Genomic DNA, 72,089 nt, shown 5'->3' with positions numbered 1-72,089 from the left:
ACCCTTAATGACGACCCATGGCACGGAAGTGACAATTACTCTAGGGGATGGCTCAGCTGTGTTTCTAAGTCACGATCCCTTATCTCTTCTGGCTCCCGGGGGCAAGGTCCCTAGAAAATCCCCCAAAGGAGCCTTGAGCTTCCATCTTTAGGAGATAAAGGTGTGTCTTGAGGATCATCCAGCTTTATATATTCCCTGGGAAGTTGCACTAGAACATTTGCTCACTGAGATTTAATCAGTAATTTCTTGTCCCTTCTTGCAGCATCACTGGATTATAACAGCACATTATTGTAAATACAGGTTCCATCTTAGCAATCTCACAAAGGATTTGCCTGTTCAGAGACCTGGCACCCTCTGACTATCTGACTCTTTTCCTTCTGTCTCCCAGAGGTTTGCAACACATCCTGCTGATGAGGGGTTTTGTGGCTTCTTTTGGATTAGAGTGTGCATAGGGTGATGTCTCCAGATGTTTTTGGAATCCCTCCATGGCTCATCCTGCATCCACAAGCCCCAGATGAGCTCCATCCATGCAAAGGACTCAGTCCTGGGGGAGACCAGAGTGTTCCCATTCAAATCATCAGAACTTCAAGTGTAGTCTGTGCTTTACAGATTACTTCTCCATCTGCCTTCCATAACCAAGTATTTTTGTAGCTCTCCAAGGATGGAGGAATACAGAACAGCAACCAAAATATTTAGTCCAATGACCTGTCTGCAAACTATTGTTAATGAAATGCCATTCTTATGATTAACAGGAAATGCTGTTGAAAAATTATTGCTAAAATAAATGAATTTCTTAATGAAAATTCAGAGAGATGTAGAGATATTGAAATTATTCTGAATGGAAGGAAAATGAAGTCACCATTATCTGGGAGAACCCAGATGACCTAGATCTTCCACATGAGAAGTGCTATGGGTCAGAGAAGGGATTTCACCCCTCCCCCCTCTGTCAATCCTTTCTTCCTCCCACCCCCATGTTTAGCTGGGGAGAATTGCACTCATCCTAGAACAGCTTCTATGCACACACTTCCTTCTGGTGCATAATTTCTCCATCCTCACACTCTCCTGTGTTTACCAAATCAGAACTCACTCACCTATGATCCCTCTGTATTACATATGTACTCACCCTGAACATCCATCCTGCTTAAATAGAAAAACCTTTTTAATATCTCCATATTTTGTTTTTTCTTGAAATTTAAATTCTGCTATAAATAAGTAAAGTAGAAAAGCCAAATGTGCTTTTTGTTCTGATCAATTCTGAAGCTGGCTTTGGATTTCAGAGACAAAGTTCTCATTACCTATAGGATGAGTTTGGCTGTCTCAGAGGTTAAGAGACATGTCATCTGGTCTTTTTGCTTTTGGTTTCTCTCTTCTTGTCTGCTCCTGTGCACCACCCTCCTCCCAAATTCATCCACCTCCATGTCACTGGAATCAAATTCCCAGAGCCCATGTCTGGTCCTGCTTCAACACCTGGAGGATTAGTTTCCTGCTCTTTGCAGGATAAGGGCTCAGATCCCCCTCATGGTACTCAAGACTCTTCAAACTTGTTGTCTTTCCTGAGCCTCAACTGGGTTAATTCCTCTGTAAAATATTGTCTGGAATTATTGGAATAATTGTCACTTTCCGTGTAGTAAAGGATCTAACCTTGCCCAAAGAGAGGTCTGGCCTTTGCCTGAAGCTACTGGAAGGCATCTCTAGGTTCTTGGAATGTCCTGCCTGATGGGAGTGTCTTTGTTCACCTGAGGGCCTTGGTCACTGGACAGTCTAACAATGTGATTTATGATGAGGACTTTGGGTCTTGTAATGTTCACTCTTCTCCCAGAGGACCTGGAAACTAAAGGTCAACCATGTGGGCAGTTGACCATGCAGCCACCATAAAGACTCTGGACACTGAGGCTTGAGTGAGCTATCCAGGTTGGCCGTACTCTATACATGTTGTCATGTGTTGCTGCCATGAGGGTTTAGTATTCCCCATGACTCCACAGGGAAAGGACACATTTGGGACTCTGTAGGGCTCTGCTTCACGTGTTTCTTCTCCTTATTTATGTTTATGGACGTCCTTTCTCTGAAATAAACCATAACCATGAGCATAACAGCTTTCAGTGAGTTATGTGAGTTCATCCAGGGAATTATTGGGACTGAAGGTGGTTTTGAGAAATCCCTGAACTTAAAATTAGTATCAGAAGTGGGGTGGACTGTGGACCCTGAAATCCACACTATCTTAAAATACACAAAACTGTTCCACTGTCCCATTTCTGTTTTTGCACTCCCCCCCCAACCCCCTCCTCTTTATTCACTGATGGAATCCTTTTCAAACATAAAGACATACTGCACTGATGTAGTTATGTACTGGTCTCATCTGGTAATGAGGGATAAATGAGGGACAGTGTCAGGTTTAATTCATAAATGATTTATGGCTTTGGATTCTGAGTGAAGGGAGCAGACAAGAAGTGAGGTGTCTAGGTATCTTGTTTGATTCCACTTGTTTCTTTGAAGCAGTGGCTGAATTGGAGGTGGGGGGAGTGTGTCCTCCCTCATGAGAGCAGAAAAGTTAATAATTTATCAGCTTCTGTTCACATTCTCATTAGCTCCAGCTTAATTTAGATTAGAAATATCTGCCTCATAATATGAGATAATTTAACTTCCTACTATTTCCTTCAAGTCTCTTTTGTATTTAAGAAAATTTTTTTTTCTGAAGTTCTACAAAAATACAAAAATGCTGACACTTGTCTTTGTTTTACTGCTTCCTTTTGGCCATATCAGACCATCCGCTGCTGATGTGGGAAGATAGAGCCTTAATAAATGCTACCCAAAGAATGCTCAGAACAAAGGCATTTCTGAATGCCCAGGCAAAGCACTGCTGTGTTTATACAGAAACCTAGTCCATAGTACTAAACACATCAGCCCCTCTTCCCAAGAGGAGAACCCAAAAGTCCATATGCTTGTGTCATCAGAAGCACCGAAACCACCATATGTCACTAAAGATGGCACTGAGACTGCCCTTGGCCAAGTTCCTGATGCTTGCTGATGATATATTTCCCAAGCACAGACGTTTTCAAATCAATTACTGAGAAGTTGAATGACAGGCTATGAGGCCATCAAAAGACTGCAGTTCCAGTCAGGTCTTTGGAGCCAAAACTCAGTCCCTGGTAGCTCATGTGGCTGAGTCCACAAATTGGTTCCATCAGCAATTTAAGCTTTCTGAGAACATCTGAACATACTTTCCTTACAAAAACTGTGGCAGTCCTTCGATGCCTTGGCATATAAATGAGTCAGTGCCAAGACTGGTAGAGACTGCCAGTCCCTTTTTGATGGGCAAATTAATATTCATTATTCAACAGGGGAGAAAATGCTGAGTTGTTTATCACTTGTTCATTAGTTTTAGCCAAATAAAGGATAAACATAATTACTCTTATAAACTACTGTGAGAGAGCCTAAAAATTATAGGGGTAAAAATGGAAGCCTTCAGGAAAACCTTTTTAAAAATGAGAACCTTGGGTATTAGCAGGTGAGCGGGAATAACAATTCTCATCTCTACTGGTGCCTGCCAACTCCATCTTGCTTTGGATCCACATGACAAAGTTTGCCAAGAAAAACACTATTCTACTCTTGCATTTTCTATGGTCTTTGTCTTCACTGATGAGGTGTTGGAGGCATTTTACTACTTGTTACTTCTGTGTGCAGGAATTAAAACTGCTGTACAAGCAAGTTCTCTGTTAAGCAGAAGGCCATTCCTGATGGCACCTACCTCTGAAGTCTAGACTCCCACCTCTGTTTCTGGTAAAGGTTTTCTCCTCCAACTCTTTCTTTGCCATCCCATTCTGTTCCCCTTCCCCGACATCTACAGTTTCAATAACTCAGGACTTGAGATTCTGCTTCTGAATGAATCTAACTTAATCTTCTGTGGTATGGACTGAATGTTTGTGTTCTCCCAAAATTCATATTTGAAGTCCTAACCTCAAGTATGGCTGTCATTGGAGGGGGTGCCTCTGAGGAAGTAATTAAGGTTAAATGAGGTTATAAGGGTGTGGCCCTGATCTACTAAGAATAGTGTCCTTATAAGAAGAGACACCAGAGCGTTCTTCCCCTGCCCATGCACTGAGGAAAGGCCACGTGAAGATACAGGGAGAAGGCAGCCATCCACAAGTCAGGATGAGAGCCCTCACCAGGAACTGAAAATGCTAGCACTTTGATCTGGGACCTCCCGCCTCCAGAACTGTGAGAAAATAAGTGTCTATTGTTTATGCAATCTATAGTATTTCATTAATGCAATCTAAACAAGCTAATACTCTCTATAGTTCTGGAAATCATAACACATACATACATGCACACACATCTGTGCACATGCATGCACATATGTGTACACGCATGCTCCCTTTCTCATTTTTACCCCATTGCCCTGCCATTGTGTTTTTAGGAAGTAGTTGATGAGGATACTGGTGATGATGTTTATGTGAAAGAAGAAAGGTATTAGGGTCAGGTGCTTATGTTTTTTTTTTTTTCCCCCCTCAAAGTACTTATACATTTAGTGCTTCATTTGAGGGGCCTGGATTCATACAGTCATGGTTTACATGATAAACTCAGTCTCTGAAAGATGAACTTAAGTGAGCAAAAACCGTCCTTCCTCAAGTTAATGAAGGGAAAATAAAACTCAGAATCTACAAATCTACAGTGATCTTTCCCTGGTGGGTGCAGGGTGTGATAAAATAAAACATAGATGCATAAAACAGAACCCCAACCTCCCTCAGTTACTGGGTATGAGCTGCCCCCAATGATGTGACCTCAAACAAGGCAGCTCTGCAGCTGAGGCTGGCTCTGAAAGAACTGCAGCTGAGGGCTGTCTGTCCACATACCCCACTGCAGGGCAGCCAATCCTTCCCAGAAGGGGGAGCTGGGCTACCTCTCTGTGTCTACAGCAAGGTGAAGCTCCCTGTGGACCCTTTCCTGATCCTATTCCTATTTCCAAATATGACCACTATACTGAAGCAGGTTTAGATCCTTCCCATCAATGTTTTTATACAGTCAGCAGTCTGTATCTGCGGGTTCCACAACCACAGATTCAACTGCAGACCAAAAGTACTAAAAATTTAAAAAATCCAGAAAGTTCCAAAAAGAAAAACTTGAATTTGCCATGTGCCAGCAACTAGTTACATAGCATTTACATTGTATTAGGTATCATAAGTAATACAGAGATGATCTGAAGTATACAGGAGGAGGTGCATAGGATATATGCAAATAATATGCTATTTTATATAAGGGACTTGAGCATCAGGAATTTTGGTGTCCATGGGGATCCTGGAACCAATTCCCCCACTGATATTGAGGGACGACTGTGCTATAAATTACTGGCTCCATAAAAACTACTTGGTTCTGTTTAGTATGCTTTTGCTGTACTAATTTAATTTAATTCATTTTCAGTGATATAAAAAAGCTCATTGTGTTTCTATGCTAAAATTTATTTTGTTATGTCCCCCAATGGATATGTGAGGCTTTCCAGTTTTTACTCTTACAAGCAAAGCTGCAGTGGACAGTCACCCGCCTGTGTCCCTGGTCTGAAGATTTCTCTAGGGCACAGGTGAAATGGCGGCTCTTATATTTCTGCATCCCCACTGAACCTAGTGCAGTATCCACATACAATTAATACTCAACTATAAAACACCAACCTGCAATTCCTGCAATGATGCTCTCTAAGTTCCTTCCATCCCACACTCAAACTACCAGTTCTTGGAAATCAATACTTAAACATCACAAAGCAGGTAGATTGCTGCTATTAGCAGTGCAAAAGCCTGTATTTCTCTTGAACTGAACTGTTTGTAAACCTGCCTTTTTTGATCGAAAGTTTTTCTCTGGGAACTCTTTCAAGATGGAGAGACTTAGTGTAATATGTATGTAGATGTGGTAAACAAAACAAAAAAGAAAAAAATCTTTCAATCTTGTGTTTTTTAATGTAATCAACATAACAATCGTTATACTAAAAAATGAGGAGGTAAGCAAAGTAAAAACAAAGAATAGCCGTGTGAGCAGCCGAAGCAGATGTTTAGGCAGTAAAAGTCTGTGTTTTCATCACAGGACGCACCTTCCCACCCTCATCAAAATGTGTTTACTCTCACTCTCTCTGTGGTACAATGGAGACACACAGGGTGACACATATAATTTAGAGATTCAATAATGGATACTCAACAAAAATGAGAGGTGAGAAAATGAAAATTAATCATTTAAAAAACAAAATGATGGGTTCTTTTGACCCATTCATTCCAAAGAGCACTTTTTTTTTTTTTTTTCATGAACCCACTGTGAACCTGAAATGATGGGTTGGCACCTGCTCCTCTTCTTCCCCAGCAGTGTGACCTAGCATGCTACCAGATCTCTCTGTGCTCTACATCCTTTACCTGAAAATCAGGTGTAATAATAGCCGCATAGCACAGGGAGATCAGCTTGGTGCTTTGTGACCACCTAGAGGGGTGGGATAGAGAGGGTGGGAGGGAGGGAGACGCAAGAGGGAAGAGATATAGGGACATATGTATATGTATAATGGATTCACTTTGTTATAAAGCAGAAACTAACACACCATTGTAAAGCAATTATACTCCAATAAAGATGTTTAAAAATAAATAAAATAAAATAAAATGATATCATGGAGATAAGTAAGAAAAAAAATTTTTTTAATAAAAAATAGCACCTGTTGCATTGGCCCTTGTTGAGACTGAAAGCATAGAAGAAAACCCTTAAGATAATGACCAGTACATATCGGGTGCTCAGTGTTGAGGATGAATAAGACACAGCAACCCCTGGAAAATTATAATTTTTAAATTGCAATAACTAATGTTAATGATCATGACCTTGTTTCATGGAATAAAAGAAATAATGTTCAGTATTTTCCCCCCAGATGGTTGGTGAATAAAATATAACTCAATAGTAACAGATGAAAGTATAGATATGGATATATATCATTATTAAAATGTGAATAGCAGTATAAAAATAATTGTGACCTTGATTCATTAAGAAAACAATAATAAATAGTGCTCATAATGCTCAATGTTTTCTCAGAAAGTAAAATGGTAAATATGATATTTTGGAATCATTTGTATACAAAAATACCATACAGAATGTAAACCAATGTGCTAGGTTAATTATATCATCATTTCCCAAAACTGTATTCTCCAAGTGCCTTAACAAATTTTCCATGGAAAAGGTATGTTTGTGTTAAAGTATGTTTGGTCAATGTTGGCTTAAAGAAAGTTAAACAGGGATTTCCTCTTTGAGTAATGAATTTGGAAGCTAGATCTAATTTTTCTTGCTAAAAACAAATAGAAAATATGGGAAAATATTAACAGAAAATTTTAAGCTAACAATGCAGTGAAGAATTATGGAACTAAAATCTAGTAGAGAAAGGAAACCCATAAAGGTAAGCCTGGCATGTAGAATTCCTTTTCCCCAGGAGCTGGTTACCGATTTGGAAGAAATAGCTGAGAAGATAAGAAGATGAACAACGTTGTTAAGAGTCACAAAGAACTAGAGGGCCAAAATTGCAGTTGAGGGTCCAATGTGGGGAGCCCTGGTGAATCCATCTACTATGTGCTGAGCCTCTGTAGAGCTATGCGCTAGCAGTAAAGGGGGAGGGGGTTGTAAGTAAATTTTTTTCTCCCAAGGACTTAGCTTTCTTTACATTACCTTAAGTCTCTGAACTTGGACTGAGATAGACCCTAATTGCCAGTGTCCTGAACTGCTTACCAGAAGCAGTATACATCTAGTACACCTGAAACTAGCACAACATTTTAAATCAATTATACTCCAACATAAAATAGAAATTAAATTTAAAAAAAAGAAGCAGTATACATCTTTGTGGTAGAAGTTAACGTCATCTGAGGCCATAAGTTATGTCTACGATGTTTTGGGGCACAATTTAGAACTCTTAGTAAAAAATAACCAGATAGAGAAGAAGTCCAGACAACACTAATGAAAACCAAGGACATAACAGATATTAAAAAGTAGACACATAGAGGGACCAGAAGTTGAAAATATCAAATGAAGGCCTTAAAATGACCATAATTATTATATTTTAAAAATAAAACAACAAGATTAAAATTTTGGCAAAGAAATAAAGACCATAAGAAGTTATCAAATAGAAAGTGAAAAATACAATGATCATTATTAAAAGCTCGATGGACAGGTGGACAGATTAAACAATAGGTTAAATGTACTTGGAAAGAGAACTAGAGCTTTGGAATATTCCTCAGAAGGAAATATCCAGAATGAAATATGAAGAGTGACAATAGGACTGAAACTACAAAAGAGAAGTTAAGAAACATAAGAAAATCCCCAAGAAGTTATGTGAAATTGCAGTCCCAGAGAAAGAAGATAGACAGCATGCAGTAGAAAAGACAATTTTGGAATTTTCTAGGACTAATGAAATATACCAGTACATATGTCCAAGAAGCCCTATCCACCTGCAGCAGAATAAATAAAAATGAAACAGCACACAGATGCAGCAGGATAAGACTGCTGTCATCTGGAGACAAAGAATAAAATCTCAAAAGTAGTCAGAAATAAGAAGTGCGTTACATTCAAAATAGTCAAAATTAGACTTACAGCTCATATCACAACAGAAACAATTATGAATGAAAGACAATGTAATGACATATTCATTCAAAGTGCTGAAAGAAAATAACTGCCAATCTAATTCTTTGAGTAATGAGAATATTTTCAATAATGAAAGTGAACTAAAGTATTTTCAAACAAATAAATATCAGGCAATCCATGTTTAGCAGACTTTAATTAAAGGAGAGAGATGTAGACATAAAATTAAAATGCATAGAAACAATGGTATATGTTAAGGAAAGGGCAACTGTTATTCTAAAATCTGTGCATTGTCCAAGAAGAGATTAAATTGCCAAGTGATATTACATTTTGAAATATCAAGGATGCAGACTGTAACCACTAAGGTAACTACTAAAAGAAGAGTAAAAGAGTTTTTAACAACCAAACAAAAACAGGGAAGTGGAAAGAAGTGAGACAAAACTGCTCAATAAATCCAAATGAAGGCAAAAAAAGGGGAGACCAAGAAACATAGTTGGGACAAACAGAAAATAGTATTAATATGGTTAGTTTAAAAACTAAAGGTCTAAATTACATTAAATGTAAATAGACTACATGTTTCCATAAAAATAGCAATATGCTGCTTACATGTCATGTACATAAATTATAAGCATACAGAAAGTTTGAAGTAAAAGCATGAAAGAACACATACCATGCAATATTAACAAAATAAAATTTGTGTAACTATATTAATATCAAACAGAGTAAACTTTAAGGCAAAACACATTGCTAGAGACACACAGAGGCATTTCATTATGAGAAAAGCATCAATTCACAATTGAGTATAAACTTATACATCTCTATCACTTACTAAAGTGTATTCAAATATTTTAAAGCAAACTGAACAGAATTACAAACAGAAATTCAAAAGTTTATAATCACCTTGACAGATTTTAAAACAACTTTCTTAGTAATTTTAAGAACAAGAATAAAAATAGGGAGAGTCAAGACATTCTTGAAGAAGACAAAATAGAGAAATTGCTTTACCAAGCAATTAAATGAAATCAAATTAAATTTGTATGTTATATAATTAAATTATGTACCAAGACTTATTAAGTTACAGTGATTAAGATAGTGTGGTGCTTTGACCTGTGGGTAGAAAAATAGCCCAGTGAAACAGAGTGGAGTCCAGAAACAGATCATGCATATATGGACACCTGATTTACAGAAAAGGTGGCACTGAAGTATGATGGGAGAAAACAGTTGTTTTCAATAAATGGTGTTGGGCCAATTGGATTTATATATGGAAAAAAATGTAAACCCTACATCATACCATACAAAAGAATCAATTTCAGATGAATTATAGACCTAAATGTAAAAGATAAAATACTAAAACTTTAGAAAATATGTTAGAGTATGTTCATGAACAGGATAGAGAACATTTTCTTAAGTATGACACAAATTCATTCAACATAAAAAGAATGAATAAAAATGGATTATATCAAAATTAAGAAATTCTGTTCATCAAAAGACAATGTTAAGAGGGTGAGACAAGTCACAAAAAAATATAAATAACACTGACAAATCATACAAAAATAAAGCCAAACAGCCCAATAAAAAGGGTACAAGTGACTTGATTAAATAGTCTATTAAAAAAAAAACCAAACAGTTCTAAGGATTCAACTTCACAAGTCAGCAGGGAAATGAAAATTAAAACCACAATGTAATATTACTTCATTCCCACCAGAATAACTAAAATTGAAATATCTTACAGTACCAACTCAAACTCTCATACAGTGCTGGTGGGAGTGTAAACTAGTTTAGCTACTTTGGAAAACTGCTTGGCATTATTTAAGTTAAACATATCTGATAATCTAGCAATTCCTCTCCTAGGTATGTGAACAACAGAAATACATTCACATGCTTAGCAAGAGACAGCTACAAGAATGTTCACAACAGCATTTGTCACAATAGTCCCTAAAGGGAAATAATCCAAAAGATTATTGATGTTAGAATGGACAAATAATTTGATATAATTAGACAAGGGTATACTGTATAGCAGAGAAAATTAATAAACCAAGCTCCATACAACAAATGAATGGATCTCACAATCATGATGTTGAATGAGAGAAGCAAAACACAAAGGACCATATACCTCATACTTCCATTTATATAAAGTTCAAAACTGGAAAACTGCACTATGGTGTTAGGAGTGAAGACAATAATCATCTTGGGGAAGAATAAAAGGAAATGAGATGGTGATTGAGAGGGAGGATGAGAAAGCATCTAGATTATCTACAACATTCCATTTCTAAACTTGTATGATGATAAATTAGATATTCACTTTGTGATCATTTGTGGAGATGTAATGCAGGTCTTCTGTACTGTTTGATACATGACTTATATGTCAATTTTTTTAAGTTCTATAAAAGGGAGAAAAAGAGAAGTTACATAGGTTTCTTTAGTTCAGGACTTCTGTGAGAATTTAACACACCTGAGTCTTCAAGTGTAGGAATATAGTATGTAGTTTATCCTGACTTACTTGATCACAGAAAACTTCTTCTTAACCACTGAAGGATCTGTGGTTTCCAGGGAATAGTTTGGGAATCTCTGAATTTTCTGTAGTTCATAATCATCCATAGCAATCCCTATGCTATTATAGTTATTTCTAGAAATCAACAGGAACAAACCTTATTTGATAAATGTACAGAAGGCTTGCTAGAATGTTGTCCTCAGGGTTGACAACTATAGCAGCCTCACTAATAAGATTACATTTAATAGCCAGAATGCAGCCTTGACTGCTATAACAAAATAATCCAAAATAAGAGCGGTGTGCTTATACAAGATAGTTCACATTTCTTGGAAGTCTGAATACCATTCCAAGGCTGGTATGGTGGTTCTGCTATCATCAAAAGCCAAGGCTCATTCTGCCATCTTGTTCTGCCACCTTTCTATATGAAGCTTTCTTCTCATGGCCCATGATGGCTGTTGGCGCTCCACCCATCACACATCCACATTTAAGCTAGTGGTATTAGGGAAACGGGAAAAGGTAGGAGGGAATACTTCTCATTTTAAGGGGATGGCTTAGAATTAATATATATTATTTCTACTTTCTCACCATTAGTCAGAATTTAGTCACATGGCCACACCTAGCTGCAAGGGAGGCTGGAATAAGCATCACTGACAAATTAATATATAGATTTATTTTACTAAAGGAAGAGAGAGAGGATAGGGATTGGGGAGGGGGGAATGTCCTTGATCCTTCCCTAAGTAAATTCCTCCAGAGGGAGTTTTAAAAGATACTCCCTTTCGTCGGTATATCCTACAAACAATATCAGTGATAAAGTACAGGGAAATCAGAACCTAGATAAAAGTAAAGAAGACCTGCAGAAAGGAATAATGATGGCCAGTTTCAGTGGCATTACATCAACAGGACTCTGGTTATTTCTGCCTTTTAGAAGAGGGAGGCAATCTGGAGAATGTTCCATCTTTGACAGAACACCTAAGCAGCTGGTTCACCAGGAAAGTGCTGCAGAGAATGTTTCGACCAGATGACCAATATGTGTTGAACATCTGTTGGTGTGAAGTCGTGTCATATGTTGGAAACAGCAGGAGCTTTGGAGGTCAAAAGGACCTGGCTCTGAACTTTGCTTTGCCACTTCCTACATTGCATAATCTTCTAAGCCCAAACCAAAAGCAAACCAAACCCCACCAATGTCTGGGTTTTCATTTTAGTGTCTTTTCATCGGTATTGATTGCCTCTTCCCATGAATCTGATTTCAGTGTGTAAACGTTGCTGCTTCTCCCGAAACCCCACTGCCTGCAAGACACCTAATTAACAGGTGCATTTTGAAAGACACCTAACAAAAACCTCCCTGTGTATCTGAACACAAGGACTCTCATTAGTAAATGAGAGGTGATTATTTATACCGCTTCTATAATTAAAAATTCTGAAAACTAATTACAATTATCCATCAGTATTTCAACATGCCAGAACTGAAGATCTTAACCTTCCTTGCAGCATTGTTCTTTCTTCTCTTCCCATTCTAATCGCCTCAAGGGCCCCACTGCTTTCCTTTTGAAAACTCTGCAGTAGCTCTCTAGTTCCCAGAACGTAATTGTTTGTTTTCCATATATTTCCTACAGTTCCCGGCTGTTAGAAGGGCTATTTTTTTGTCATCTCTGAAATGGGAAGGGAAGTGCCAACAATTGCTTCATCGTAATACCTTGGCTATCCAAATAGATATTTGAAAGATGGAAGCCTCGGGTTGCAGCCGCTGTGCCTATGTCCTGATTGTTTCTCAACCTGTTCTTCTTGTCCTGTGCAACCTGTCAGGGCTTCTAGGCGTCTCTTGTAAACATCACATGTAATTCATAGCCATTAGTTCCACCCATGGATCAAACAGGGAGAAAAACCAAAATATCAGACGTTCCAGTTAATTAAAGTAACTGCATTGAGAAGACTCATCTGAGTTTCTCTTGCAAGTAATTTTTGAACCCCAGATGAAGCAACAGAGAAATTTTCATCTGTTGATTACATCTTCATCATCATCATGACACCACCATCATTATAATTATCCCAGCACATTGGCATTGGAGTCCCCCCTCACTAGGTGCACAACACCCCACACTGTGGGCATGGGAGTTCATGCTGGCACAGAAACCATCCAGGCCTGCTTCAAGCAATGGCCATATGCCATTTCACAAGATAGGATAGCTTCTGGAAATTGTTCTGTAGATTGACTCTCAAATGCCCCAAGGAAGCTGAATTTTCCAGCCATGTGTGTCTGCACGGGCTTATGGTTTAAAATGACACCTGGTGAGGAGTTTCTCACTAAAAGACTTTGGATAGTGCTAAGAAGGGAGAAGATTTAGGCCACTACCAAGAGCTGGATTTGATCATCAAAGTTTTGCTAGAATCAGAGAAAAAGTTCTCTACTTTCAAAGCTAAGGATAGTAGGTTGGAAAGTATAGTCTCTGGACCAACTTCACAGGGTCACAAAAAATTAATAAGCTTGTTTGGCTGAAATGACTGGCAACTTTTGATTCTCTGCCTTTTGGTTTTATCAACTAGAACACTAGACAGCCATCACTTAACCATGGGGGGACTTTTTGTCAGGTAGAGATGTGTCCCACCCTCCCTAGCAGGAACTGCCATTCTTCCAAAGCAACAGGACACAACTGGGGAAGATGAAAGATGGAGGTTGCTCTGGCAGTGTCATACTCTGGCAGGGGTTGATCACAGGTAACAGGCACAAGAGATAATTTCATCTCAGCCTAGCAGAGCTGGTTTACAAGAAAGACACTGGGAATTTGACTATAATCCATGATCATTTTCCTTCCTTCTATCTGTACTTCATAGGATGGATTCCAAATTGCACTCAAAGTAGAGAGAAAATGGGACCAAAGGCAATATAACATGCTTATATGCAAATATCAAGCCAGTGGAAGTCTTCTCAATTGGAAATTATGATAGATATAAAAAATAGATTTTTTAATTATAGTTTATAACTGTCCTGTGCCTCCCCTTGTTATAGGAGGGTACTTCCCCCTCATGTTAAATTAAGAAATGCTCATGTGACTTGCATTGGCCAGTGGTAGGTGAGCAGTGTGATATGCATCATTTTCTGTTGAAAGCCTGAGGAGTTAGCATGTGTGTAACCACTATGTCTTCTCTATCACTGTATCACCACTGCTACCATGATGGACAGCAATGTTCCAGAGAGAGCATGCACTATTAGTGTCTGCTATTATTGTGCTGGTCAAAGTAACAAGAAACGCCATTGATCAATTTTATAATTATGTATGTTATAATTTCTGCAATAACCACAATACTGTAACTTCCAATGCATGAGGGGAAAAGAAAAGAATGAGAAAAGAAATAATTTCAAAATATGCTTAAAAAAAAGAAAATGAAAAGAAAAATAGAAATGTCAGAAAAATGGGAAAAATTAAATGACACAGTATGAAATTAAAATGTATCATTTTTACAATCCACATGAAAAATATTGTCATATTTCCAGTTCACAAGTGACATATCTAAAAGCTAAGAGTACAGTGTTTAAAAGTAAAGGCATAAAAAAAAACATACTTGACAAATACTAATAAATCAAAGCTAGCATCACTGTTTTTGTTTTTAAACATCTTTATTGGAGTATAATTGCTTTACAATGGTGTGTTAGTTTCTGCTTTATAACAAAGTGAATCAGCTATACATATACATATATCCCCATATCTCCTCCATCTTGCGTCTCCCTCCCACCCTCCCTATCCCACCTCTCTAGTGGTCACAAAGCACCGAGCTGATCTTCCTGTGCTATGTGGCTGCTTCCCACTAGCTATGTATTTTACATTTGGTAGTGTATATATGTACATGTCACGCTCTCACTTCATCCCAGCTTACCCTTCCCCCTCCCAGTGTCCTCAAGTCCATTCTCTATGTCTGCATCTTTCTTCCTGTCCTGCCCCTAGGTTCTTCAAAACCATTTTTTTTTTTTTAGATTCCATATATATGTGTTAGCATACAGTATTTGTTTTTCTTTTTCTGATTTACTTCACTCTGTATGACAGACACTAGGTCCATCCACCTCACTAAAAATAACTCAATTTCGTTTCTTTTTATGGCTGAGAAATATTCCACTGTATATATGTACCACATCTTATTATCCATTCATCTCTCAATGGACACGTAGGTTGCTCCCATGTACTGGCTATTGTAAATAGAGCTGCAAAGAACGTTGTGGTACATGACTCTTTTTGAACTATGGTTTTCTCAGACTATATGCCCAGTAGTGGGATTGCTGGGTCATATGGTAGTTCTATTTTTAGATTTTTAAGGAACCTCCATACTGTTCTCCATAGTGGTTGTATCAATTTACATTTCCACTAACAGTGCAAGAGGGTTCCCTTTTCTCCACACCCTCTCCAGCATTTATTGTTTGTAGATTTTTTGATGATGGCCATTCTAATGGGTGTGAGGTGATACCTCATTGTAGTTTTGATATGCATTTCTCTAATGATTAGTGATGTTGAGCATCCTTTCATGTGTTTGTTGGCAATCTGTATATTTTCTGTGGAGAAATATCTATTTAGGTCTTCTGCCCATTTTTGGATTGGGTTGTTTGGTTTTTTTTGATATTGAGCTGCATGAGCTGCTTGTATATTTGGAGATTAATCTTGTTAGTTGCTTTGTTTGCAAATATTTTCTCCCATTCTGAGGATTGTCTTTTCGTCTTGTTTATGTTTTCCTTTGTTGTGCAAAGCTTTTAAGTTTCATTAGGTCCCATTTGTTTATTTTTGTTTTTATTTCTATTTCTCTAGCAGGTGGGTCAAAAAGGATCTTGCTGTGATTTATGTTGTAGAGTGTTCTGCCTATGTTTTCCTAAGAGTTTTATGTCTGGCCTTACATTTAGGTCTTTAATCCATTTTGAGTTTATTTTTGTGTATGGTGCTAGGGAGTGTTCTAATTTCATTCTTTTACATGTAGCTGTCCCGTTTTCCCAGCACCACTTATTGAAGAGGCTGTCTTTTTTCCATTGTATATTCTTGCCTCCTTTATCAAATATAAGGTGACCATTATGTGTGTGGGTTTATCTCTGGGCTATCTATCCTGTTCCATTGATCTATATTTCTGTTTTTGTTCCAGTACCATACTGTCTTGATTACTGTAGCTTTGTAGTATAGTCTGAAGTTGAGGAGCCTGATTCCTCCAGCTCCATTTTTCTTTCTCAAGATTGCTTTGGCTATTCGGGGTCTTTTGTGTTTCCATACAAATTGTGAAATATTTTGTTCTAGTTCTGTGAAAAATGCCATTGGTAGTTTGATAGAGATTGCAATGAATCTGTAGATTGCTTTGGGTAGTGTAATAATTTTCACAATGTTGATTCTTCCAATCCAAGATGGCATATCTCTCCATCTGTTTGTATCATCTTCAATTTCTTTCATCAATGTCTTAGAGTTTTCTGCATAGAGGTCTTTTGTCTCCTTAGGTAGGCCTATTCCTAGGTATTTTATTCTTTTTGTTGCAGTGGTAAATGGGAGTGTTTCCCTAATTTTTCTTTCAGATTTTTCATCATTATTGTATAGGAATGCAAGAGATTGCTGTACATTAATTTTGTATCCTGCTACTCTACCAAATTCATTGATTAGCTCTCATACTTTTACGGTAGCATCTTTAGGATTCTCTATGTATAGTATCATGTCATGTGCAAACAGTGACAGCTTTACTTCTTCTTTTCCTATTTGGATTCATTTTATTTCTTTTTCTTCTCTGGTTGCTGTGGCTAAAACTTCCAAAACTATGTTGAATAACAGTGGTGAGAGTGGACAACCTTGTCTTGTTCCTGATCTTAGAGGAGATGGTTTCAGTTTTTACCATTGAGAACAATGTTGGCTGTGGGTTTGTCATATATGGCCTTTATTATGTTGAGGTAAGTTCTCTCTATGCCTACTTTCTGGAGAGCTTATATAATAAATAAGTGTTGAATTTTGTCAAAAACTTTTTCTGCATCTATTGAGATGATCATATGAATTTTCCCCTTCATTTTGTTAATATAGTTTATCACATTGATTGATTTGCGTATGTTGAAGAATCCTTGCATTCCTGGGATAAACCCCACTTGATCATGATGTATGATCCTTTCAATGTGCTATTGGATTCTGTGTGATAGTATTTTGTTGAGGATTTTTGCATCTATGTTCATCAGTGATATTGGCCTGTAGCTTTCTTTCTTTGTGACATCTTTGTCTGGTTTTGGTATCAGGGTGATGGTGGCTTTGTAGAATGAGTTTGGGAGTGTTCCACCCTCTGCTATATTTTGGAAGAGTTTGAGAAGGATAGGTGTTAGCTCTTCTCTAAATGTTTGATAGAATTCACCTGTGAAGCCATCTGGTCCTGGGCTTTTGTTTGTTGGAAGATTTTTAATCACAGTCACAATTTAAGTGCTTGTGATTGGTCTGTTTATATTTTCTATTTCTTCCTGGTTCAGTCTCGGAAGGTTGTGCTTTTCTAAGACTTTGTCCATTTCTCACAGGTTGTCCATTTTATTGGCATATAGTTGCTTGTAGTAATCTCTCATGATCCTTTGTATTTCTGCAGTGTCAGTTGTTACTTCTCCTTTTTCATTTCTAATTCTGTTGATTTGAGTCTTCTCCCTTTTTTTCTCTTGAGTCTGGCTAATGTTTTATCAATTTTGTTTATCTTCTCAAAGAACCAGCTTTTAGTTTTATTGATCTTTGTTACTGTTTTCTTCATTTCTTTTTCATTTATTTCTGATCTGATCTTTATGATTTCTTTCCTTCTTTTAACTTTGGGTTTTTTTGTTGTTGTTGTTGTTGTTATTTCTCTAATTGCTTTAGGTATAAGGTTAGGTTGTTTATTTGTGATGTTTCTTGTTTCTTGAGGTAGGATTGTATTGCTATAAACTTCCCTCTTAGGACTGCTTTTGCTGCATCCCATAGGTTTTGGGTCGTTGTGTTTTCATTGTCGTTTTTTTTAAGGTATTTTCTGATTTCCTCTTTGATTTCTTCAGTGATCTCTTGGTTATTTAGCAGTGTATTGTTTCACCTCCATGTGTTTGTATTTTTTACAGATTTTTTCCTGTAATTGATATCTAGTCTCATAGCATTATGGTTGGAAAAAATACTTGATACAATTTCAATTTTCTTAAATTTACCAAGGGTTGTTTTGTGACCTGGGATATGATTTATCCTGGAAAATGTTCCATGAGCATATGAGAAGAAAGTGTATTGTTTTGTGTTTGGATGGAATGTCCTATAAATATCAATTAAGTCCATCTTGTTTAATGTATCATTTAAAGTTTGTGTTTCCTCATTTATTTTCATTTTGGATGATATGTCCATTAGTGAAAGTGGGGTGTTAAAGTCCCCTACTATGATTGTGTTACTGTTGACTTCCCCTTTATGGCTGTTAACATTTGCCTTATGTATTGAGGTGCTCCTATGTTGGGAGCATAATTATGTACAATTGTTATATCTTCTTCTTGGATTGATCTCTTGATCATTGTGTAGTGTCCTTCTTTGTCTCTTGTAATGGTCTTTATTTTACAGTCTATTTTGTCTGATATGAGAATTTCTACTACAGCTTTCTTTTGATTTCCATTTGCATGGAACATCCTTTTCTATCCCCTCACTTTCAGGCTCTATGTGTCCCTAGGTCTGAAGTGGGTCTCTTGTAGACAGCATATATATGGGTCTTGTTTTTGTATCCATTCAGCCAGTCTATGTCTTTTGGTGGGAGCATTTAATCCATTTACATTCAAGGTAATTATCGATATGTATGTTCCTATTACCATTTTCTTAATTGTTTTGCATTTGTTATTGTCAGTCTTTTCCTTCTCTTGTGTTTCCTTCCTAGAGAAGTTCCTTTTGCATTTGTTGTTAAGCTGGTTTGGTGGTGCTGAATTCTCTTAGCTTTGCTTGTATGTAAACGTTTTAATTTCTCCGTCCAATCTGAATGAGGTCCTTGCTGGGTAGTGTAATCTTGGTCGTAGGTTTTTCCCTTTCATCACTTTAAATATGTCCTATCACTCTCTTCTGGCTTGCAGAGTTTCTGCTGAAATATCAGCTTTTAACCTTTTGGGGTTTCCCTTGTATGTTACTTTTTGTTTTTCCCTTGCTTTTTAATATTTTTTCTTTGTATTTAATTTTTTATAGTTTGATGAATATGTGTCTTGGCTTGTTTCTCCTTGGATTTATCCTGTATGGGACTCTCTGTGCTTCCTGGACTTGATTGACTATTCCTTTCCCATATTAAGGAAGTTTTCCACCATAATCTCTTCAAATATTTTCTCAGTCCCTTTCTTTTTCTCTTCTTCTTCTGGCACCCCTATAATTCGAATGTTGGTATGTTTAATGTTGTCCCAGAGGTCTCTGAGACTGTCCTCAATTCTTTTCTTTCTTTTTTCTTTATTCTTCTCTGTGGTAGTTATTTCCACTATTTTATCTTCCAGGTCACTTCACCATTCTTCTGCCTCAGTTACTCTGCTATTGAATCCTTTCAGAGTATTTTTAATTTCATTTATTGTGTTGTTCATCATTTGTTTGCTCTTTAGTTCTTCTAGGTCCTTGTTAAACATTTCGTGTATTTTCTCATTCTATTTCCAAGATTTTGGATCATCTTTACTATCATTACTCTGAATTCTTTTTCAGGTAGACTGCCTATTTCCTCTTCATTTGTTTGGTCAGGTGAGTTTTTACCTTGCTCCTTCATCTGCTGTGTGTTTCTCTGTCTTCTCATTTTGTTTTACTTACTGTGTTTGGTGTCTCCTTTTCACAGGCTGCAGGTTCGTAGCTCCTGTTGTTTTTGGTGTCTGCCCCCAGTGGCTGAGGTTCTTTCAGTGGGTTGTGTAGGCTTCCTGGTGGAGGGGACTAGTGCTTGTTCTGGTAGATGAGGTTGGATCTTGTCTTTCTGGTGGGCAGGGCCGTGTCCGGTGGTGTGTTTTGGAGTGTCTTTGACCTTATTATGATTTTAAGCAGTCTCTCTGCTAATTTGTGTTTCTGTCTTGCTAGTTGTTTGGCATAGGGTGTCCAGCACTGTAGCTTGCTAGTTGTTGAGTGGAGCTGGGTTTTAGCATTGAGATGGAGATCTCTGGGAGATCTTTCACCATTTGATATCATGTGGACCTGGGAGGTCTCTGGTGGACCAATGTCCTGAACTCGGCTCTCCCACCTCAGACACAGAGGCCTGACACCCATCCGGAGCACCAATACCCTGTCAGTCACAAGGCTCAGAGGAAAAGGGAGAATAAAAGAAAGAAAGAAAGAAGGAAAGATAGGAAAAAAGTAAGAAAGAAAGACAGAAAGAAAGAATAAAATAAAAGTTATTAAAAGTAAAAAATAATTCTTAAAAATAAAAAAAGTAATTTAAAAAAAAAAGAAAGAAAAAAAAAAAAGAAAGAAAGAAGAGGGCAACCAAACCAAAAAAAAACAAAAAAAACAAAAAACCAAATCCACCAATGATAACAAGCATTAAAAACTATACTAAAAAAATAAAATAAAAGGACAGACAGAACCCTAGGACAAATGGTAAAAGCAAAGCTATACAGACAAAATCACACAAAGTCCACCACCTCAATTTTGGGATGATTCGTTGTCTATTCAGGTATTCCAGAGATGCAGGGTACATCAAATTGATTGTGGAGATTTAATCCACTGCTCCTGAGGCTGCTGGGAGAGATTCCTCTTTCTCTTCTTTGTTCGCACAGCTCCCGGGGTTCAGCTTTGGATTTGGCCCTGCCTCTGTGTGTCGGTCACCTGAGGGCATCCGTTCTTTGCTCAGACAGGACAGGGTTAAAGTAACAGCTGATTATGGGGCTCTGGCTCACTCAAGCCAGGGGAGGGATGGGTACGGAATGCGGGGTGAGCCTGCAGCGGCAGAGGCCGGCGTCACATTGCAACAGCCTGGGGTGCACCGTGTGTTCTCCCAGGGAAGTTGTCCCTGGATCATGGCACTCTGGCAGAGGTGGGCTGCACAGGCTCCCAGGAGGGGAGGTGTGAATAGTGAACTGTGCTTGCACACAGACTTCTTGGTGGCTGCAGCAGCAGCCTTAGCATCTCATGCTTGTCTCTGGTGTCCATGCTGATAGCCGCGGCTCGCACCCATCTCTGGAACTTGTTTAGGTGGTGCTCTGAATCACCTCTCCTTGTGCACCCCAAAACAATAGTCTCTTGCCTCTTAGGCAGTTCCAGACTTTTTCCCGGACTCCCTCCCAGCTAGCTGTGGCACACTAGCCCCCTTCAGGCTGTGTTCTTGCAGCCAACCCCAGTCCTCTCATTGGGATCTGAACTCCGGAGCTGGAGCCTCAGCTCCCAGCCCCCGTCCGCTCTGGCGGGTGAGCAGAGAAGCCTCTCAGGTTGGTGAGTGCTGTTTGGTACTGATCCTCTGTGCGGGAATCTCTCTGCTTTGCCCTCTGCACCCCTGTGGCTGCGCTCTCCTCCGTGGCTCCGAAGCTTCCCCCCTCCACCCACCCCTGTCTCATCAGTGAAGGGCCTTCCTAGTGTGTGGAAACTTTTCCTCCTTAACAGCTCCCTCCCAGAAATGCAGGTTGCTTCCCTATTCTTTTGTCTCTGTTTTTTTCTTTTTCCTTTTGCCCTACCCAGGTACATGGAGGAGTTTCTTGCTTTTGGGGAAGTATGAGGTTTTCTGCTAGCGTTCAGTAGGTGTTCTGTAGGAGTTTTTCCACATGTAGATGTATTTCTGATGTATTTGTGGGGAGGAAGGTGATCTCCACGTCCTACTCCTCGACATCTTGAAAGTCTCCCCTAGCATCACTCTTTTAACATCAAACTGGACTTGAAGGGGAAAACTATTATCTAAGAATAAGAGAGTTACTCATAGTGACAAATGATTTGATTGACCAGAAAAACATAATGATTCTAAGTAGGTATGCATCAAACAGCACAGGTCACAATACATAAAGCCAAAAATGATAAACAAACAAACAAATAAATAAGTAAATACACAAATATAAAATCATACTGGGAGATTTTTAACACTTTATCTGGGGATCATAGAATAATCTGACACATGAAATATCTATATAGTACATTTGAATTAGCTGATTTTAAAAACCTGACCCAATGGTCATATAAAATGCTACACTTAAGAGAATACATAATCTTGTCAAACACACTAAGTAATAAACCCAATCTCAACAAATAACAAAGAATTGATATCATAGGAACCATGTTTGTAAATAAAAATGAGAGTCAGGAATCAATATTTAAAGATACCTATGAAAAATTCTATATGTCTGGAAATTTTAAAACTCACTTCTGAATAACTATTTAGTCATATATTAGGTCATAATAGAAAGTAGAATAAATGTAGACTAGGAAAATAATACAAATAATACATATTGAACATACTAAGACCATATATGTATATACATCCTTAAGTGCTGATGCTAGAAAAGAAGAAAGTCTGAAAATTCATGAGAAAATAATTCATCTAAAAAAGGTAGAAAGGGACTTCACTGGTGGTCTAATGGTTAATCATCTGCCTTCCAATGCAGGGGACACAGGTTCAATCCCTGGCTGGGGAACTAAGATCCCACATGTCGTGGGGCAATCAAGCCTGCACACCACAACTACTTAGCACATGGGCCACAACTAGAGAGCCCGCATGCCGCAACTACAGGGCCCACATGCTCTGGTGCCTGTGCACCAAAACTACAGAACCTGCACACTGCAACGAGGAGCCCGTGCACCACAGTGGAGGACCCTTCATGCTACAACAAATATCCTGCATGCTGCAACTAAGACCCAACACAGCCAAAACTAAAATAAATAAATAAATAAATATTAAAAAAATAAAAAGGTAGAAAAAGAATAATAACATAAATACAAAATAAGTAGATGAAGATGATAATAAAGATAAAAGAAAAAATTGAAAAATAGAAAATAAAATATGGTGAGAATAGAGCTAACAACTGGTTCTTTAATGAATCTAATAAAGTTGATAACTTTTGGGCAAGATTTATCTAGAAAAAGGGAAAATGCACAAATGAAAGATGTTAAGGATAATGTTGCAACATAGAAACTAATAAGAAGATACTGTCATTTCAATACATAAAAAATTAGACAGATAAAATATTTCCCACCAAACAAATAAATCCGTATTTTAAAAAATACCAAATATAGCAAGAGATGAAATGATCTCCAGTTTCTTTGATGACACTAGCACAACATTAATTAGAACATGTGACTAAAACAGTATAAGAAAAATTACAGTCCCATCTTTTTCTTTAAAATCCTAAACAAAATATTAAACTAAATCCAGCTTGATTTATAACCTTAATAAATCATGAGCAGGTTGGGTTTATCTCAGAAATGGAAGGTGGATTTAGCATTAAGAAATTACAGCAGTTTACCACATTAATAGATTAAAAGAGAATAATCATATGATTGTCTCATCAGATGCAGAAGAAAAGTTTTTGGCAACTTCTAACATCGATTCGTGACAAAATTTCATAACAAACTGAGGGAAAGGAGCCGCTTTAATTTGGTAGACTATCTTTAGAAACATACTTCATCAGATTTCATTCTTAATAGTGAAACATTAAAAGCAGCTTCTTTAGAAGTAGACCAGAGTGTTCACTATTCCACCTGTGTTCAACATTGCATTAAGGGTTTTAGCCAGTTCAGTAAGGCAAGAAGACTAAGTCATAGAAATTGGAATAAAAGAAACAAAACTTGTTATCTGTTACAGTTGCGCTACAGGAATGGAATAAACTCCTGCCAACTAAAGAATGTCCACTCACCATTCAGCTCTACAAGGATAGTCATTAGGCGCTGTGGGTCACTGACCTTCAACACACTCTGAAAGGATTTCAGGGCAGAGATCAGGAAGGAGGCACTCTGTGCTCTGGGAAAACTGGCAGAACAGGCCTTCAGATAGTTAGATATTTTCAGGAGAAAATTTTATAAACCCAATTTCTTGCATCTTCCCATACTTAGAAAAGCACTAAAATCATTAAATAAGGTAGCTGCTCCTCATTACTAGCAGCAACCTTCAACCAAGATGAGTGCTTGATTGCAGGTACCCTTCTCTGAAGTCACATATATATTGACCTCCCCCCCACACCCTGCCTCTTCAGAACAGTTCCTCAGAGCTATCTCCTGGGCTATAGTCCTCAGTAAGTCCCTCAAAAAAACTGGAGCTCACAGCTCTCCCGTAGTGGGTTTCTATTTCAGTCGATACTGCCTACTCAAAATTTGGTTGGGATGTGGAGACTGATGATACCACACATACACTTAAAGAGTATGAAAATGTTTATTATTCACATAACAAGACTTTCTGGGGAGAGCAGGGCAGGATCCCGAGGTGGTCCAAAAATGGCTTGAGAAATCAGGAACAGGAAATTGGCCCGTGGTTTTTATGGTGTTTAGGTTCCCATGTGCAAGGCCTGGGGCTTGAGTGGTTCAAATGTCATGCTTGACCACCCAGATTTTCTCATCAGCTTGCTCAGATGTGGGGCAGAGAGGAGGTGGGAGGAGAGTTAAGAGCTGACAGCAGTCAAACATCAAAATTGGAGTCAGACTCTTTATTACACTATTTAGAGATGATATTATTGAAATTAAAAACGTGAAAACACTGCAGATTAAGTATCAAAATTACTAATAAATAAAACAGTAAAATTGCTAGGTATAAAATCTGTAGACAAATTCAGTTGTATTTATATAAACTAGCAGCAACAGGTAGACATTTAGATTAGAAGAAGATTTACAACAGCATCAAAAACTACCTAGAGATGAATCTAACAAAAATGTAGGAATTGTCAGAGGGAAATTTATAGAATATTAATAAAAATTATTTTTACAAAATCCAATAACAGAAAGCTCTCAATTCTGCCCAAATTAAATGAAATCTATTCAAAAGAGCAAAGCCCTATTTTGAAACTTTATTAAAAAGAGCACTGGCTCTTCCATTCTTTGGCTAACTGACACATGCTCTTTCCGCAGAACCATTGGTTTTGGTTGAAATTTGTTGCATGGCTCTGCCAAGCTGTGAAAGGCTGCAGAATGTGGGGAAGCAGGCAGAATTACTGATAAGCACCATCGTCCCTGCAAAATGTCCAGTAAAACTGAGCATGCACAAATCTTCTGACAAAGTTTAGATCATGAAGAAACTCTTGAACATATACACTAGAAGGTGTTGACTTAAAGAAAAATACACAACATGAGAGTTGTGAGTTAAAGGTTTTTTCAGGGTCTTACTGAGGACCATAGCATGGGAAACAGACTTCCAGATAGTTCTGAGGAATTTCTCTGAAGAGGTAGGGAAGGAGCAAGTGTATATATATATATAAATTTTTTGGCTAGGAAATAAATGCAGTCAAACATACATCTTGGTAAAAAATTACTGCTAATCACAAATAACAGACACCTCAAGTTAATGATTTTAGTGCTTTTCTATGTAAGAGAAGATGCAAGAATCTGGGGTCATTGAAATTTTTCTTGAGATATGCATCTTAACTATCTATGGGCTGTTTATCCAAAGCACAGAATACCTCATCCTAAATTCCCCTCAGGGTGCACTGTCAGTGGGCAACTGTAGTGGGTTGTGATTTAACTCTTTGTTTGGATGATGAGTGACATTCTTAGTTCCTTCTTTTTTTTTTTTCTTTCCACAGAGGCATATCCAAATCTGTCTTTAACAGCATTGTTCATAATAGCAAAAAAGTTGGAAATGATCCAAAGTCCATCAACTGTAGAATGGGTAAATAAATTGTACATTCTCACAATGAAGTATTCTCACTGAGGGCTGAAGTCAGCTATGCTGCCTTGCAAGAGCTATTTGTGCACCTTTCTTCCCAACTCTGCTTGGAGGGGCTTTACTTTACACCACAGAAATGGGCAAATGGTACAAATCAGGGGTTTTGCACTTTGGAGAGCCTGTTGTTAAACATTCAACAACACACCACTGTCTGTACTACAGTAAGGGTGACAAACTATAGCCATATGCACCAGCATCGTTAAATCTCTGTATAATGTGTATTATGTGGAGAAAAAGAATAAAGTTATAGAAGAATACACACAGTATTATCCTACTTATCTAAAGTTTCAAAACTGACAAAAATAAGTACAAGAATAACCAGGCAGTTAGGGAAAAAAAAATATCAAGGAAACCAATGAAATGGTTCATAGCAAATTTTGAATGTGATTATTCAAAGGAGGTAGATCCAGGGGATTGAGAAGAAAGAACACATGAAGGAGGGAGTTTGGTTCATGGCTCTGTTCTATTTCTTGGCTTCAGTCACGGGTCAATGAATAGTCATTTTCTAATAGATCTTTTAATTGTTCATACATATTTTCATCTGTTCTTTGGTGGGTGGGTGGGTGTGTTACATTTAACCACTTACAAAAACTTATAAAATAGTAAAGTTAAAATCAGCACTGGAGAGAATAAGGAGCAAAAATGACAGGTGGAAAGTCAAATATTAATAAATGCTGTGGAGGGAACACTGGCTTCAGTCTCCTAGAATGCAGGGAAAGAAGACAGAGCCGAAATGAAGAAGGAGAAGAGGATGGACATGGCACCCAGGTAACTTAGAAGTTGTGGTTCTTCCTTGTGGGTGTGTGGGTGTGGGGACGGGAGGGAGGAGATAAGAGTCATTGATAGAGAATAAATATTTAAAATGGAAAAAATTCTACGTTAAAAAACCCTCTGATCAAGCAGCTCAAAGGAATGTTTCAGAAAAAATTAATGAAAAGTTATTTATATCTAGATGTACCTGGGGAAAAATTATTTTTTAAAAAGTGGGTCAAGCGAGTCTGGTCAAGGATAACGGAAGACAAAATAATCACATTGGGTGCAATCTTTTCTGTGCTCCATTTCTTCCAGCACTTGTACTGCAGTGTCCATGGGGTTTTGAAGGTAAATGTTTGTCCCTCCAATTTGTGTCTAATGGAGCTGTCTTACATGCATTAAGGTAACTGAAAGATACTTTGAGAATGGTCAGGAAATATATTATTCTCATATGATTTATTCCATCAGACCAACCAGGTAATCACAGTGTAAAACTCAAGAAACAGGAAGCCCTAGCTTTTTTTTTTCTTTTTTTAAACATCTTTATTAGAGTATAATTGCATTACAATGGTGTGTCAGTTTCTGTTTTATAACAAAGTGAATCAGTTATACATATACATATGTTCCCATATCTCTTCCCTCTTGCATCTCCCTCCCTCCCACCCTCCCTATCTCACCCCTCTAGGTGGTGACAAAGCACAGAGCTGATCTCTCTGTGCTATGCAGCTGCTTCCCACTAGCTATCTATTTTACATTTGGTAGTGTATATATGTCCATGCCACTCTCTCACTTTGTCCCAGCTTACCTTTCCCCCTCCCCGTATCCTCAAGTCCATTCTCTAGTAGGTCTGCATCTTTATTCCCGTCTTGCCCCTAGGTTCTTCTGACCATTTTCTTTTTTTTCTTAGATTCCATATATATGTGTTAGCATACAGTATTTATTTTTCTCTTTCTGACTTACCTCACTCTCTATGACAGTCTCTAGGTCCATCCACCTCACTACAAATAACTCAATTTCGTTTCTTTTTATGGCTGAGTAATATTCCATTGCAAATATCTGCCACATCTTCTTTATCCATTCATCTGTTGATGGACACTTAGGTTGCTTCCATGTCCTGGCTATTGTAAATAGAGCTGCAATGAACATTGTGGTACATGACTCTTTTTGACTTATGGCTTTCTCAGGGTATACGCCCAGTAGTGGGACTGCTGGGTCGTATGGTAGTTCTATTTTTAGTTCTTTAAGGAACCTGCATACTGGTCTCCATAGTGGCTGTATCAATTTACATTCCCACCAACAGTGCAAGAGGGTTCCCCTTTCTCCACACCCTCTCCAATATTTATTGTTTGTAGATTTTTTGATGATGGCCATTCTGACCGGTGTGAGATGATATCTCATTGTAGTTTTGATTTACATTTTTCTAATGAGTAATGATGTTGAGCATGCTTTCCTGTGTTTGTTGGAAATCTGTACATCTTCCCTGGAGAAATGTCTATTTAGGTCTTCTGCCCATTTTTGGATTGGGTTTTTTGTTTTTTTGATATTGAGCTGCATGAGTTGACTGTTTTGGAGATTAATCCTTTGTCAGCTGTTTCATTTGCAAACATTTTCTCCCATTCTGAAGGTTGTCTTTTCGTCTGGTTTATGGTTTCCTTTGCTGTGCAAAGCTTTTAACTTTCATTAGGTCCCATTTGTTTATTTTTGTTTTTATTTCCATTACTCTAGGAGGTGGATCAAAAAAGATCTTGCTGTGATTTACGTGAAAGAGTGTTCTTCCTATGTTTTCCTCTAAGAGTTTTATAGTGTCCGGGCTTACATTTAGGTCGCCAATCCATTTTGAGTTTATTTTTGTGTATGGTGTTAGGGAGTGTTCTAATTTCATTCTTTTACATGTAGCTGTCCAGTTTTCCCAGCACCACTTATTGAAGAGGCTGTCTTTTCTCCACTGTATATTCTTGCCTCCTTTATCAAAGATAAGGTGACCATATGTGCAACGGTTTATCTCTGGGCTTTCTATCCTGTTCCATGGATCTATATTTATGTTTTTGTTCCAGTACCATACTATCTGGATTACTGTAGCTTTGTAGTATAGTCTGAAGTCAGGGAGTCTGATTCATCCAGCTCCGTTTTTCTTTCTCAAGATTGCTTTGGCTATTCAGGGTCTTTTGTGTTTCCATACAAATTGTGAAATTTTTTGTTCTAGTTCTGTGAAAAATGCCAGTGGTAGTTTTATAGGAACTGCACTGAATCTGTAGATTGCTTTGGGTAGTAGAGTCATTTTTACAATGTTGCTTCTTCCAATCCAAGAACATGGTATATCTCTCCATCTATTTGTATAATCTTCAATTTCTTTCATCAGTGTCTTATAATTTTCTGCATACAGCTCTTTTGTCTCCTTAGGTAGGTTTATTCCTAGATATTTTATTCTTTTTGTTGCAGTGGTAATGGGAGTGTTTCCTTAATTTCATTTTCAGATTTTTCATCATTAGTGTATAGGAATGCAAGAGATTTCTGTGCATTAATTTTGTATCCTGATATTTTACAAAATTCATTGATTAGCTCTAGTAGTTTTCTGGTAGCATCTTTAGGATTCTCTATTTATAGTACCATGTCATCTGGAAACAGTGACAGCTTTACTTCTTCTTTTCCAATTTGGATTCCTTTTATTTCTTTTTCTTCTCTGATTGCTCTGGCTAAAACTTCCAAAACTATGTTGAATAATAGTGGTGAGAGTGGACAACCTTGTCTTGTTCCTGATCTTAGTGGAAATGGTTTCAGTGTTTCACCATTGAAGATGATGTTGGCTGTGGGTTCGTCATATATGGCCTTTATTATGTTGAGGAAAGTTCCCTCTATGCCTACTTTCTGCAGGGTTTTTATCATAAATGGGTGTTGAATTTTGCCAAAAGCTTTCTCTGCACCTATTGAGATAATCATATGGTTTTTCTCCTTCAATTTGTTAATATGGTGTATCACGTTGATTGATTTGCATATATTGAAGAATCCTTGCATTCCTGGGATAAACCCCACTTGATTGCGGTGTATGATCCTTTTAATGTGCTGTTGGATTCTGTTTGCTGGTATTTTGTTGAGGATTTTTGCATCTATGTTCATCAGTGATATTGGCCTGTAGTTTTCTTTCTTTGTGACATCTTTGTCTGGTTTTGGTATTAGGGTGATGGTGGCCTCATAAAATGGGTTTGGGTGTGTTCCTCCCTCTGCTATATTTTAGAATAGTTTGAGAAGGATAGGTGTTAGCTCTTCTCTAAATGTTTGATAGAATTCACCTGTGAAGCCATCTGGTCCTGGGCTTTTCTTTGTTGGAAGATTTTTAATCACAGTTTCAATTTCAGTGTTTGTGATTGGTCTGTTCATATTTTCTATTTCTTCCTGGTTCAGTCTCAGAAGGTTGTGCATTTCTAAGAATTTGCCCATTTCTTCCAGGTTGTCCATTTTATTGGCATATAGTTGCTTGTAGTAATCTCTCATGATCCTTTGTATTTCTGCAGTGTCAGTTGTTATTTCTTTTTCATTTCTAATTCTATTGATTTGAGTCTTCTCCCTTTTTTCTTGATACATCTGGCTAATGGTTTATCAATTTTGTTTATCTTCTGAAAAAAACAGCTTTTAGTTTTATTGATCTTTGCTATCATTTCCTTCATTTCTTTTTCATTTATTTCTGATCTGATCTTTATGATTTCTTTCCTTCTGCTAACTTTGGGGTTTTTTTGTTCTTCTTTCTCTAATTGCTTTAGGTGTAAGGTTATGTTGTTTATTTGAGATGTTTCTTGTTTCTTAAGGTAGGCTTGTACAGCTATAAACTTCCCTCTTAGAACTGCTTTTGCTGCATCCCATAGGTTTTGGGTCATTGTGTTTTCATTGTCATTTGTTTCTAGGTGTTTTTTTATTTACTCTTTGATTTCCCCTTTGATTTCTTCAGTGATCTCTTGGTTATTAAGTAGTGTGTTGTTTAGCCTCCATGTGTTTGTATTTCTTACAGATTTTTTCCTGTAATTGATATCTAGTCTCATAACATTGAGGTCAGAAAAAGATACTTGATACAATTTCAGTTTTCTTAAATTTACCAAGGCTTGATTTATGACCCAAGATATGATCTAGCCTGGAGAATGTTCCATGAGCACTTGAGAAGAATGTGTATTCTGTTGTTTTTGGATGGAATGTCCTATAAATGTAAATTAAGTCCATCTTGTTTAATGTATCATTTAAAGCTTGTGTTTCCTTATTTATTTTCATTTTGGATGATCTGTCCATTGGTGAAAATGGGGTGTTAACATTACCTACTAAGATTGTGTTACTGTCGATTTCCCCTTTTATGGCTGTTAGTATTTGCCTTATGTATTGAGGTGCTCCTATGTTGGGTGCATAAATATTTACAATTGTTATATCTTCTTCTTGGATTGATCCCTTGATTATTATGTAGTGTCCTTCTTTGTCTCTTGTAATAGTCTTTGTTTTAAAGTCTGTTTTGTCTGATATGAGAATTGCTACTCCAGCTTTCTTTTGATTTCCATTTGCATGGAATATCTTTTTCCATCCCCTCACTTTCAGTCTGTATGTGTCCCTAGGTCTGAAGTGGGTCTCTTGTAGACAGCATATATACGGGTCTTGTTTTTGTATCCATTCAGCCTGTCTATGTATTTTGGTGGGAGCATTTAATCCATTTACATTTAAGGTAATTAACAATATGTATGTTCCTATTACCATTTTCTTAATTGTTTTGAGTTTATTATTGTAGGTCTTTTCCTTCTCTTGTATTTTCTGCCTAGAGAAGTTCCTTTAGCATTTGTTTTAAAGCTGGTTTGGTGGTGCTGAATTCTCTTAGCTTTTGCTTGTCTGTAAAGATTTTAATTTCTCCATCAAATCTGAATGAGATCCTTGCTGGGTAGAGTAATCTTGGTTGTAGGTTTTTCCCTTTCATCACTTTAAATATGTCCTGCCACTCCCTTCTGACTTGCAGAGTTTCTGCTGAAAGATCAGCTGTTAACCTTATTGGGATTCCCTTATGTGTTACTTGTTGTTTTTCCCTTGCTGCTTTTAATATTTGTTCTTTGTATTTAATTTTTGATAGTTTGATTAATATGTGTCTTGGCGTGTTTCTCCTTGGATTTATCCTGTATGAGACTCTCTGTGCTTCCTGGACTTGACTAACTATTTCCTTTCCCACATTAGGGAAGTTTTCAACTATAATCTCTTCAAGTATTTTCTCAGTCCCTTTCTTTTTCTCTTCTTCTTCTGGGACCCATATAATTCGAACGTTGGTGCCTTTAATGTTGTCCCAGAGGTCTCTGAGACTGTCCTCAATTCTCTTCATTCTTTTTTCTTCATTCTGCTCTGCAGTAGTTATTTCCACTATTTTATCTTTCAGGTCACTTATCCGTTCTTCTGCCTCAGTTATTATGCTATTGATCCCTTCTAGAGAATTTTTAATTTCATTTATTGTGTTGTTCATCTCTGTTTGTTTGATCTTTAGTTCTTCCAGGTCCTTGTTAAACGTTTCTTATATTTTCTCCATTCTATTTCCAAGATTTTGGATCATCTTTACTATCATTATTCTGAATTCTTTTTTAGGTAGACTGCCTATTTCCTCTTCATTTGTTAGGTCTAGTGTGTTTCTGCCTTGCTCCTTCATCTGCTGTGTGTTTCTCTGTCTTCTCATTTTGCTTAACTTACTGTGTTTGGATTCTCCTTTTCACAGGCTGCAGGTTCGTAGTTCCTGTTGTTTTTGGTGTCTGCCCCCAGTGGCTCAGGTTGTTTCAGTGGGTGTGTAGGCTTCCTTGTGGAGGGGACTGGTGCCTGTGTTTTGGTGGATGAGCCTGGGTCTTGTCTTTCTGGTGGGCAGGACCACGTCTGGTGGTGTGTTTTGTGGTGTCTGTGAACTTATTATGATTTTAGGCAGCCTCTCTGTTAATGGATGGTATTGTGTTCCTGTCTTGCTAGTTGTTTGGCATGGGGCATGCAGCACTGTAGCTTGCTGGTCATTGAGTGGAGCTGGGTCTTAGCATTGAGATGGAGATCTCTGGGAGAGCTTTTGCTGTTTGATATTATGTGGAGCCGGGAAGTCTCTGGTGGACCAATGTCCTGAATTCAGCTCTCCCACCTCAGAGGCACAGGCCTGACACCTGGCCGGAGCACCAAGACCCTGTCAGTGACACGGCTCAGAAGAAAAGGGAGAAAAAAAGAAAGAAAGAAAGAAAGAAAGAAAGAAAGAAAGAAAGAAAGAAAGACAAAAGAGAGAGAGAAAAAGAAAGAAAGAAAGAAAGAAAGGAAGAAAAGAAAGTAAAGTTATTAAAATAAAAAAAATAATTATTAAAAATTAAACAATTAAAAAGTAATAAAAAAAGAAAGAAAGAAGGAAGAGAGCAACCAAACCAAAAAACAAATCCACCAATGATAAGTGCTAAAAACTATACTTAAAAAAAAAAAAGGACAGGCAGAACCCTAGGACAAATGGTAAAAGCAAAGCTATACAGACAAAATCACACACAGAAGCATACACATACACATTCACAAAAAGAGAAAAAGGAAAAAAAAAATATATATATTGTTGCTCCCAAAGTCCACCAGCTCAATTTTGGGATGATTCGTTGTCTATTCAGGTATTCCAGAGATGCAGGGTACATCAAGTTGATTGTGGAGATTTAATCCGGTGCTCCTGAGGCTGCTGGGAGAGATTCCCCTTTCTCTTCTTTGTTCGCACAGCTCCCGGGGTTCAGCTTTGGATTTGGCCCCGCCTCTGCGTGTAGGTTGCCTGAGGGCGTCTGTTCCCCGCCCAGACAGGACGGAGTTAAAGGAGCAGCTGCCTCGGGGGCTCTGGCTCACTCAGGCCAGGGAGAGGGAGGGGTACGGATGCGGGGCGAGCCCACGGCAGCAGAGGCCGGCGGGACGTTGCAACAGCCTGAGGCGTGCCGTGTGTTCTCCCAGGGAAGTTGTCCCTGGATCATGGGACCCTGGCAGTGGCAGGCTGCACAGCCTCCCGGGAAGGAGGTGTGGATAGTGACCTGTGCTTGCACACAGGCTTCTTGGTGGCGGCAGCAGCAGCCTTAGCGTCTCAGGCCCGTCTCTGGGGTCCACGCTGATAGCTGCGGTTTGCGCTCCTCTCTGGAGCTCATTTAGGCGGTGCCCTGAATCTCCTCTCCTCATGCACCCCGAAACAATGGTCTCTTGCCTCTTAGGCAGTTCCAGACCTTTTCCTGGACTCCCTCCCGGCTAGCTGTGGCGCACTAGCCCCCTTCAGGCTGTTTTCATGCCACCAACCCCAGTCCTCTCCCTGCGATCCAACCGAAGCCCGAGCCTCAGCTCCCAGCCTCCGCCCGTCCCGGCGGGTGAGCAGAGAAGCCTCTCGGGCTGGTGAGTGCTGGTCGGCACCGATCCTCTGTGCGAGAATCTCTCCACTTTCCCCTCCACACCCCTGTTGTTGCGTTCTCCTCTGTGGCTCCAAAGCTTCCCTCCTCCGCCACCCGCAGTCTCTGCCCATGAAGGGGCTTCCTAGTGTGTGGAAACCTTTCCTCCTTCACAGCTCCCTCCCACTGGTGCAGGTCCCATCCCTATTATTTTGTCTCTGTTTTTTCTTTTTTGTTTTACCCTACCCAGGTACGTGGGGAGTTTCTTGCCTTTTGGGAGGTCTGAGGTTTTCTGCCAGCGTTCAGTAGGTGTTCTGTAGGAGTTGTTCCACATGTAGATGTATTTCTGATGTATTTGTGGGGAGGAAGGTGATCTCTGTGTCTTACTCTTCCGCCATCTTGAAGCTCCACCCCAGCCCTAGCTTTAAAGAAATCTGTTTTCTTGACACCAAACTCAGAATTCAAAGCTAGATTGTGTTATGTTATCCTTCATCTGCATCTATAATGCATCAGAATATCTCACCTGTAGGATATCTTTTACCCCACAAGTCAGATGGAGGCTTGTGATATTTAAAGAGCAAATAAACAAAATATAAAAATATAAATAAAACACCTGTTTTGAATGATACAAATGAACTTACTTACAAAAGATAAACAGACTCACAGACTTAGAAAACAAACTTATTGTTACCAAAGGGGTAAGATGGGGGGAGGGAGGATAAATTAGGAGTTTGGGATTATCAGATACACACTACTATATAAAAATAGTTAACCAACAAGGACGTACTGTATAATACAGGGAACTCTACTCAATATTCTGTAATAACCTATATGGGAAAAGAATCTGAAAAACTAATATATATACATGTATATGTATACCTGAATCACTTTGCTGTATACCTGAAACTAACACATTTTAAATCAACTATACTCCAATATAAAATTAAAAATTTTAAAAAACACCTGTTTTGTTCTGTTCTTGCATTTACTAAACAATGCCTAAATTTATTCTCTTGTTTTTATTTTCCAGCTGTGTGCTGTGGAACACCAGGGTGGCACACAGACACCTCAGAGGTGCTGCAGGTTTAAAAGTTAATAAAAACAAATTGTGTGTTCAGATGTGTTCTATGCTAAAATTTAACTTATTGATGACACTCCCAACACATTGCCTTGGATAATGACCTCAGAATAAGCTGAGCATTGATCTGCTCCCTGCATCCTCATGCATTTAAACTTCTACATGTGTCGCTGACCCAGCAGGTTGCACTGTGCAAGCATCCATTTACAATTTGGGAAATTTTATGTCCATTCTCACAACACCATGGAAACAGGCGAACTTCTTTAGCACATGTGTGTTTTGAGTGATGGAGGACCCGTGCTTGGCTGAGTCTATTTCTGACTCTGTGTAACCACCACTTTGGAAATACCAAGTGCAGCTCATTACATCAGAACTATATTATAGATGTTTTATTTATTTATTTATTTTTTAACACTTACTGTAAATCTTAGGTGTTCCTGTGTTGGCTTTTATATTCTCTTGAAGGAATATAAAAAGATACCGTATTTGTGGATTCAGCTCTGAAACAAAAACTGTCTGACAAGTCTTCTTTTTAAACAGCCAACAGATGTGCTGGGGAAATGTGTGTGAATTTGTTATTTGCAGTGCTCCTTGCCTTTTGAGGGCAGGTGAGTCTTCAACAGATTTAATGTTTGCTCAGCGTAAATAGTCATGCTCTGGTGGTGGCTTTTAGTATTAGAAGAGGGGTGTGGGATGCAAAAGAAGAGAATCAGGGTCCTGACAATCCTATGGAGAGGTTTGCTCTGGGGGAGAAGGTGGAAGTGTCTGCTAGCTGGTTGGGGGAGGAGGTGAGAATATGGAGGACCTTTTTGTATTTATGAAGGGCAGAATTATGGTTGATATTTTTTTCTTTTTCATGCTTCTCTGTACTTCCCAAAGTTTCTGCAGTGAGGATACACTGCTTTCCTTAATCATAAGATATACTTTATTTATTTATTTATTTATTTATTTATTTATTTGACTGCCCTGGGTCTTAGTTGTGGCACGTGGCATCTTTGGTTGTGGTATGCGGGATCATTTAGTTGCGACATGTGGGACCTAGTTCCCTGACCAGGGATCGAACGCAGGCCCCCTGCATTTGGAATGTGGAGTCTTAACTGCTGGACCACCAGGGAAGTCCCATAAGATATAAGTTAAAAACGGTATACGTAATTATGTATCATCTCTGTGATGTCAGACACATAAAATACGGCTTGAATCAGCGACAGGGGACATGGGCTCAGAACAAAAGGCTGGCTGGCACTGGCTAGCCCAGCCTCAGCTCTCAGGAAGTCAGCTAAGAGGTGCATGGGCTGCAGAGGTTCCTCCTAGTCTTCTCTACCTTGGTTGGAAAATGCCACAGCCTTCCAAACAGGGACTGCCTTATTCACCATTGTACAGATCTTCCTCTACCTGATAGACCCATCATAAATTGAAAATATCATTAAGGAAAAAAATGCATTTAATACACTTAATCTACTGAACGCTGTGGCTTATCCTAGCCTACCTTAAATGTGCTTAGAACACTTACATTAGGCTACAGTTGAGCAAAATCATCTAACACAAAGCCTATTTTATAATAAAGTGTTGAATATCTCATATAATTGATAGAACACTGTACTGAAAGTGAAAAACAGAATGGTTGTCTGGGAACAGAGTGATTGTAAGTGTATTGGTTTTTTACCCTCAGGATCTTGAGGCTGACTGGGAGCCGAGGCTGCCTCTGCCCAGCATCACAAAGGAGCATTGTACTGTATACCACTAGCCTGGGAAAAGATCCACATTCAAAATTTGAAGTACGGTTTCTACTAAATGCGGATTGCTTTCACACCGTCATAAAGTAAAAAATTTCTTAGTCGAACCATCGTTAAGTCAGGGACGGTCTTTGTTCCTAGGACCTAGCACACTCCTTCATGCATAACTGCTCTTCAGTAAACATTTGTTGCAAGTGAAAAGGTAATTTTCAGAAAAAGATAAAATCATGACCCTCCTACAGGTATAAAAACGAACACTTGTTAACGATTTTATTTTACTCATATGGTACAAAGGAACTAGGCAGATGTTATAACCAGTTCAAAGGAAAAGTCAAAACAGCACAAATTTATATCTAATAAGGACATGTTGAAATGAGTTATGAAGAGAGACAAAACTGTTTTTTTACAACAGGGGAGGAAACCAATTTAAACCACTATCAGGCAGAATAAGCTTTACATACCTATAATTTTCCTACAATTTGCAAATGGTTGCCAAATAGTTCAAAGATAATGGACAGGACTAGAATCTGATAACCCAGAAGGGCATGATACAGGCCATGCAGTTTTCTGCAAGCGAATGAATCACTGATGTCATCTTGACAAGTAGAAAAGAGAGAACATTAATCAGTAAAAATACCTTTAAGTCAGGATCCTGAGTACAAGATATCAGTGATCACTTTTAAGACAAAACATTGTGATCACTTTGAAGACAACGCATTGTGTTCCCAAGTTGTGTGTCTGTCTGCTTTGTGAAGACACAGGGACTGGGCTGTGTTCTTGTTTATTTTCCTTGTGCTGCAGGGAGTAGTCACAGGGCAAACTCTGCCATGAGGATTTTGATCACATGCTGTGATTATCTCTATCCAAAGCAGGCTTATCTGTAGCAACATGCTACTCCAGAATTGTACCTTATATTTGTTAGATTTCACATGCAGTCAATGGCTTCTACTCCCAATGTGCTCACTTTACAAGCCAAAACAGGTCCTGATGCTCTTATTCAAAACTGCTGGAGCAGGACCCGGCAGGGAGCCCAACCCTGACTGTGATATTTCCACTGTCTGACTGATTATCTGGCATGAAGTTTCCACATTTAGGCTGTAGTTAGCAACTGTGCATTGATTATGTGGCTGATCCAGAAGTGGGGGGAACTCTACCTTGCTCAGCACCTGTTTGTTCTGCTGGGAATGAAGGCTCTTTGCAGGCAGGGAGGGGAGTGGTTCCAAGTAGCTTTTGTTTGGAAATAAAATGACTGGCATCCTTCTCAATGAGTAGAATTCAGTAGCAATTTTATTTAAAATAATAATAAATTAAAAGTGTCCGTTTGCTCATTAAATTTTTACAAAGCCCCAGTCAGTGTGCTAGTGGCATCATATGTAATATATCCGATCATTATAACCAAGCTGGGAGCTTTGAGTTCATCCATCCACCCATCAATCCATCCGCCCATCCATCCAACCAACCATCGATCCATCCATCCATCCATCCACCCATCCATTCATCCGTCCAACCATCCATCCATCCAACCATCCATTCATCCACCCACCCATCCATTGTTTATCAAATTCCATTCTATGGACCAGGAGTTGTACTAGCCACACAGCAAATGAACAAGACAAACACTGCCTCTGCCCTCGGGGAGCTAACTCAATCCATCAGCAAATCTCATTGACTCTATGTTCAAAATATATCAAAAATCTGATCACTTCTTGCCACCCCATTGCTACCACCCTGCCTGAGCATTCACAATCCTTAGAAAGACCTGAAAGGGCCTCACAGCGTTGTCCTGCCTTGTCCTCTCTCACTTTGTTTCTTAAGTCTCTCCTCCCTCCTCAGTCTGCTCCAAGCACGCTGGACTCCTCACTGAGTTACTGTCAGGATATGAGACATGGGCTGCCCTACAGTTTTTGCATGGACTCCTTGTCCTCTCATCCTGGCCAATTCTTCCCCTAGATAACAACTTGGCAGACATGATCACCTCCTTCACACCTATGCTAAATTGTCCCTTTTCAATACCTTAACAAGGGCAACCTAAGTCCCATTTCCAGCACTCTTAACCCTCCTTACTAGCTCGACTTTGCCTTTTGTCCTTTCTAGACAAGCATTTATTTGAAATATGTCTCTTTAGGCCTATTGGGATGTAAACTCCATGAGGACAGTGATATTTGCCTCTTTTGTTCCTTGATGTGCCCCAGATGCTCATAAAAATGCCCAACATAGGGTAAAACTCAACAAGTTCTTACTGAATGGATGGATGGTTGGATGAATGGGTGGATGAATGAATAGTCTAAGCAAGGAGAGTTAAGCTAGCACAGTGGTTTTCAACCAGGGGCCAATTTTGCCCTGGAGGTGATGAAGGACGTCAAAATACTCCATCCCCCAAATATGCCACTTTGGTATAAAGATTATTCTAAGCTAAACACATTTGAGATTAAATAGGTGCAGGATTCTCCTTGGCCCGTTCCCTTACCTGACTAAAAGTAGCAACTTTGGGGAAATAAGGCTGCCATAAATTCCTCTTAAGGGTGGAGTTACTCCCAGAAGCAGTAAATAAAACTCATCAAAATCCCTTTTACAGAGAATTTTTCAGATTGTAGGTGATTGCTAAGTAGATGAACAAAGTTAGCTTGGTTCAGAGGCAACTTTTCCTATCACATCAATGTTGTACACCCACTGAGCAATAACAACAGCTAAATGCACACCTACCTGCTAATAACAGCTCCAATGGGAGAATGCTCTATGGTACATGATGTGTATTTACACTTGTCTCTCCCTTGGTCCAGCTTGGTTATGGGCCCTGCCTATTTGGAAGCTTTCATTGCAAGGTGCTCCCTAATGTGTCCCAAAGCAGCATGGGACCATGAACAGCCATCTCAGAGCCAGGACCTGCTACTGCACCTGTACCTTCTGAGCCACATCCTCAGCAGTCTCAGCCCCTCTCACCTCCATCTATCAGACTACTCTGATTCCTTTTGTTAAAGACTGTATTTGCTTGAGTACTTCTTTACTTAATAGGTGTTCACACATCATACCAACTGTGTAAGTGATTCTTAAGGACTTGTTTTTATTGATGCTCTGGTTATAAAACAGAATAGGTTTTGGATAGTTTTCCCTGTACCCTAATGTTCCTATTAGCATGTTCTCTTTGACCCCACAAATTTTTAGAAGTTTAGTTCCCAGGAATATAGATGTGGTGTTTTGGTAGTTTGAATTATTTATTCAAAGTGCTTGTTACCCCTCCCTAATGGAGCTGTTGCTTAGGAGGGCACCCCTCTGATGCCCTTTCCTGTGAGATGAGACAAGTATATCCCTACTACTTCCAGGCTTGGTCATGTGACTTGTTTTGGCCAATGAAATGTGATAGGAAGTGACGTACCCATAAATCAGATCTGGGTGAAAACTTTAAGAGCTGTTTAAGAGTGGTTCTGCCATTCCTCCTTTTACTCTGTTCTAAGCCTGAGAAGTGGAGTCTGGATCAGGGAAGCTGCCTCGAAATGAATGGAGAAAACATGGAGATGAGCTGAAGCCAACCCACAAAAAGCTGTGTAAGGTGAGTGGGAGGAACGTTTTGTACCCATAAGCCACTGAGATTTGGGGGCTGTTTGTTACCGTGGCATAACTAATGAAAGCTGACAGATGCATACATTTCATCAGGAATACCTGTGATTACTCAGTCCCAGGGTAACTAACAACAGACCTCCCCTGCACAGAGCAAGCCTTTCACCACTTGGCAGGTGGCAGACTTAAGAACAGTGTTAAGGGCTGAATTGTGGGCCCCAAAATTCATGTCAAAAGACTTAACCCCCCCCCCAATGTGACTATATTTAGGAGGTAATTAAAGTTAAGTGACATCATAAGGGTGGGGCCCTTATCCAATAGAACTGGTGTCCTTATAAGAAGAGGAAGAGATACTGAGGCTTTTCTCTTGCTGCACCCACAGAGGGAAGGCCACGTGAGACACAGGCAGAGGGGGACACACAGAAACCAGGAAGGAAGCTTCACCAGGAACTGGCCCTGCAACACCTTGATCTTGGACTTCCAGCCTCCAGAACTGTGAGAGGATACGTGTCTGTTATTTTGCTCCCCACCTTCCCGCCCCTTGGTCTGTGGTGCTCTGCTATGGAGCCCAAGTTGACTAATCCAGACAGACAGATCTCCAGAAGAGGAGGGAAGAAAGGGGATAATCTGGTCACTCTCAGTTCCTTCCCCCAAACTCACTAATCAGTGAAGTCCCTTCCCCCCTGGTGAATGTGGAGATGGCAGGGAGACTCCAGGGTGTCAGTCTAAAGAAGTTCCTCCATGAAAATATGAGGAGTGGGCAAAAGGTGGGGCCATGCCCTCCTCTAACAAGAGGGATGGGATGGACTTTGCAGGAATCCTTGTGCTGATGAGTGCCAGTGGGAATATAGATCATAGATGGACTGAGAGTGAGGGGTGATGGGTTACAGTGTGGGCAGGTTGGACTGGGAAAAAGCAAAGGTCAACCCCAGACAGTAGAGAGATGGGTGTGATGAACACCATGAGAGGGACACGGGAGGAGGAACAGGCTCTTGGAGAAAGACAGCTCACTCTCAGACTCAAAAATCTGTGGTGCTGCCCAGTAGCAATGTTCTTAATTGGGTAGGTTTGGAGGTGGAGACGTTGTTGTTGTTTCACCAAGCTGATTGCTCTTCCTGTGCCCCCAACTCTCATATTGGTGGGGGTGCATCCACGTGGCTAAGTTCTGGCCAGAAGATATGGGTTGAACTGGCGGCAGCCTCTGCATTCTTCTGCTTGAGCTGCCATAACAAAGCACCATAGACCAGGTGGCTTAAATAACAGAAGTCAATTGTCTCCCAGCCCTGGAGGCTGGAAGTCGAAGATCAAGGTGTGGGTTAGTTTCTCCCGAGGCCTCTCTCCTTGGCTTGCCAACGGCCATCTTCTCCCTGTGTCTTCACATGGTCATCCTTCTGTGTGTGTCTGTGTTCTGATCTCCTCTTCTTATGAGGACAGTACTTTTTTTTTTAAATTAGGGCCTACCCATAAGACGTCATTTTAACTTAATGCCCCTTTTTTCTTTTTTACAGTAGATCCTTATTGGTTATCTATTTTAAATATAGCAGTGTGTACATGTCAATCCGAAACTCCCAATCTATCCCTCCCCTGCACCCTTCCCCAGGTAGTCGTAAGTTCATTCTCTAAGTGAACTAAGTCAGACAGAGAAAGACAAATATATGATATCACTTATATGCAGAATCTAAAAAAAAAAAAAAAAGATACAAATGAACTTATTTACAAAACAGAAGCAGACTCATAAACTTAATCCCTCTTTAAAAGCCTTATTTCCAAATACAGTCACATTCTGAGATAGTGGGGTTAGGATTTCAACATATAAAAATTTACCACTTGGGGGGAATCCAATTCAGCACATAACAACTATTTTCTGGCTTAACTTTTAAAATATTTTGCTTGATCATCCAGCCCTGTCAACCACTGCTGTGGTGAATTTGAACGCCACTGTTATTGATGGCACACCTGTAAGATGAGAAAGGATACGGGGCATGCACAGTTTTGTATATAGAAGTCTTTATGGGGTTAACTGACTGTGATGGGTTTTTTTGTCTGTTTTTCACTGCAGCCTAGCTTAGCCTGCCTGATTTATGGCACATACACATCTGTAACTCAGGAGCTGTCTGGGTAGAAATACAGATCTGTGTGTCCTCAATAATACAAATTGAAATTAATGTCATCTGAGTAGATGGAATTAGCAATCCAAGGATCACTGTTGCAGAAGCAAGGAGAAGAGAGTGGATGTTCCAGAGTAGCAGCTAGTGGAAAAGAGTGATAGTGGTGGGTAGGTACTTATGGTAGCAGCTGGAGAAAAAAAATGTGCATCCAAGGGATTTTATTTAAGATTAAACCTTCTCACCTCGTGTTTAAATGTTGATGAGAAGCGGCTTGGTCGAAAACATATAAGAGTGGGACTAATTAGGGATTAAAGTCCTTGAGAAAGTGGAAGGAGAGAGAAAATAAAAGCCAGAGAATGTGCAGAGGGATTCACTTTAACCCAGTAAATAGCCACTTCTTTCAATGAATTAAGAGCAGGAACAAAGAGAGAAGAGGGTGTGGGTGGGGGAACTGGACTTGTAGAGCTGGTGATAGGAGAGGGAGTTCCCATCGCTGACTTGTTCCACACATTCTCATCAGGCATCTACTCTGTGTCAGGCACTTGCACGATGATGAGGTGGGAGAGAGGGGGCTGATGAGGGATGGGGGAAGTGGGTATTGCAGGGGAGGTAACAAGTCCCGTTATGCCAAGATTTGCAGGTGTCTCCCTGGTGTTGGAGTATCTGCACTGGGTCCGGATGAGGAAGTGGAAACAGTGACACACCAAACAAGTCACTGGGTCCCATGGAGAGGCAGGAGTGACTTTGGCTTCCTAACTGGGCTCTATGTCTCTAAAACTCAACTGTATTCCAGATACTCAGAGGCAGACAGAAGCCAGGAACTCAAGGCCACGCTGGACAGAATGTCTCCTTCTGTTCCTCCAACCGTCACACATCCTGACTGAGTCCCACCTGCTGCTCCTGTCCCTCCCTCTCCATCTCCATTCCTACCACCCTGGTCCATCCACTCGGCCTCTTGCACTTTCAACAGTGCACTGAGCAGAATGAGGAAGGGGCTCCTTTTCGGGAAATGAAGGAGGAAGGGATGTGATCCAGGTGGACAAATCAATTATTGGCGCTGAAGCTGAGGGGTTATGTGTGCCCCGTGAAGTGCCAAGATTGCCACCCCTGCTCTCCTTTCATTTTTCTCCCAAACCTTCCTGCTTGACAAAGGTTGTTTCCGGGTAATTATGTGCCACAAATGCATCTAATGAACAGGTATCTACCTGGTTTTGTTCAATATGGCTGTTACGGACTGAATATTTGTGTCCCCCCAAAATTAATATGTTGAAGTCCTAACCCCCAATATGGTGGTATTTGGAGATGGGGCCTTTGGAAGGTGTTGACAAAAAACTAATCAGTCAATCTAAGAAAGATATGGAAAATTTATTTGAGCCAAATTTGAGGATTATAACCCAAGAAGAGCATCTCAGAAAGCTCTGAGAACTGTTCTGCCCATTAGAAGTCAAGGTACAGTAACGTAAGTTTTTTTGAGATAGAAGGCTGTACATTAAATCATGTATTATTGACAGTTTACACAATCCAGATCTAAGACTCATTGTGGCTCCTTACAATATCAGGAAGGAGTGTTATCTGTTAAGACATTGTCTTGTTGGTGCTAGGATACTGTTTCTCTTTATGGTGAGCAGGTATTTCTGCCAATGTGGGAGGTCAGTCGATGCTTAATGCAGATACACAATGCACAGTAGAGGGGATAGAGGAGGCCAAAGGGCAGAGAAAAATTTGTTATGTTTAAATTTTTCTTGTTTTGCCATAAAATATGAATTTTATTTCACAGAGATGATTAGGTTTAGATGAGATCATGAATGTGGTGTCCCCATGATGGAAATAGTGCCCTTATAAGAAAAGATACCAGAGACAGTGAGACATAGCTGAAAGGCAGCCATCTGCAAACCAGGAAGAGAAGCCTCACCAGAACCCAACCACGTCAGCACCCTGATTGTGGATGTCCAGCCTCCAGAACTATGAGGAATAAATGTCTGTTGTTGCCATCCACTCTATGGTATTTTGTTATGGAAGTTCAAGCTGACTACTACTATAGTTTATAATTTTAAAATAATAATAAACCTAAAGCAAGAGAACTCCAAGTGTTTGATTATGTCTTTATTATTTTTGTTATCATTGGTGGGATTTGGGTTAGGATGCTAGCAGTGTTATTTTTTTCATTCATTCTATTTTTTCTGCACCCTGCAAAAACCCTATCATAAGCATGCATCTTAAATACAAAAAAAAAAGTTTTCAGACATTGTTTAATAACTTAGAAAACAGGGAAAGATTTACCTATACCTAGCATCTATAGTGTTATTGCTTCTGAAATTGAGCACTAATTTTAGAGATAAATATTTTGGTAGTTAAGCTGAAAAGGAAGATTTTTATGTAACGTAGAATTTGTCTGATCAAGGAATGCATAAAATGCTGCTGGAGACAAACTTGGAGTCACTTTCCAGAAGGAATCCACATAAATTCTGATGTAAGAGATAAGGGTTAACATAACAAGTAATGTCTGACTATTGCTGTGGGGAAGAAATAAAAATATTTTTCAAATGGACATCACTTTTATTTCCCTTCAATGAAAGTTGAGGAGGTAGTGTTATGTCAGGACATTTTACACAAATTATAAATGTGTTATGGGATCCAAGTAAAATGTTTTCTAAAGGTCTAACATTATCCATGGACACACTGTGAGAAACTAGAAGAACGAGCACTTAACACTGACAGTCTCTCTGAAAACATCAAAAGCCCCAGGTGAGTAATTTTTAGAGAGTGCTATATATATTGCAGGCAGAAAGTTCTGGAAATTGGCCAAATAGGAAGCAAGCTCTTTCCTCCAGACTCCACATGAATAAAGCTAGACAATCAGAGCACTCAAGTCTTCTCAATTTGTTCCCTGGAGTTTGCTGAAAGAACTCCAGGCCAAAAAGCCATGACTTTGGTTTCATCCTTGTGGGAGACCCACAGGTACACTCATCAAGGATGCAGGTCCATGAGCCCCAGGTGGGGCTCTTGGGAACCTGCTTCCAGAGCAGTACATTCTATGTTCTGTATTGATGGAGAGTGCTCGGAAGGTGACCATCCAGCGTGAAGGGGAGCCACGTGGCTAGCCCAACCCAACTTGTGCCCAAATCATTGTGCTGAAAAATGGCATGCCTCCTGGGCTTGAATGAATGTAGTTTTCTAGAAGGACTTGAATATTTGGGGATCACTGAAGAGAATGCTCATTTCCTCCCTGGACCAGAGGAAGGAACTTTGTGCAGAAGTGAAGCAGGAGCTTTGGGGCTCTTCAGAACTGGGTCCATTGTTTTAACTCTTCTCTAGTAGCTGCGTGGCTTTGGTCAAGTTTCTTCACTGTTCTTTCCTTTAATTTTCTCAAAAGTAAAATGGGAGGATGCAATGCTTAAATGAGAAAAAGATTCAAAGTTGCCAGCACAGTGCCTGCACATAAGGACTCAATCTTTACATGTTTTTACTGTTGCATGAGAAGGTAGAATTCCAGTAGTGGAAACCTGGGGCACTCACGTTCACCAGTGCAAAATGGCCCCAGTTGAGGGTCACTTGGAAATATCCAAAGAAGTAGAAGAGGTTGGAAACCACGTAGGTTCAAAATGGTTTTTAGAAATCAACCACTATTTGATTTACTAGTGAAAGGTTTGGACTGTTAGAAGCATGGAGCTGTCCTTTGAGTCTGTCTGTGTTGGTTGGGCATTTGGGGTTAATCCATTAGGGTGATGATGGCATTGGAAGAGGCTCACAGATAAATTTCTGGAGCTGTGAGAAAATTTCCATTCTTCTTGGACTCACAGCAAGCACCCTCCTCAGATCCCAGAGACACAACACCCACCCTCTCAAATCTGAAAGACACAGGACATTTGGAGACAGTTAACACTCCAGGCAAATCTAGGCTTCCTTTCCAATCCAAAATGATAAACCCTGGTTGGAAGGGCTGAAGCCGGAGGCTGAAGGTTTATTTCTCATTTACTTCTGGCCAAGAGTGGCTGGCAAACTTGAAGAAAATGAGATGAGAAAGTGAATTCTCTTCTGACAAGATGGAGAAGAAAGATGCACCCAGGAAAAGATTTATTTCTGCAAGTAAACATAACCCAGAGTATTATTCTTGTAGGTCATATTCATTTACCAGTGCTGAGAAAATCACTCCCTGTCATTGTCCTCACATCATAAGTCACTTTCAGAACTTCTTTATTAAGACCAGATAAGGATCAGGGAAAAATGAGCTGGAAAGAACACAAGATCCTTTGCCTCCAAGTCTGCTAAGTCATCATCTTCATACGAATGGCTTAAATCGCCCAGCTAATGAGCTCATTCTTAATTTCCTACAACAATGGCAGTTTCCACCAGCTTTTTATCAAACCCAAGATGGGACTCATCACAAGATGGTAAATGATCTTTCGTCCATTATTTTTATCAGCACCACTGATTTATTTATTATTCATAAAGGCATCACTGTTTCTATACTTTCTCTGGGAGGAGGAAGGGTGAGGGTGGGGAAAAATTCCACCAGTGGATGTGATCTCAATCAAGATTTGCTACAGGGTATCTTTTCTTCATTTCAGCTGATGCCTTCTTAAACTATATCAATGCCAGCCTCCCCACTGACAACCACACCCCCAATGGCAAAACTCTGAGCCTCTCTTTCAAACATTCTTGACCAAAAAATATTTTTGACTACCTTTCTTGGTTTTTATACTAAGTCATGTTATTAAAAAATGATCATGATGATAGTAACAGTAGAGACAAGATGACACCAATAGAAATTAACTCTTCAACTTCCCAAGATCAATACAATTTCTCCAGCTTTACCTCCTGTCTTGAATCAGCTTGGAGACGGGGTCTGCTGTTCACTAACCTATGGTTTCCTGAAATTCTAAATATCAAGGCAATAAAAGCTGGCCAAGCTGACATCTACTATTAGTTGCATTCAGACAGTAAACGTAAAATTCATGATTTTCACTCTGGATGTGTTCCTGCCTGTACAGCTGAGAGCCCTACAACCCCTGGATATTCTTTCTGGGGCTTCCCATTTAAGGATGGGGATAAAAGATCTAGACTAGCTACACATTTTTAGGATGAAAAAGTATACATGTACATCTACATCCGGTTGTTTAAAAATGTGACTTGACAGAGAGCTTCTCCCAATATTCCCTGACTACCCCTTCACCTGCATCATTATTTACATTCCATTTTTTTACTGTTTCGAGATGGTGTTCATGGTACTCCTGTATTGTCTGGAAAGCTGTCAGAACACTTACTGAAGAATGGTGTGTTCTTCTGCAAAACCCCGAGTTTCATCCAATTAACCTTTATCTTGTTTGTTATATTAACAACAAAGAGCTTCCCTTCACCTACATCAACCCAGCCCATTATTCCTTTCAAGACTGACCTGACCTCAACACTCAGGAAGGCCTCCTTGATTTATCCCCCATACCTTCATCTTTGACCACCATTTTATACACACCCCCACCCCAACCTACATTTTATTTGCTAGCCCAGTAAGTCACAATTTGGTTACTCATCAGAATCCAGGCCCTTAGGAAGTTTAGGTATGAAAGCACCTGTATCCAAGTCCAAGGATTTGGATTGATGTGGGCAGAGATGTGGTCCAGCCATCTGAATTTTTAAAATTTTCCAAGAGATTCCACCATCAGACAAAAACAAGATGCCCACAGCAGTGTGCATTGCGCACTGGGATCGCCACCTCCAGGAATTCTGATTCACGTGGTCTGGGGTGGGGCCTGTGCAGGAGGACTTCTAACATCTTCCCAGGTGATTCTGTCACAGAGATTGGTGGAAAGCCACCAACTTGGACTTTATCTGTTATGCAATTGGGTGTTCACAAAGCATATGATGTCATGAGTGAGCTTGCTTCTCTCTTCCTAGTAAGAGGAAAGCAAGGACTGGAAACTGTAAGGGAAGAGAAAACTTTTCCTCTCTACCCTTCTAGGCTCTCCAGCTGTAAATTAGACAAACAAAAGACACAGTGATAAAAGAAAAACAAACAAGTTTAATAACACATGCATTACCCGTATGCACAGAAGCACCCAAAGATGTATAATCCAAAAGGTGGTTAGAACTTGGGTTTATATCAAACCTTAGCAATAAAACAGAAAATTTATAGAGAAGTGACAAAACAAAGGAAAAGAACTCTGAGTTTCTAAGGCAACAAATTGTGGGAAAGTAAATATATGGGGGAATCAATGGAAGTCAAGGGCCAGTGAATAAAGTTTGTTGTGTAGGTCCCTCTGGTGCTGTTTCTGGTGCTGATCGGGGTCAAGAATTGACTCAAGTGATTAACATCTGTCCTTCCTGGTAGAAAGAGGAGGGAGGACACTTTCACAAATGTAAGTCTTGCTTTTAGGCAAATTGAGAGAAGACAGCTTTTCTTGTATTTGCTTCTTCTCCATTGGCTCAAAATAACCCTTCCAAAGCAGCACATCTGGGGCTGGCATATTCTGCTACCCTTCAACACTTTCATTGGTTCATCCTTCTCTCCCCAAGATCCCAACACAGTGGAATGTCCATACCCACCTGATATTCATCTAGCCTGGGCCAGGTCTATGTTTCAGGGGACTTCATGCTTATTCAAATTGGGTAGGGGTCCTCTTTAAGAGAGAATCCCCCATGATAGATAGAGATATAGATTTAAGGGCCGTCAGTTGTCCCTGAAACACTCTCAGGTTCATGGTAAATACAGATCTGCTTCCCTCCAGGTGGGTTTGCTGATATTTCTAACAGCCTTTGGCTACCTCTGCAGACAGATCTTCTTATTTTGATATGTCTACTGTGTTAGGAACAAGGCCATTTTCTCCACCTTTAGGGGCAGTTCTCAACCCTGGCATTACACAGGGAGATATTTCTTCTCAAGTCACAAGCAGAGGAACGCTCAAGAGAAAAGGTCATTTATTCCCCTGGAGGATAAACCCAGGTTGGGGAGAGGCATCAGCCTTAATATATGGAATGCATTTTGCCAAGACCGTGACTGTCATTAGAAATGGGCCTTTGGTGTCATTACCCCAGAGTCATCCTGGTGAAGTATGTGTCCTCTAAGTAGACAGAAAACGTTAGAGAGCCCTAAGCTGAGTTGGTCAGCTGAAAACACTGGAGTACTTTATCCTTGGAAGGAAATTAAGCCATTTATTGGAGGACAGAAGTTCAGTGCAATAGTTAAAGCAATCTGATATTTCCATAAATTAATAAAATGTGCATGGTTGGCATAATTCAGTGTGTAAAAGCATTGATCTCTCTCCTCCCTGAAGTCCAGCAGAATTCCAGACAGTGGGAAGAGATGGATCCTCAGGGCCAATGAATGACATCAGACCTGTCAAGGGAAAGATGATGAGCTTGCCTGGGTGGGAACCCACACACGTGCACACACACGCAGACACATGCATATATACACGCACGCACACACATGCACGTGCACACACATGCATTTTCGGGACTCAGCTCAGATCTGGGTTAACTCTGGCCCTCTCTCAGGCCCCTCTCCCTTCTGAGCTATGAGCTCCCAAGGGCAGGCACATTTGTGTGACTCCTTCAATTCCCAGCACTTAACAAAGAGCCTGGGGCAGAATAAGCACTCCGGGGATGCCTATGCATGAGTGAATGAATGATCAGGTGTGTCTTACTTTGTAAGGACCTCTGGCTTGATCCCACAAATACTCAGGTTTCTGGACTGTTCAAGTATGAGGTTATCATCTGTTTAACGATTTCCTTTCCCAGCTGACTTCTCACAGGGACATAGGCCTATGTTTACAGGGAGGCCTGGTGGGTCCAGGTCCCTCAGGCAATAACTGTGGGTCTTTGGGTGACACCTTACATCCTTCCAAGGTCTATTTCCTTATCTATAAAATGAGGACAATAATGGTACCCACTTTATAAGGATTAAATGAAATAATTTCTTTAAAATACTTGGTGCAGTGTCTTCCCCAAATAAGCATTCCATAACGGCCAGCTGTCCCTGTTTATGACAATTGTCAGCTCTTATAAAAAAGAGATGAGGTCAAATTACCCCATTTATTTAAAACATTTTGCTTTTTCTTCATCCCTGTCCTGAAAGTTCACAGGCAACATTTTTGCGGTGAAAATAGTTTTGGCTTGGGTAGTAATAGCATCATTATACCCTCAACTCCCCTGGAAGAAGTCCAGAGCAACAAGAAAACTTAGGACTCCCCAGGGAGAGGCACGGATAATGATCAAAGGGAAAACCCTACATCCAAGATCAGCCAGAGTAAAATAGATTATAGTGATGTCTTAAACTAGCCCATAAGCAAATTATCCCCGGATTCTGCCCCATGGTTTAGTTAAGGTAAGATGGTGAGCACAGCCCAGTACAAACAAACCATTTTAATGAGCGATCACAACAAAATTAATGATGCTGATAAGTAGCAAAGTATCTTCGTTTGTTTTTCTTGGGTGTAGGTACAATTGGATGTCGAATTAGGTCAAGGGCCTGAGTTGGCCGGGGCAGGAAGTGCCAGGTCCGCTCTGGACGCCAAACAGCCTGGCTTCTAGAAGGCACCCTAAAGCCACCGTGAGGTTGTCGGCTGGTTCCCAGGCCCTCTGCTTTCAGGCAGGTTGTTAGAGCCTCATCATGGGATGGATTTGCCCAGGATGAGGAGTTTTGCTTGTGTTCCAAACCCCCAGACCTTCTCCTGCTGCCAAGAACACAGGAGAGGAGTTCAAGCATTCTATGGATGCCGAAGCAGGTTACTTGTAAAGGACCTATGACCTACAAAAGTATGTCTTCCATCACATGGAGAAACCCATTCTTATTGCAGTGAGAGGAATTCTTCCAGATGACTTTGGGCTGAATAGGATGGGACAAATAACCCTCCAGAGTTTTGGCTTAATGGACAGAATGTGACTCCTGTTACCCAGATTGTGCGGGGAATGTTAAAATATCCCAGCTTTCTCCTTTATCCTCTGATCCTCCCCCTAAACCAGCAGTTTTCTGGGTTAGGGTTAGGGTTAGGGTTAGCGTTTTGATTCCCAAAACAGCAGGACGATGTCTTGGAAACAGTAGGTGGGGGAGCACCCAGAATATCCGAGAGCACGGTGCATATCAGGAGGGAATTCTCTCCTTTTCCCTCAACCTTCTTGATGACACCAAGAAGATTGGTAAGTCTGGTGTTGGTTTGGCTTCACGACCTTTACAACCCATATGAACAGAGAGAGTTGGCCTGATGCCTGGTGCCTTCAGCAGGAAGTCAGAAGAACTGAGAACACAATACCTTTTCTCTTTTCATTTTGTATCGGCTTTTAGAGTTCATTTTGCCTAATTCCACTTAAGCTTGAAATATCATTTCTTTTTCAAAGGAGTTCGTTTAGTTAGAGAACGTGACTTGATCTGAATACAACATAAGTTACCTAACAGCACAGGTAGATTGGGAGTCACGGTCCTGCACTGGGCTTGGCCCCTAGCTCAGCATGGCATTCGGTGGCTGTGGACAGGCAGAGTGCAAGCAGGGCCAGCAGAACCCCAGACCACCCCCCTCCCACCTCCTGCACATCAGCCTCTGCTTAAACCTCCCAGGAAGAAAGGACATCTCTGCTGACACTGAGTTTGGACAGCTGTCCTGAGTATTGTAGGACAGGATGAGCTAACAAGCCTGGGTCCACACAGGATGCTGTTCTCTGGACACCAGGGTGCCCAGCTGCCAAAAGAGCTTGGATCTGAGGAGCCTCTCTAGAAGAAGAGAGGCTCAGCCTTCATGATGCTGGGAAAGTTAGGTGGACGCGTCCTGGGAGCTAGGTGGCACAGAGCCCCAGGGGGAACCATGAGAGGACGTGGCTCTGGAGTCAGAGTGCACTGGGCTCACCCTGCCTCTGATGCTCAAGGTCAACCACTATGTCATCTTGGACTTGGGGACAGTCACCCCTTCAGAATGACTTTCACCACCTGCAAAATGGGATGAAAACGGTCCAACATGCAATGTCAAATAAGGAATAGCAATTAATGCTGATGAACACCAGCACCACTGGGGAGTCCAGTAACAGGAGTGGTTATTTCTATGGTCAGACTGCAGAAGGCATCCATCTCCTTGGCCCTACTCTTTCTCGATGGGCATCAGTGTCAAGGGAATCCATCGTTTGGCACAATTTCCAACAGGGAGACAAGACCGTTGCTCCCTGGCAGACCTGTGCCTTCCAGTAGAAGCCAAACCAAGGATGTGGCAGCTCATCGGAATCTCATCCTTGTATTCAATTGTAAGTCCCTGTCACACCATTTTCTCTCATTGTGTGTGTTAAGCGGAATCCGTGTTCATTAAGTTTGTTGTCATCACCTGCCACCTGAAGCTGATTCAGCCATTAGCAGCTTCTCTACGTTTCTATAAATATTTAAACCACTGATACCTGGTAATCACCTTGCTGTAAAATTAGGAAAGATCAGAAGATGTCGGTTTACTCTGGTCATAAAGCAGAAACTAACACAATATTGTAAAGCAATTATACTCCAATAAAGAATGTTAAACAAAAAAAAAAAGGCCAGCTTGATCTTTAGTGCTCAAGTGCTTCTTGCTACCCAATGAAATGTGAGTAAACAGATTTGAATGTACATAGGAGTTTTTTCTTTTGTTATGTCTTAAGCCAATAAATCATTTGAATGCTTGCAGCTCTCACACAGATTGTCCTGTGTCTTCATGGCATTGCTACTCCTGGCCAAACTTGGAGACAATTCTGAGTTGCCTCCTTGGCTACATCTGCTACTCATCTCAACTCTCGGGCTCCCTCGTGATGCCTCCGGGGAAGAGGAAACTCCCCAGTGGACCATGCTGACCATACCTCATATCCTTAGATTTGCAGATTGAGTATTCTGGAAGATAACAGCCTTCTTAGAAATGATAGTGACCCCTTGCCAGATGGACAGAGTATGTTTCTGGCTAAGCAAAAATACAGAGGGTTTTTTTAAAAAAATAAATTTATTTATTTATTTTGACTGCGTTGGGTCTTCGTTGCTGCGCGTGGGCTTTCTCTAGTTGTGGCGAGCAAGGGCTACTCTTCGTTGCGGTGCGCAGGCTTCTCATTGCGATGGTCTCTCTTGTTGTGGAGCACGGGTTCTAGGCGCACGGGCTTCAGTAGTTGTGGCACGCAGGCTTAGTTGCTCCGCGGCATGTGGGATCTTCCCAGACAAGGGCTTGAACCCATGTCCCCTGCATTGGCAGGCGGATTCTCAACCATTGCACCACCAGGAAAGTCCAAGAGTGCTTTTTTTTTCTTTCAACAAAAATCCAGCCGAGACCCCTGTGCTGGGTGTGGCAAATCACTGTCATCTGGACTAACATCTCCCCATGACAAACATCACCAACTGGTCCCTCCACTTGTTCTGGGATCAAGGATTAGCCTCACGATCTTTCCCAGCACTACAACCCAGGCAGTCACTGCCAGGTAACGGGATGAATGATGAAATCTGTTTGTGATCCTGGACCTTAACTATCTTTCTTTAATTAAAATGGGATATCTTTTTCCTGTAAAGAAATCCTTCTACATCTGATCGGGGAATTCTCATACATTTGCAATCGATATTTACATTAACTCATCAAAAGCTCTGCTGCCTTTTACAATCCCCTTAGTGAGTCTGCCTGGTATTTGGAACAACATCTCTCTGAGCCTGAGTGCCCGTGACAGAGCTTCCACATGGAGGTGGGGACTCGATCCAAGCCCCAGGGATTTAGAGACAAGCTGGGTGAGAACCACACCTTCTATATCTGGACCTGCTGCTCCATCAGCCTCGGGCCCTTCACACACACAAACACACATACCATCCTCACTGGTCTGCAATGAGTCTGTCCAGCTCAGAGAAGACATTTGGCAGGAGGTGTTTATGACGTCCGGGATCACCTGTGCCTTTCCTCTCCCTGAATCTTTACACCCAATACAGCACCTTGCATGTGGCAGACTGACTGTGAGTCATGAGTGTTTATTGCCTCTGCCCCTACGGAAAGAGTTTGTTTTTAATCTCATTTCCCCAAAGTAGGATTTATACCAATAACGTTGGTCCTTCTGTTCTGAAGCAGAAACCATGGAGATCGTGTGTGGTGGGTCACTCTCCCTACCCCTCCGGCTTCTGCCCTCCGGTTCTGGCAGTAACAGAGATGTTCTCTCTGGTCTGCATCTGTGCTCTGGACATACTGCCAGGCTCTGAGAGGACCACTTACGCGGCTGCAGTCCATTCGTGGGGGGGGGTGAGGGGTGATGATGCTATGGGCGTGGCAGAACATTCCAAGATACAACCAGCTTTTTCAGAAAGATTCTTACATAAAGTGCTTCATTGTGTGCTTGCCTTAGGTTGGGCACAAAAACACAGATGGGGTGGCTTAAACCATAGATGTGTATTTCTCACAGTTCTGGAGGTTGTAAGTCCAGATCAAGGTGCTGGCAGGCAGATTTGGTTCCTGGCGAGAACTTTCTTCCCGGCTTATAGATGCTGTGTGCCCATAAGGTGAAGAGAGAGCCAGTTCTAGCCTCTTCCTCCTGTAAGGACACTAATCCCATCACGGGAGCCTCATTCTCATGACCTGGTCTAAACCTAGTCACCTCCTAAGGGTCCCACCTCCAAAGGCCATTATGCTGGGGGTTAGGGCTTCACCTTACGGATTTGGGGAGGACACAAACATTCAGCCCATTACTGGTCCCTCAACGTCCTCCAGGAATTACTGGCTTCATGGGGCAGAGGTGAGAGAGTGCTTTGGTTAAATCAGTCCTTCTGAATTGGGGCAGTACATCGGAAATTCTGATTTAATTGATGGAGTGTGGTCCAGGCATGGCCCGGGAGTTAGGAGTTTTAAAAAGCACCCTGGGTGCTTCCAAAGTGCATTTCTAGACTCAGGGGGACGCACCCGCCCCATCATCCCTGCTCCTCCAGGGATGACTTCTGGGTGTGGTAGTCATACGCTGCCTGACATTTCTGAGCAGGCCTCTGCACAAGGCATGGTGCCAAGTACTTCCACAGGGTGACAGCATCCATCCTACAATGACGCTGCAAGGGAGGTGTCAACATTCCCACTTCTCAAGAGGAGGCGAGAAGGCCTGGGTTGCTCACTCTGACCCCAGGCCTCACTTCACTGCTGAGCTTGTGTCTTTAGCCCATACCCCACTCTGCTTCTTCCAGGACTTTTGTTGAACAAGTGCAGAATCATGAACACTTCCCCTCATGCAAAAAGAAGAGGACCAAAAAAGAGATTCCCTGAGGGACTCCAGAAATTTGGGGAGCTGGGCAGTGCTCTGCCATTTGGACAGTGGCACACATTCTGGTGAATTTCTACACAGCCTCTAAGGAGCAGAGGCAGGAGAGGGAGGGGCGGTGTTGAGTGGCCCACATGACACTGGGTCCAGCTCCCCTCCTGGGTCTGCGCTGCAGGTGGGGGCAGTGGGGATGGGTCTGCCTTTCACATCCCAGGGGCTCAGAAGGTGTGGCCTTCAGAGCCTGTAGACCTGCCAGCTCGGGCAGTGGATGTCTGCACCTGCCGGCCTGAGAAAAATTTGGCCTGTGATGCAAAGCCTCTCCGGGCAGCTGGCCGCACCTGCAGGGCGGCACCAGCCACTCTGGGTACCACGTTCTCAGTGAAGCAGGAGCCCGCATTTCAGCGAACCCATGGCCAAGCAGGGAGGCAGGGAGTTTCCAGCTCATTTCCCTGCATTATCCCGGGTCTGTAGATAAACAAAAAAAAACAGTAATAGCTCTTGTGGTGTTTTAACTGACATTGGCTGTGTTTTAATTAGTAAAAGGAAGAGGAGAAGGGAGGTCTGAGAGGACTCTTCTCTAACTGCCACCTTCTCCCAAGTGTTTACACGGCCTCCCTGGGAAGGGGCGGCAGTTTTTTATTAAACATAATTCCCTCACAATCAGTGTCTCTTCTCGAATCTAAGTCAAGGCACCAGGTTAACCTATTGGGTCTAGAAAATAGCATTTGTTTGTTAAATAAACGCTCAGGCTCTGTTGCTTAGCACAGTCTGAGAGTCCTGGGAAAGGCAATTTTCGGATTTAAAAGCAGGTTCTGTCTTAGAGGGAGAGGCAGGCAGAGGGTGTGTGTTGCAGGGGGACAGCTTCCCAGACGGGACAGAGCGGTTCAAATCCCAAACCCACCTCCAAGAAGCTGTGGGATCTGGGACAAATCGTCCTCCCTCTGATGAATTTCTTAACTGAGGCCTGTAGATAGATTTACGGGGGCAGCGCGGGGTTGGGGGGTGGACTCATCTTTGGAATCTGGGGAGACAGGATGTTTATGTTTAACAAACAGTTACAGAGGTTAAAGAAATGATAAAACCCTGGGTGCTCCCAGCTCTTAGATTCTATGATTTTATTTCGTGGGGAAAACTCATTAAGATAAAAACCAAACAGGCGCATAACGTGTAATAACATTGGAATCACTGGCAGAACTTTCAAGCTACGTCCGTTTATCTCGGTATTTATCAAGCTCCTACTCCAGGGCAGCCCGAGGCCCAGGATCCCAGCCCACAGATGAACAGGCAGGAGTTTGACAAAGCAGACCCGCCCCTGGCTGTTTTCTCCATTGGAGATGCTGTCCCTCCAACCTGGTGTGGACAGACCTCCGGTCCAGCTACTCCCCCCAACCCCCGTCCTTGTCAGCTTCCTCACAGTGTACGTGCTTTTTTATTTCTGTTTATCCAAACATAAATCAGGCCACCTGACTCCCGGCCTTGCACTGCCCTGAGAACCACCCACATGCTGCTCACCTGGGCCTCCTGGGCAGCCCCTGTCCCCCCTTACGGCGCTCAGGACCCCCAGTTCAATTGGCGGGAGTGGGACCCCAGTATTACCCCGCCCCCCCATGATCTCAAAGTGCAGGCAGGGTGGCTACTGCGGTCAAGGGGGAAGGAGGTCAGCTGAGCTTGGATGGGGCTGGGGGTGCCCGAGTCTGTGGCCTCCTGTTGGGTTAACGGTGGGCAACATACAGAACAGAAGAGCGAGGAAGAACAGCCAGACAGGGAAGAGGAGGGGCAAAGCGCAGAGGCAGGAGGGAGGTCCTGAGTTTGACCAGAGGGGGGTCTCATCCACGGAGTGGACACAGCCCAGGAAGGCTGAGGAGCCCGGGCCACCTGTGCCGGCCACACCGAGGGTTTGAGCTGCCAATGCCACTGCCGACCCTAAAGACACTGAGAAGCCATCCAGAGGAAGAAGTGGCGCTTCTGTCACACACTCCACTTTTTCCACCAGAAATACTCCAAATAAGCCCCACCAAGTTATGGGAATGCCGTGTGTGTGTGTGCTGTGTGTGTGATAGTGTGTGTGAGTGTGTTGTGTGAGTGTGTGAGTGTGTTGTGTGAATGTGTGTGTGAGTGTGTGTGTGTTGTGTGAGAGTGTGTGTGTGAGTGTGTGTGTGTGCTGTGTGAGTGTGTGAGTTGTGTGTTGTGTGAATGTGTGTGTGAGTGTGTGTGTTGTGTGAGTGTGTGTGTTGTGTGAGTGTGTGTGAGTGTGCACGCAAGTGGGGAGAGGGAGCGGCAGGGAGGCGATGGGAGGGAGAGGGACATGCGCAGGTGTGAGGAGACCTTGTGGTGCCCTGATTCACCTATGACAGAAACGCGTCACCGCCGGTGATTTGTCCCCACACCCACATCCTTATCCCCGAGGCAGCCCGTTCTAAGTCTGGCTTGGTTTTTCTTTCGACAATGCTCTGGTTTGTCAAAGTCCCTTAAGTGTGGTCAGCCCTGAGCAGGGCAGTGGTGGCCAAGAGCTGCTGCTTTGTTTGGGAGACGGTTTGGCATCTTCCCCCTGGGTGCCAGTAAACTGGGTCTCCAGATTGTCACCATGTGCATCACCATTTAGGAGCTGAGGCAGGATTTGACCAACAACACTCAAACAGTTCTTGTTTTTTGTTTTTCTTTTTTATTAATTCAATCTAGCAAAGACTGTTACCTCCCTCCTTCCTCCCTTCTTCCTCCTTCCCTCCCTCCCTCCTGCAGGCAGTAGGCATGGGGCATTCTTGCAGGCTGGGAGGATGGAGCAGGGAGCAGGAAGGGGAGCCCTCCTGCCCATGGGGTGCGTGGTCCAGAGGAGAGAACTTTGGATCTTGACTCTCCCGCTGAATTGATCCGCCCGCCCCCTTCCCCACCCAGGCCCCTGTCATCAGGAAATGTGGTGGAAGGGGCTCCATTGCCTCCCTGAAAGCCATCAATACAAAGTTGCCCAGGACTGGAACACAGACAAAGTCCTCAAACAAAGCAGGAGGGCCGTCCTGCTGGATGGAACCATTCTGCACCTCATCCTGCGCTCTCTTTGCTCTCAAATCCCCTGGCACATCTGCTGTACTCTGCAGAATCCTAGACCCTTATCTTACCCTCTTCTTCCTTCTCCCACCAGACAAAGAATAAATAACAGAGCCTTCTTAGGAAACCCATTTCCACCTGTGACAAGAACACTGCGGTGGCTGGGACACACTGCCCACCACCCTCCCATCAGCCGAGGGACCAGGGACCAGCCCCACATGCCCACTCCTCAGTGGCTCATCTGGAGAGTCAGAGAAAGTGGCTCCCTGAAAGCCCTATGCATGTGCATGTTTCCTGGAAAACCCTTCTCCTGGATGACTTCTGGTCGTCAGCAGCTGATCCGATGACCTCGTTAAGTACCGCACTTGCCTTATAACCTGTATCCATCCGCATTTTCCTTCCTGCTTCTCTTACTAGACCGTCAGCTCTAAGAATGCAAGGTCCACATTTGTATCCCAATCACCCCAAACAGCGTCCAGCGCTTCATGAAGGCAGAGTAAATACTGGTGAAGGGATCAAGAAATTCATGGCTTCATTAAAGGATGCAGCTCATAGACGGTTTGTGCGTTCATTTCTGTAAAACGTTAGAAAATACGATGCTGAGTCAGGAACGCGAGACGAATGTCAGACCTGGCTCCTGCACATGGCAGCTCTGCCAACCTCAGAGCCCACAAGTGTGACAGCGACGTGCATCAGGCTGGGATGAGGCAGCCAGACAAACACAAACCAAGACAGGTCGTGGAACACCAGCTGAGAAATAACAAAGTACGTTCCGTGCAGAGTTAGGATTAAATGCGTGTGAAACTTACATCTTGCCAAACCGCCTTCAACAAAACTGTGCAACACAGGCCAGGAACCAGGAACCTTTCTGACTTTGGGAGTGACAAGAAGGCCATGAGTGATGCTATCACAAGGATTTCCAATCAGCAAGCAAGAAATGGTACTTTTCTGACGCCTCCTGCACACAAGAAGAGTTCCAAGATAATGCTTGCTGTCCTCTGAGTGCCTTTCTGATGGGCAAAAAAAAAGTTTGATTTTCTTCTAATAGATATGTCATTTTACTTCAAGTATCCAGTCCTATTGACCCAAGGAACCTCAATTTCAGAGCCATTAAAATCTAATTTTCCACACGGTGCCCCCAAGAGATTGACTAACTTTCAAAGAATAATTTTTTCTTTTCAAAAATGTTGCATACCTCTCTCTCTATTTGTTTTTCTTTAAAACAGGTCGGGAAACATTGCTGTCAGCTTCTCCATTGTTACTCTCCCCAGTGTCTTTCATGCAAAAGAACATAAAGGCTCCTCTGACAAAGTAAGATTTGGCCACCATGGAGGGAAGGCTGTATTTTTGTGATATATTATATTTATGTGGCTTACTGATATATTATAAAGGACCTACTGTCATGTTTCGCCATCAGGAAAGCAGGACAGAAGGCTCAAGGTTATTCGTCTTGGAAAATAACAGATGTGTCAAAAACTAAGCAGAAAAATGCTTCTGAGGAGAGAGTGTCTTCTTGCAAATTTCAGGGACTCTACGAACTCTACAGGTTAGCTTTTTTTTTGTTTGTTTTCAAGTGTTAAACTAAACACTCTATTTGAAATTCTGAGATCAGAGCACCTAATGAGAGGCCACGCAGGCAGGTGTCCACAGACCCCTATACGGAGAGCTCAGTCAATTGATGAGAGTCACCTGGCTGCCCTCACGTGGGGCCACCTGGCTTCCCTCACGTGGGGCCACCTGGCTGCCCTCACACGGAGCTGGTTAAACTTTCTCCTTTACACCTGAAGGCAACGTGGAATTCTGGAACCGGTAAGGAACATTCGTGGACAAAACTGGACAACTTAAGTAAGGTCTGGAGCTGAGCTGCTAGCATCGTCTCAAGGTTAATTTCCTAGTTTGGGTAATTGTACTCTAGCAGCTGGGTGAAGGGTTTAAGCGGATGATCTGTACTGTTGCTGCAACTTTCCTGTAAGTCAAAAACGATTTCAAAATGAACATTTAAAAGGAAGGTGTACTGCGTATATTCAGAAAGGTTGGAAAGCAAGAGAGCAAAGTACCATCAAAATTAGCACAGGATATATGTACCACATCTTCTATATCCATTCCTCTGCCGATGAATATTTAGGTTGTTTCCACGTTTTGGGTATTGTAAATACTACTTCAATGAACACTGAGGTGCATGTAATTTTTTTTTTTTCCTGGATATATGCCCAGGAGTGGGATTGCTGGATCATGTGGTAGTTCTATATTTAGTTATTTTAAGAACGAAATTATGCCATTTACAGCAACATGGATGGATCTAGAGATTATCATACTAAGTGAAGTAAGTCAGACAGAGAAAGATGGATATATGATATCATTTATATGCATAATCTAATAAAAAATGATACAACTGAACTTATTTACACAACAGAAACAGACTCGCAGATCTAGAAATCAAACTTATGGTTACCAAAAGGGAAATGTGGGTGGGAGAGAGATAAATTAGGAGATTGGGATTGACATATACACACTACTATATATAAAATAGATAACCAACAAGGACCTACTGTATAGCACAGGGAACTCTACTCAATATTTCGTAATAACCTATATGGGAAAAGAATCTGAGGAAGAACAGATATATATATATGTGTGTATATATATATATATATATATATATATATATATATATACTCACTTTGCTGTACACCTGAAACTAACACAACATTGTAAATCAGCTATATTCAATAGAAATTTTTTAAAAATAGCACAGGATACTAGAGCCAGGGAGTGCCTCCTTCAAAGGCTCCTTTTGTAGGATGTCCTCAAGTCAGTGGGGGCAATGCTAGAGTGATGCCACCAGAGCAACATCACCTGAATGTGTGGCTTCTGTCTATGACCAGCTGTGGCTCTCGTGTGCACCCTGACTCCAGGGAAAATTCTGCACCTGCTCTGGAAGAGTCATGAAAGAAGACACGTTGTCCATCAGTGGGGGGAGGGGTGTCACAGCAGCATGTGGAAGCACTGATTGCAAGGTGGTCGCCCAGGTGTAGGTGCCCAGTAAGTCCTCACTAGGTTGAAGCCTGCAGGTCAAGTCATGGCCAATGAACTCACTAGCCACGTGACTTCCAGAAGCCTAATTCCCAAGGATAAACCTCCAATAAAAGAAGGGTGTGTGGATTGGTCTAAAGCACTGATGTCATAAGAGAGGGCAGTTTTACACAATCACAAAGATGATACGAAGGGAAAGAGCTGATTCAGAATCCATGTCTGGGGTCCAGAGGGGAGGTGAAGTTAGCAGCAAAACTTTGAGATAAGGGCCATGATTTTCAAATGGCACATTTCACAGAAGCCCAGGTGGGTTTGAAATGGGACAGTGCCTCCAACGGAGCCCAAGTGGCCCTGGGATGACCGTCAACTTCTCCCATCTCCCAAGAGATGAGTTTTTCTTCTGCTCCTTCGATTTATGTAAAATTAAATAAGCCTGAGTTTCCCTTTGAGCTCTGCAGGCCAGTGCTTTGCGGAGTCCTTAAACCAGCCCTTGGCTCAGGAGAGCCTCCACAAAGGGACCAGGGAGGGGCCACAGCACAGGGGGAGGCGGACGTGGAGGGGGCCGTTCCCGTCCTGCTCTGCCCAGTCCTCGCCAGGCAGCTGGGCAAGTGACCATCCCCCCACTTGATGTGTGTCTCCTCAGAGCCACTGTGGATCACAGCTCTGCTGTGCTGGGTGACGTGAGGAAGCACCTGCACACACCTGGGTTGATGTGTGGGAGGCTCTGTAAATGTTGGGGGTTGTTATTACTATTTGGGATCCTGGTACCACCAGCAGGGACACAGGGTTTGCAACACAGCCAGCTCTAAGTTGGGACCCCCCAAACAGGAAGAAAACCAAAGCCTAGACTACTCAGCTGTTTTGCTTTTCTGCACCAAGAGAGCGCACAGAGGGGCTGAGGATTCTGAAGGACAAAGGCACCAAGAGGAACCCAAGAGGCTGGGGTTGGGAAGAGAACACTGCAAGAAGGGGCAGAAATTATTCCAGCCAATAAGCCAGAGATGCAGGCGGGTTCCACTCAGGGACGCTGCCTGCCCAGACCCACCAGCTCACCCCTCTTCTGCCCACCCAAATCCCCTCTCTGAGCACCCTCAGCATTTATTCTAGAAACGTGGAGGACAGCGGTATTGCTTGCGATGCGTAAACCTTCTCAAAATGATTTCAGGAGGCTTGAACTAATACAACATAAAAATAAGACACCTTGGAACAAAGATGTGGAAAAGTCCTTTGAAATTGTTTATGAATGCCTCTGAAAAGTCATTTCAGCAAGTACTAAATGCATGCACCCTTCAAGCATTGTCTTTATTTCCAGTGTGCAAGCACGCTTCTTCAAATCACCTTAGTGGGCGTTTACTGTGTGTCCGGGTGTTTTCCTCAAGTCACCCATTGAGTCCCCACAAGAAGGCCAAGAGACAGGTATGATCGTTGGTCTCATTCCACATATGCGAGCGTGGAAGCTCAGTGGGGTTCAGTCACCTGCTTGAGGTCATGGGGCTCGGCAGTGGCAGAAGCGAGTCCAAGACCAAGCCCCCATGTTCTGTGCTGTCCTGTGAGTCAAGACAACAGAAAGTCTCGCTCTTCCAGGGATAGGCATCCTTGGCATCTACCTCCTTGCACAGAGAAGACACTCAATAAACTCAATAAACACTCTTGGACTCAGGGAAGCCAGTTGGACTCTGAACCATCAAGCTCTTATTGTTACGATACCCTTATCAATGTCCCAGTTGAGTTTTGCACTGTTTGGGCCTCGTGTGGGGACTAAGGGGCAAGGCGAGAGCCTGGCACTGGGCTGTCTCTTCTCACTCTGAATATTTAGCAATGTTCATCACGCCCAGCCCATGTCTGTAACAAAGCTGAAAATTTAAATTCTCATTAGGTAAAAGAGTCTGTTCTCTACTTATTTCATCTGGGTAAGAAGGCTGGAGTGAGTGCAATCAGACGGAAGTTGCTTAAGTGTCTTTGGAGGTACACGCCGGGGATGCAGCTGCAGCCTGATGGTGTCCTGCATTCGGCTCTTTCCTCAAGGCCACCTGCTTCCCCATAACGATGTTTCCCTACATCATGCTATACATACCTTCCCTCTGTCTCACATACACGCACATACACAGTGACACACGCTTACACATAAACACAGTACATGTAATCAACATTTCCATGTGGACAAGTTCATCTGAGTATAATCTGAGCTAAGAATCTAAATTTGGTCCAAAGAAACCCCCATGTCCTGGGGAGTGTAAGTGTGCAGGTGCACATACATACACACACACACATCTCCCTAACTCTGCCGCAGACCCCCGGGTCCTCACTTGATGCATAGAAGGTCATCACACACTCAGAGCCATGATGATTTCTTTGCTCTCATTCATCAGACCCAACAACCTCTTTCTGACTAGAGGAAGAGGAAAAGCTGCTGTATCACTTTCAGCTTGAAGGTAAAACTTCAAGGACACATCCAATCACCTCAAGAGCAATAGGGCTTAAGTCGAGCCCAAGCCCACCAGCAAGCAGCCTCCTCTCCTAAACACTGGCCTTGTCATCCCTGCGGGTCCCCTCACTCCCATGGAATGCTAAGTGCCCTCAGGTATCTCTCCCCCTGTGCCCTCCCCCCACCCCCGCCCCAGCTAAACCTTGAGCCCCATCCTTGGAGCTTCACACCTACTCTGTTGTCTCTATTCCCGCCCCTCCACCCTGTAGTTCAGCATCCCACGGACAAGGACCATCCCCTGCACTGCCATCCTGTACCCAGCATCCTGTATCCCACACCCAGTGTCACCAGATCAACCTGTTTTCTTTGACTACCACTTTGAAACTGCTTCTCGTTCAAAACTTTCAGCAACTTCCTATTACCTGTGGGACAAAGTCATCTGAGCCAGGTACCTGTGCTGCAGGAGACCCTCTCCAGTCTTTCCAATAGAGAGGCACGTGGCCCCTTTCCAGTGATGGGGAACCCCGTACACAGAGGCAGAGCAACCTTGGACCCAGACCTCTTAAAACCAGAGTCCAAGTTCAAAGTTCCCTAGTTTGACTCTTCCTTAAACATTTCCTGGTTAATGTGAGGGTTTCCAGCAAGCAGCGCCCACCCAAACAGATGTCCTTCTAGAGGAAACAGTAGTAGAGATCAAGAAGGAAAAGTTTGTTTTCATGCCTGAGTTGTGGGAGTGTGTTAAGGGCAATAGTTAATTGTATCCAAGTATCAGGATTAAAGTCAGAGCACACATAAAACAATGGTGACCCCACAAGGGCCACCCTCTGAGCTCACATTGTTCACATGGAGCTCACCTTGCCCTCAGCGGGCTTGCAGGCCTGCCTTGAACAGCTGATGAAAGATGCAAATCCCATGGAAAGATGCGTGTTTGTTCACCTTGGCTGCCTAAAGCTGGCCATCCCTGCACACAGGCAGCCAGAGGCCCTGACGCAGCTGACCAGCAGGTGTCTCCTATGTGGCCAGGAAATGGTTTCAACTTCCTGCAGTGCTCTTCCCACTGCCTGGGCCCCTGTCACAGAGATTAGCTGCCAGTGCCCGGGAGATGCACAAGGACATGGGTGCAGGAGAGGAATGGACACCTGGGAGGTGAAGCAGGGCATCCCCCATCCCTGGTCCATCCCCTCCTCCCGTTAGCCAGCCTCATGCCTGGAGGAGACAGCTCACTGCTCCCCCTCTGGGGAGGTGATTTGTATTCCAGCAAAGTTACCAAGGGACTCTGAATAGATGAAGATTCTGCTTAATATTTTTAGTAAAGATAACACTTTGCAGGACAAGTGCTTTTTAACACTCAAAGACGGGGGCTCTGGAGTGGCATTTAAAAATGGAGCTGTTAGACAAGATTTTGCAGAAGCCCTGGTAAATGTCAAACATCTTATCAACTGGGGAAGCAGCATGGGGGCTTGTTTCCCCAAACCTGATTAAAACAGAAAGTGCCTTTTGAATATTCGTTTCTGTTTTGTGCTGTGGTAGGTTGGTGGAAGAGAAACAAAGGGAAAGAGAGTGGAGAGGGAGGGGAGGGAGGCTTGGGGGACTGGAGCATCAATTTAGGCGTGTGTGCGCAGAGGAGGGAAAAACAACCCCGGAGGCCCAGAGGGGACAATGGCTTTTTTTGAGCAGAATAAATACTTTGAAGAACTAACACTGGAGAAGTCGGAGTGGGGTGTCTGTGGCTGATTGGCTGAAGGGCTCTCTCTGGAGTAATTAGGGCCTCGTGGGGAAGCATATTTATGTTGGAAAACAAATTCTCCAGCATAGGGAAAGCATGTGATCTCTGATGGCATCCGAGTGGCTTCTCCTCCGGTCCAGGGGCCGGATTCTCACACTGAGCTGTGCTCTGAGCACACAAGTAACAAATTAGCACAGGGCCCCACTGAACCCCCAGGTGGGGCTGTGCGAAGGACGGGGTGGTGGAGGTACTGGGCCTTTGGGCTGTTGGGACTGCCGAACAGTTGGCCAGCCTGCATCTCCAGCAGGGAACCGACCAGAAATTAATCCTACAATCAGGTGTGTTCGCCACCTGCTTCTGCACACAGAAAATAAAGGAATGTTGGTGTGTAGCCAGAATTAATTGGGCCTCCAGGATTGCAAGTCCTGGCAGCCTGGTAAAGCTATCCTGAAGAGCCAGAGCCACAAAAACGGAGGGACCGGGACAGATGTTTATTAAAAACCTTCGGGGTGTCTCCCAGAGCTGGGGAGCCAGCATGCATGGGAGCTTTTGGAACCCATGCGTGGTGTCCCCGTGGCTCCGTTTCTGCTCCTCCAGGCACACCTGGTGCTCTGAAGACATCTGGCACCTCTCAGCCCCTACACATGACGGGTCCCTTGCTCTGAAAAACAAGGTTCCAGTGGCCAATTCCAAACTCCCACAGGAGAGGCATCAGTGGCTCAGTGGGGGCCATGGTCAGCCAGGGTCCTCCCGTGGTCCCGTCAAGTGTGGTCAGAGAAGGGGTGAGTCACACAAAGGCTGCGGGCTCACCATGGGGTGGGCAGGTACCAGGAATGCTCTTGTCTGCTCTGGGTGGACTAGAAACAAGGTCAGGTGTCGCCGATGGCCTCGGGGACGCAGGGAGGATAGAGGGAGGCCTGACACTCACCCAGGGTCAGGTGGGACCGGGGGGCACTCTCCTGGAGACCCCGCGTGGGCTCAGAGCCCCTCTGTTCCCTCTGCTTCTCCTGCCCCCACGGTCCTCTCCTGGACAAGCCCATTATTCACCATGGCCGTGCGTTTTACAAGTCCACACCCCAGGGCCACCACTGGGCAGCTGGGCAGGACTAAAGTCCCAATGCCATCCTGGCTTCCCTTCCTTACCACTTACCTTGTCCCTCTGGGATTGTCTTGTCCACCACTGCGGCCTCACTGCCCAACAGCAGACTGTGCCTAAGCAGGCACTTGGGTCGGTCTGCTCGGTCCATTGTCACCAAGCACCAAAGACCAGGCAGCTTAAACAGCTCAGATAAGGGCTGCTTATTTCTCCCAGTCCTGGAGCCTGGACGTCTGAGATCAAGGTGTCAGCAGGGTTAGTTCCTCCTGAGGCCTCCCTCCTTAGCATGTAGACAGCTGTCTTCTCCCCGTGTTCTCAAGTGGTCATCCCTCTCTGTGCGTCTGTGTCCTGATGTCCTCTTCTTATAAGGACACCAGTTATATGGGATTTGGACCTGTCCCTATGACCCATTTTACCTTAACTACCTCTGTAAGGACCTATCTCCAATACAGTCACGTTATGAGGCTCTGGGGGTCAGGACTTCAACCTACAACCATGGTGTGGGCACAACTCAGTTCATGGCAACTCAGTCAAGGGTCACTAAGAACTGGAGACTCCATCTTGGTCTCAGACCCACTTGCCATCAAGATGAGATGCGGGCAGTGCAGCAGGAGCTCATGCGCTCAAAGCCCACCCATTTACCTGAGGGGGGACACTGCACCTGCTCCCCAAACACAAGCTTCTCTCTGATGCTACTTTGATGCCCTGATCTGATCCCCAGAAGGATAAGTGATCCCAGGACAGTGAGGTGTGTGGTCCGGTGAGTCTGCTATGGCAGTGATGGACTTCGCAAGTAAACAGTGAAACAAAAACATGTCAGATTCTAAACCCACGTTCACATCATACACAGGTATTACAGACATGCTTGTGAACATCATTGGTGATGACGTTGTGATATTTTGTCAACTCAGACGAATGTTATCTGGTTGCACAGAGTAGTTACCCCCATAAAGGCAGGGACCGTAGACTAGCAGAAGGCTTGCTCGCTGTGGGTGCGCTCCTGGTTGTAGACGAAGCTGATGTGCTTTCCCCCACAAAGACCTTGTCCTGCGGTGAAATCGTCCCGCGTCCTGCACACGGGTTCAGGCCATTCAGTAACACACAGTGCTAGGAAAACAGCAGTTGTCCGTATAATTCTCTCCGCTGCCCACACAGAGGCACAGGCAGCCAGACGGCATTAAGCAACCTGTCCTGAGCCCTGGAGTGCGTGGCAATGTTGCATATCCAAAGCTGTCGTGATGCGCCCATCCTTCCAATGCACTTTTTGAGCTTCCTCCGAGGAAACGGAGTATTTTTCAGCTCTGCGGTTTCTGATGTGGAAATTGCCCACGTTCTTAATGTCACATTAAGCGATAAAATGGCATGCAGGTTTACAATCGGATATGATCTGGGCGATGCGCGGAAGCGTGAGAGAATTCTTTTCGAATTCGAGAACCGCGGCTCTGACTTTGCAGCACGGACTGATATATTTTTTTTTTTTTTTTTTTTTTATTTAATTTATTTTTGGCTGCGTTGGGTCTTTTTTGCTGCACAGGCTCAGTAGTTGTGGCGTGTGGGCCCAGCCGCTCCACAGCATGTGGGATCCTCCCAGACCAGGGCCCGAACCCAGGTCCCCTGCATTGGCAGGCGGACTCCCAACCACTGCACCACCAGGGAAGCCCCGGACTGATATTTTTTAAATGAGCTTTTGAACTTCACTTTAAAATGAGTCTCCTCACACACAACCTGAATACATTAGGAGTGACTGAACGTGAAACTGTCACCATCGTATCATTTTCTCCTCATTTCTGACACTGAGCCCCTGTGGCAAAGTCGCCGGCGGGATTACTATTTTCCCCCTCTGGCTTTATCAGCCTCTGCGTTGATTTCTTCTCTTTGGGGGATAATTTGATTTTTTTTTTTTTTTTTGAGGCAATGGCTATTTAAAGAGCTAGCCAGAATATGAGTCCTGTTTTTCTTTGACTGCTGTGTTTTTCTCCCCTTCCTCTACTGATCCCAAGGAAACACAATGGCTGGAATGATATTAGAAAGCTTCCAGAAGTTTCTTCTTCTAGTTTGTGTATTTGTTACCATAATCGTTTGCTGACAGTTTAGGAACACATCCACTTTGTTCAATCACAGAGAAAATAAACTCACACAATATCAAAACAAGGTAGTACTGAAATAATGCAGAACGGTAGGGCCCATCCTTCTGCAGAGAGGAGGATGAGCTTTTCCCGGGGCCCCTGATGGAGTATTTGTGGCTGGCGTGTTACCTGCTGGGCATCGGAGCTGCTGCAGGGGGGGAGGGGGGGAGGCGCACCCCTGCCCTTGAGGGGAGGAGGGGAGCTGAGCCCCAAACCTGCATTTCCCAAAGGTAGAAAATGATGAGCATCCCCAAAAGGGGCCTTGAAAAGCACCTGGAGCTCAGAAAAGGGCTCCAGAGCCTGGAGTCTTTACCAAAAGGAAGGTGAGGGGACGAAAAGCTACATTTAAAATTTTTTGATAATTCCTGATACATAATTGGTTGTTAAACAGATTTTCCAGGAAGCTAGGTGTTTTCTGGCTTCCGAAATGGATGTGTGTTACCTGCAGCCAAACCCACCGGGGAGCTCCATTCTGCGTTTTCCTGGGGCGCCCCCCGTTTGGGGTGACCCTGTCCTGGGAGACGCACCCCTTGGGGTAGTGACCCTTTGGAATGAGGAAGGAGACACCTTCTGCAACTTGGGCAGAAATCGGGAGAGGATTCTTAGGGAAAGGGTTTGGGATATACAGAACGTAGACTTCTTTTTAAATCAATAACAGATTTCCAAGGGAAACAGATGGCACATTCAAAATGGGTATTTGAGGAGAATTTAGGAAAAAGACTGTTCACAAAGGTGTGGGCAGGGTCCTGGGCTAGTAACAGCTAGTTTCTGGGCCTGAAGGGAAGGAACACGTAGCTCCTGGAACCCACAGAGACAGAGAGAAAGGTCAGGAGAGGCGCCTGGTGGAAGTGATGTCTTCATCCAAGGGTCCCCGCTAGCATACAGTGACCCTGAGAGGAAGCCAGTGGAATAAATACCCCAACCTCCCCTTCTGCCCCATATCCTGCAAGTGTTCCCTGATGGCCAAGCCCAACCGGACAGCCAAGGGCATGGAGTCCACAAACATAGGGCAGCCTCCCTGTAGGGGGAGAACAGAGGAGAACACGTCACAAGGGGTCAAGGAAGGTATCCGCAGATGGTGATATTCAGACATTCCTTCTACTACTTGGGTCACTTTTTCCCCGTTTCTTCTTGGAGTCTTTCTCTTCCCATCCCTTAAGTGCTATAGTTCTTGGGACCCCAACCTCAGCCCTGTTTAGCTCTGCGTATTCTCTTCTTGTCTTGTGTTTCTAATTGCCGCAAACACGCAGGTGACTCTGAAGTCTGCACCTTCAACTTTAGCCCCTCTTTGTGAGTCAAAGAGTCACAAGTCTGATTGCCAATCAGAGCACCACCTGGATGTCCCCAAGCCACGGTGTACACAAGCAGTGTGTCTGAAACTCTGCCACCTCCAGCTCTCTGCCAGGTAAGAAGCTCAAATTCACCTCTGTTCCTTAATTTCGCCGTAACCCACACCTAGTGAGTTATTTCCTTTTGTCTCCATTGCTTGTGTACAGTCTGGGGCTGTCTCCTCTCCACTCCCACCTGCATGGTCTCGGGTCGGTCCCTGGGCCATTCATAAGGCGGTGGACACTGTCATGGTCACATCTCCTGATATCACACTTCTGCTAAACATGAAATAGTTTTCACAGTATATGAAAAGTTCATATAAAACTTGTATATGAACTTCAAGAAGAAATAATTTGTATGAATGGAAGTTAAAGAATAAAATGCTGTGAGTCATTCACTTTATGAAGTTTGATTAGCATGAGGGAACTTTTGGGTGATGGACGTGTTGTAACGTCTTGATGGCAGTGGTGGATGCCTGGGTAAATACACCTGTCAAAAGTCACCCACTGTGCCTTTAAAATGTGTTCGTGACATAGCATTTAAATTACACCTCAAAAAGGTTGATTTTTTAAAAGTTCATTAGATCAGGTTCAAGGTCAGCCCTGATTCTAGCATTACACCCACATTCACTTGCATTCTTAAGCTCCTGAACTAGTTGGAGGGATCACTGCTCACTTCCGTGAAAAAAGGCCTCCAGGTCTCAGTGGCCTGTACAAGAGCTTTGTATTTTGCTCATGTCCTGCTGGGTTCAAAGACAGCCTTCCAAGTGCTGAGTCAGGGAGCCGGTCTCCTCTCATTCCATCCTGCGGCCCTACTGTTTGCTGGGACCTCAGAGCCCTCGCTTTGCATCCAGCCAACAGCCAGGAGAGGAGAGAGAATCACACAGACATTTTAGAAGCCGGGTCTGGAAGTGTGGAATATAACATCCACCCACATCCCAGTGACCAAAATGAGTCAGAAGGTCCCACCCAGATGTCAGGGGGCTGTAGGTGTCTGTACGTCAGTAGGGGAAGAGATGTGGTGAACCTGTCCCACTGTCCGCACTTCAGGCTTCTGGACAGGGACATAGCAGATGGAGTCAGAGGCATGTCTTTGGTTCCTGGGAACTGTACAGAAGCCAGAGTGTAATTTGTCTAAAACACACCCCCAAGCTGTACATGCCTTTCAAATACAAGAGCCTGTGACTGCAGTAGAAGGGGTGCATATGCCTGGGGGCGCATACCATATATGTGAGGACCATCTGCCATGTGTCACAGGGATGGGCTGAGAGTGTCCAACTGCAGCTCCAAGCTTCTGCCCATGCCCACCCTCTGCTGGAAAGGGGACTAAACAATCTGGCTGCCCCGTGGAAGTTGGGTTGGAGGAACCAAGAGCAGAAGCAGGAGACCAGCTGGGGCAGCAGAGGCTGCCGAACATTACCAGAGTCCATGCCGTGGATGTGGCAGCAGCACCTCAAGGATACCACCCTGGACACTGGCATTTGACAGAAGGGGGTTATGACCACTGACCTCTAGGGATACCCCTTTCACCTTTCGTGGCTCCATCACTCACCATGAGGTCAGTGGCTCAAAAGACAGGAAGTTCTCCTTTGAGGATGACACACAGGGGAGAGAAGTTTCAGGAGGAGGATGTGGGATCCCTCCCTTGTCTTAATTTGGTCCATAGATGGCTGTATTAATCCTGCTTTTAATTTTCTGTA

Source organism: Balaenoptera physalus, assembly GCF_965194825.1.
Source record: "Balaenoptera physalus genome assembly, chromosome: 1".
Taxonomy (NCBI): domain Eukaryota; kingdom Metazoa; phylum Chordata; class Mammalia; order Artiodactyla; family Balaenopteridae; genus Balaenoptera; species Balaenoptera physalus.
This window is presented reverse-complemented; position numbering follows the sequence as displayed.